Source organism: Rattus rattus, chromosome 1 (assembly GCF_011064425.1).
Source record: "Rattus rattus isolate New Zealand chromosome 1, Rrattus_CSIRO_v1, whole genome shotgun sequence".
Lineage (NCBI taxonomy): Eukaryota > Metazoa > Chordata > Mammalia > Rodentia > Muridae > Rattus > Rattus rattus.
In genome coordinates, this window is record NC_046154.1 from 58015912 (window position 1) to 58087694 (window position 71783).

Here is a 71783-nt window from a genome sequence, read left to right on the forward strand (position 1 = left end):
AGAGCTTGATCTTCAAGTAAAATCCTGTTCCTGTCCCTCAGAGTCCCAAGACTTTCCTATACTCACAGTGCCTGGTTCCCTCATCTGGGACAGAATCTATAAGGCTTACATAAGGAAATGCAAACAACCCTGTCACAAGAACTACAGAAGATAGAATGGCTCCTTGGAGTCAGGGACTCATGTTAACATATTAATATGGAGTAGTATGACCCTCCGGAAGAAACTGTTCTTTGTCAACTGCTATATAACTTCTGAGGTGCTTAAAGACTTGAGGTTTGGGCACTAAATTTGGTCATGGAACTCTTAGAAACCCTGCCCTGTATGTGGAGACTTCCCCTGAGGGAACTCTTAAGTCCCAACTCTATAGGTCTCCTTGCTACTTCTAACACTCATCCTTGAGACAGGCTACATCTTGACACCACTGACTAATTCTTTTGGGTACCAGCTGAAAGGCCACTTCCTGGGGAAGCCTTTTGTAGTGACTAGGCTGAGTAAATTCCCTTACTGCCCCACCCCCAAAGCTCTGGTAGTGCTTTTACTATATCTGTGGCACACTGCTTGCCCTAGCCCTGTAGTCCTTTACAAAGAGCTAAGCTCCATCAGCCGGTGAGTCACATCTGTTTAATAGCTCTTTTTCTTTATTTGACAAACTGAACTTTATAAACAAACTGAACTTCAACTGCTTGGTCTGAAAATAGTTGAGGTTTGACTGACAGGCACTGTGAATCATATCTACCTTAGTTCTTGATGTTGCCTCTCACCTAAAACGACATCATCCCATTTTAATGGCCAACGTTTATTCATTCCTTTAGGATGCAACGCCAAGTACCTTCTACAGCAAAGGAGACGTTGATGAACTTTGTTACACAGGCAGCTGTTCTCAGTTCCCACTACATTCACGTTTTTGATCTCTCTCTCTCTCTCTCTCTCTCTCTCTCTCTCTCTCTCTCTCTCTCTCTCTCTCTGCTTTCTCTCCTCTAGGGTTTACTTCTTGCTTGTAGAAGAAGAGCTATTCAGTAAACTTGGGATGAAGGAGTGAAATGAATACTATCTTTTGTAAGCATGGTGGGAAATCAATCCCATATTGATGTCTACTTGTCTTCTCTCATTGCTGTGGTGAAATACTTAACACATAGGAACATAAAGCGATAATAGTTTGCTTTGGTTTATAGTCTTAGAGGATATAGCATATTATGGGAGTAAGTAGGCATGGTGGCTGTAATGTGAGTTGCTCGATCACAGTGTGTCCAAAGTTGGGCAACAAAGGGATGTTGTCATGAGGCTTTGTCCTTTTTCCTCATCATCTTGAGACTTCAACTCACAAGATGATCTTGCAGTTAACATTCAGGGTGGATCTTCCCTCTCCCTCACGTAAACCTCTTTGGAAATGCCTTCAAGTGACATACCCAGAGGGTATGTCTTCTAGGTGTTTTCAGATGTAGTTAAGTTGACAATGAAGATTAGCGATCACCGTTGCCTAGCATGGAAAGACTGTAAGGCCATTTGTGACACAAATTACTCACCCTATTTTAACCCAGACTTGCCTCAGTACACACAATAGAGATCAGTCTGGTGCAGTGTTTTCATAGTTGTAACACTGGGACCCACCGTTCCTATACGCTTAAAGCCAGCTTTTATTACTAGGAGTTTTCAGGTACTTCTCTCATATCATAGATTCCGGGTGTTATGAGCTTTGATTCATTCCAAGGAAGGGAAAATACGGTCATGGAGTATTAGGCTGAACTCTCAGAATCCCTGCCCTGTGTGTGGAGCTTTCCCCTGAGAGAGGTCTTAAGTCCTAACTGTATGGATCTCCTTGCTACTCACCTTTAGTGTCACCTCATAATTCAGTCACAGTCATTGTTTCATTCTCTCAGCTGCCTTTACTGCTCTAGTCATTGGATTGTGGAACTTCTGATGGAGACATAGATGCTGATGCCATGAGACAAGCAGGTAAACGGAGGAAAATAAAGCCAGGGCAGGTTTTCAAAATATTGCTTAAAGAACATTTAACACTTTGCCTTAGTTTGTCCAAACTGATCCATGTTTAATAGTAAACATCATATCGGTAACTCTCCTACCTTTATTCCCCACTGCTGTGATAAAATAACTTGTTCGAAAGCAGCTTAAATGCCCCAACATATAAAAAGACACGACTATGTTCATCGAGCCTTATTTATAATAGCCAGAAGCTGGAAAGAACCCAGATGCCCTTCAACAGAGGAATGGATACAGAAAATGTGGGTACATCTACAATGGAATATTACTCAGCTATCAAAAACAACGACCTTAAGGAAATTTATAGGCAAATGGAGGAACTGGAAAATATCATCCTGTGTGAGGTAACCCAATCACAGAAAAACACACATGGTATGCACTCATTGATAAGTGGCTATTAGCCCAAATGCTTGAATTACCCTATATGCACAGAACACATGAAACACAAGACGGATGATCAAAATGTGAATGCTTCACTCCTTCTTTAAAAGGGGAACAAGAAATAGGGAATAGGGAGGCAAAGTTTAGAACAGAGGCAGAAGGAACACCCATTCAGAGCCTGCCCCACATGTGGCCCATACATATACAGCCACCCAATTAGACAAGATGGATGAAGCAAAGAAGTGCAGGCCGATAGGAACCAGATGTAGATCTCTCCTGAGAGACACACCCAGAATACAGCAAATACAGAGGCGATACCAGCAGCAAACCACTGAACTGAGAATAGGACCCCTGAAGGAATCAGAGAAAGAACTGAAGAGCTTGAAGGGGCTCGAGATCCCATATGAACAACAATGCCAAGCAACCAGAGCTTCCAGGGACTAAGCCACTACCCAAAGACTATGCATGGACTGACCCTGGGCCCAACCTCATAGGTAGCAATGAATATCCTAGTAAGAGCACCAGTGGAAGGGGAAGCCCTGGGTCCTGCTAAGACTGAACCCCAGTGAACGTGATTGTTGGGGGGTGGGGTGGTAATGGGGGAGGATGGGGAGGGAACGCCCATATAGAAGGAGGGGAGGGGTTAGGGCGATGTTGGCTGGGAAACCAGGAAAGGGAGTAACATTCGAAATGTAAATAAGAAATACTCAAGTTAATAAAAAAAAGGAAAAAAGAAAAAGAAAAAAGAAAGCAGCTTAAGAGAGAATTCCACTTCCATGTCCATCCCTGTGAGGAGCCACGGCAGCAGTTACTTGGAGCAGCTCCTCTCACGGTATCCATAACTAAAAGCATGAAGTGAAGAATTCATGTATGAATGCTAGTGGTCAGCTCACTTTCTGAACTCTTACACTTTAGACCCCTCTTCCTAGAATCCAAAGACATCCAAAGTAGTCGTGTCTTCCCACTTCAGTTAGCACAATCCAGAAAATGTTCCATAGACAAGTCCACAGGCCACCCTGACCTAGACAATCCCTCCCTTCCCAGGCAGTTCTGGATTGTACTTAGATGACAGTTCAAAGTAACCATCACATCAAACAATTCAACTCTCTTTACTGAAAATGTTATGCATGTTATATTACTCAATACAACCCTCCTGGGGCATTTGCCATCAGAGAAGAATGAGCCACTAGTTAAAAGAGACCAAATAGAAGATACTGAATTTTGACCCCAGAGTTATATGGGAGTAGCTACCCCTTTGTCCTGTCTGCAAATCTTTGATAATGATAAGCACAACAATCACCAAATAAATAGGCTCAAGTATTAAGCATTTTCTCTTTGACCCTCCAGATCAATTCCCTATCTTCTCCCTCCTAGATCTTGATTATTCTTTGAAGATCTCCTCCAACCACCCTACATGGCCAAATAGCTTTCAGAAACTCAGTATCTTGGTTTCACAGGTGAGTGGATAACCTATATTTAAAGCAACTGATAAACCTCCCACCCCAACTGGATATGAGACCAATAAAACACAATCTAGGGAGCACACGAGGCAATGTTGCTTCTACCTCATTTATGTGGACAGAAAGCTGGGCTGCTAGGCATTGCCACAGGAGATGAGAATGAAGCTGATTGTTCCCATAGCGAGTGGAGTACCAAGAGATACTAAAAATGCTGGATGATGCCATTGGAGCCCTGTAGATAGCCAGATGCACAGCTACCTCCCCCCGTGGCTTTTCAGGGACATTTCTCTGCTGAGACTGAATTTTCTGTCACATGCAGTCAGAAGTTCTTATGGCTATGTCTATGCTTTGCCAGGGTTATGCCTGACCTTTCCCATGTGTTAGCTTTCTTAATCCTTACAACAACCCAAGAAGAATAGATATTAACTCCATTTTATAAATAAAGGCACCAAAGCTCAAAGAGGCGAAATGTTTTCCTACTCCCAGCTAGTGTTTTTTATTAAAATGCAGCTCTGACCTCTGCACTGTTCTCTAGGCATGGGTTGTAGTTAAGAATATAGTGGTATTGTGTCCCTTTCTCAGAATTCCATGTCTTCAGCCCTTTCATTCCTTTCTAACTAGCACCGCTAATACATTATCTCCCTCCTCTCTACTCCTACACTTTGACTTTCAGAGTCCAAGGAAGAAACACTAGCCCCTCCATCAAGTAAACTCACTTAGACTTAGTCATTTTCCTGGAGTCAAGAAGCTGACTGTGATGGCCACTGCGTCATCCTGGACAACATGCTGTGTAAACCCTTTCCTGAGTGCTGGTGATTCTTTCTTTTAAGGCATTCCGCCATTCTCAGAGGCTTCTCTGATAATACGGGTGTGTGTGTGTGAGGGGAGTGGGGTGGTGGTGGTTGGGGGCAGGAAGGGCAACCTAGGCTGATAGGCACCCCGCCTGGACTTGGCATGTTATTGCTTGGGTGTTTGTATGCATGCAGCCAGTGGTGTTTGAAACCCTGCCTCTTTCTGACTTCACTTCCTAAATGTGCTGACACGCCTGTGAGCCAAACTAAACAGGTTCACAATGCTATGCCCGGAGAATATTCCCCTTTGAGTACAGCTGGCAAAACAAAACTTTTCTCCAGCCTACAGAGAGGACCTGCCAGCCCTTGGACGACCAAGACACAGGCCCTTGGAGACTTCCTTGGATTTTAATAGGAAATGGTTTCAACTCAGCTATCATGGTGTGTGTGTGTGTGTGTGTGTGTGTGTGTGTGTGTGTGTGTGTGTGTGTGTGTTCCTTTCTTCCTGAGTTAACAAGCCCACAGTGAAAAATGGCTAATGGTCACTTGCCTGCCGTAGACAGGTGTTTTCCATAAATGATCCTCACAACAGCCTTTCATGGAAGTTATGGTTGGCTTCCTTTTTACAAAAGAAGGAGTTGGGGTTTGGCAAGATTAAAGAACTTGCTCCATATTCCCCAGCCGCAAGCAGCAGAGGTCAGCTCGAATCCAGTGGGTGCTTAGCTCTAGATCCTGAAACAACTGGCTCTACCTCAGTTCTCTCCTCTACCTCACCAGGCTTGAATTCTTTGTGTATCCAGCAGAATAGGAAAGACACGGGTTCTAATGTCTTCCTAGCTCTGTGAAGTTCAGCAAGTTTGTTTTTTCTTTGAATGTGAATATTTTTATATACAAAATAGAATGACAAAGTATCTGTGTAACAGAGAAGTCATGAAGTCAACAGAGGTAGGCATTTACATGGAAAGATTACTCCGGGGCAAGGTCACATGTGGACAAAGTCAGCTCTTTGGAGTCAACTTAGAATCAGCTCTAGTTTCTACTTATTATTTATTTCATAAAAGTAGGCAGGGTGTGAATCTTCAGTTTCTCATGCATAAAATAAAGCCCTAGTGTCCTCCTGGTAAGCCCTAGCTGATAAGTAGGAACTTGTGATGGATGTCTACTATGAATATCATATAGATGTTAGTTTCTATTATAAAATACCATGACAGATACTTTTCATGCCTACTGGAGATTACTGCTTTAGAAGGTTGGTTCTCAATGGGCTTAGAATAGGCTTAGTAATGCTACTGCACAAGCAGCTTTGAAACCTCAGTATTCAAAACCAATAAATCCCATTGTCTTGTTTGTACAGTTAATAAACATATATCATAAGTGCATTCAAGGGGATGAGGGACTCCATCAATATCAAACTTAGGGATCTATGTTGATGGTTACCCTATCTCTGGGTTTACAGCTGCTAAAACACTGGAAGAAGGAACATGTTGAATCTCATATTCACTGTTAAGGCTCTACTTGGATAGCATAGATCACCATGGCTAGATTTTAATAATGGTTAACATGGTCAGAAGGCTTTTCAGTTAGGTTGAGGAGACAGGTTGGGCAAGGGCTAATTCATTTGTCTGGTGTGAGTCTTTAGACACATGATTTGCTTCTGGCCAATGGGACCTGAGAGGAAATTCTCTAGGGTAGAAAAGGGCTACAGAGAATAGAAAGATGAAGGTACAGATCACGTGTTGTTGGTAATGGTTGTGTTTACTTGTGAAGCTAGGAAATGCCATAGGGAAATTGACTCTGTGCAAGAAACTTCCCTGGTACACTGAGCGAAAAACAAAGCAACTGAAGATAGTTAGGCCATGGCATTACTAAGCTACTGTGTTTGCCATCCCTGGACCTGTTTCATGTTTGGATATCTAATTTAAATTTTGTCTCTGTCCTGGCCCCCATAAGCAGCCTAACTAGTATAAAGTTCAATTATATCACAGCCCAGTCCGCCTTTATGCAAGATTTGAGATAAGGTCAGACAAAGTTCTTCCTAAAGTGAATTAATACACCCTGGAGGAGATTAGCTATCAATAGGAGCTGGTAGACAGATGGTTCTGAGATTTGAGAAATATCCAAATTCTATCCAGGTGTCTCACAAGCACCTACAGCCTATGAAGGCAGTAACTCAATCAATGATCTGATAACCCAATTTTCTGAAGCAACAATGAGTCAGCTCTCAGGGAAAGATTTTACTGTGCGTACATGAAGGAAGTTTACATAGCAAGAAACCACCAGGGCTTCTCAGCCCTGAACATTTGGTTCCCTCCAGGAAGGGAGGGTTTGTAGAAGGGCAGGAAAAGTTCATTAGACACTGCTGAGACATGGGCAGAATCTCTCAGGAGACTATCTGATTACCTTTGCTCAAATGCTACACACATCAAAGGACATTCAGATGACTTATTCAGCTCCTCGGGGTCCCCATGTACAAGTCAGCGTGTGTACTCAGAGAAAGATTCAAGGTCACTGACCCATCTGATTCCTGAAACAAAACAGGGAAAGACTAGGGTTGTTGATGCCTCACAATAGAATCATTACACCTCTTGTGATTGGACATATGGCCTCAACAGCAGCAGTCAGGTTTCATTGGGAGCTTTGGAGTCTATTCACATGAAGTATAACTAATATTGGTGCTTAGAAGAGTGATGAGAACATACCGAGATAGAAGGACTTAGGATTACTGAGTATAAATATTGTTGTTGCTCTTCGTTCTCCTTGTGGCTCACTTCACTGCAGTGACCTAGGCTCTGGCATAGCATCATAGCATGCTGTAGTCCTTCCACAGCTTTCTCTCCGGTGACCTTTCTTTGGAATTCCCTAACTCTACCTACCTGTTCCCCACCTGCCCAGCTCTAAGTCATCAAAGCATCCTTAGCATGGGTACTTCTCCCATGGAAGCCTTCTAGGCTCCTCACCCAGACTGGACTGTCTTTCTAGTTGCTAATGCCCAGTTCTTCACTGAATTGATCCATGCCCAGCCATGTATTTACTTGCCTGTTTTCCTTATTGTGTGCTCTCTTACTAGATAATAAACTCCATGAACTGGGCTTCTTGTCAGTCTCTCTCTTCCACATTCTCAGTGCCTTACACAGAACAGACATGCAAATTACTTGTTGGGGAGGAAATAAGTGTTGCATGAATGTAAGGCATTCTGATTCCTAGGACATTAATAAAATCGTTGGCCTGTTTGCTAATACTGCAAAGAGTTTGTATGGTTTCGGTCAGTTCCGGGTGTCTAGACAAAGTCATGCTGTGTCCTGCTGCCTTGAGGATCCACTGAGTTGTCGCCCTAGTGGCCTGGCCTAGGCAGTGCAACTCCATTTCTTTGGTCCGTATTTGAGCATTTTGCAACATGGCTTTTCTTCAAGAGGTCAGATTGACACTGGAGAGGAAAACTAGTAGGGGAAGAGCAACGACGATAAAGAACCTCTTGACAGCACCTTGTAGATTTAATCTGTCAGGTGACTGAAGAACAACAAAGGTGTGGGATGTAGCTTGGGCGAAGCCATCTGTTTCTCATTCTCTCCCCAGCTCTAGGACTCCTTAAACAGTGCGGACATTCTAAACGAAACCCTTTTCTTATTTCTTTTGCCTAGCCTCTTCCCCATCCATGTGCCATTGCAGTATGAATATTTCCAAGGTTGACCACATGCCTGGTCATCTACAAATCCCTCCACAGTTCCCCATTACTCAAAACACAGGGCAGACTGGAGGCCATTGCATGAGCTGACCCTTACCTCCCTCCCATTTCATCCCCTTCTTTCCTTTGCACTTTTTGCTTTCTGGCCTCTTCAAAAAGATCCCAACCCCTACCCTCATCACATGGTGCTTTCCTGCTTCAAATCTACATGTCTCTGCCTGGGTTGGTTCAAATGTCACTTCGGTGGAATCTTTATAATGGCTTCTCCTCTCCACTTGGCATTACTTGCTCATACTATGCACCTCATACCACTAGAATAGTCTCTCTTTCCTTTCCTGTGCCCTCTCTCCAGAGTGAGTTCCTTGAGAGTAAGGATAATGACCTATTCAACATTTGCCTTCCTGTAGCCAGGTTGGGCCTTAAAGAGGCCCAGGTCAAGTGACTGCCTTATATGGGATGTCTGAAAGGCCTCTGAGAGGCCCCTGCAGACCTAGATGTACTCCCGAGGAACTGTGTGTTTGGATTTACCACCACAGGCTCTCCCAGACCCGTTGAGCATTGGAGCAGTGCTAATGAGTTAACAGCTAGGCTTCAATTAGTGGTTTCTGAAGTGTTTCTGGATATCAAATTGCTGCTTGATAATCACAGCAGCTCATGGGGATGAGAAGGGACCAGGCAAAAATTATTCCCTCGTTAAATACAAACCCGTTGATAAGATCAGTTGTATCTGAAGACAGAATTTAAGTCTCTGGTCTCCTCAGATAACTACATAAATAAATCTGTTTTCTGATGATAAAATGGAGTGATTGCACTTCTGTACACTTCTCGGCTTCTAAACTTCTTGTCTTCCAGAGGACTAATAATCCACTGAAAAGTGGGTGATGGGAGTGAGGGGCAGGGTGGCCTGGAAAGCATCATCGTCTTCTTCTCTGTTCACTCAGTACAGTTCTTTTCGAATGACAAAGGACACATGAGTTGGTTCGTGTGATTCTTGTTTCAGCGAGCAGATACTGGATATTGATTTCTAGAGCCCAGCAATGCATCTACCTTTAGGAAGTCTCCCTGTCATTGGCAATGAAGTTAGTTGCTTCTAGTAAAGTCACATCTGGACCTACTTGCTGTGCTTGCCTGACCCTTCTCCACCTCTACTGCCAAGCCTGATGTTTCAGGTAGATTCATGTTCTATAAGATGGCCACTCGCCTTAGTGAAAGTAGGAAGGGATACCCTGTGTACGGGGAGGTACAACTGAACTAATAGCATAATCCTTTAAGGAACACTAATTGAGAGGTAGGCTTTAGGGCCTTGTTGGAGGCTAGGTTTAGCCTTCTGGGGCCTCTCTCTGATCCAACTTGTATCATGCACTAGGGCATGGATGAAATATATTCCACTAGAAGGAATTGAGATCTAGCATTTAAGATTAGATTTTAAGTTCACATGTTTACTCAGTTATCAATATTATTTTCTGAACATCCACTATGTGTCAAGTGTTGTACTAGGAAGTCAAGGATCCTCTGATTGACAGGATAGTGTTATCCCTGGCACGTGGACATTCACGGGTGTTCACATTTTCACAGTTTGGTAAGTGTAAGGATGCTCCAAGAGGGGTTCTTCACTCCACGTGGACATGGAGCCACCTAGGAAAATTTCACAGGGAAGGCACCACTTGAGCCAAGCGTTCTAGTTACTCTCCTGTTGTTGTGATAAAGCCTTCCAGCCATAACCAACTTAGGTAGGGAGAAAGGATTTATTTTGGCTAACACTTGCAGGTTGTAATCCATTGTTGAAAGAAATCAAAGTGTGAATTCAGACTAGGACAGCAAGTAAACTCTGAGAACAGGTGAGAGTGGTCATTTGAACCAGAATGAAAGTCTGGCCAGAGGGAAGAGTAGAATAATACTAGCAGAAGCTTGGAGCTTGCAAAGGCGCAGAGACCCAGATTCATACAGAGATGGTTCTGATGCTAACATGTTTCATCTGTTTCAGGTCGTTTTTGTCACCGAGCCCTTGGGAGGTAAAAGAAAAGATAACAATATTTCCATGTGGGCATTTCTATTGATTATGTAAACTCTCTGTCCTAATGGAGAGTTAATAGTATGAATTAATTATACATATTACATATACTTATATACATAATTAAGACAAGATTGATGACTTTATATGCCATTGGCTTAATCCTAAGGGCTACCTAAAGTCCATAATAGAATTAGCCATTGTGTCTACAGTAATTAGCTGCTTTTTAAAGTTTACCATTATTGAACTTCCTCTTTTGCCATTATTTTTTTTTTTTCCTGCCTCTTTAGGTTAGAATTTCAGGAACAGAATTCAAAACACTAGTTGAAAGGAACGCGTGTGGGGATAAGCTGGAGAACCTTTGAACTCTTTTTCTCTTTTCCTTTTTAGCCAGCCGGGGAGTGTGGTGGCATTTCTCCATTGTGCTGTTGTCTAGGCTTAGTCTAGCAATGCAGGTTATCCATTTCCCAACCCGTGTGAGTTTTCTGCTTTGCACTGGTTTAGCTTCCACGGAGCCCCACCCTAAAGTGCTTTATTGTCCCTCTGCTACTCCTACATATGGTCAAAATCAACTCACCTCCCGGGTTGCTGACATCAGCAAATTCACTGCTTGGGAAACTGCTCCCAGTAACTCTTTGTCCGAGGAGCATTATTACAGTGGAGCACGTCTGATAACCCACAAGCCTGTCCAGGCCCCTGCAGACCTAGGTGTACTCCTGAGGAACTGTGTGTTTGGATTTACCACCACAGGCTCTCCCAGACCCGTTGAGCATTGGAGCAGTGCTAATGAGTTAACAGCCAGGCTTCAATTAGTGGTTTCTGAAGTGTTCCTGGATATCAAATTGCTGTTGCTGCTTGATAATCACAGCAGCTCATGGGGATGAGGAGGGACCAGGCAAAAATGATTCCCTCGTTGAATACAAACCTGTTGATAACCTCAGCTGTATCTGAGACACGGTTCAGGTTTTCCGTCTCCCCGGAGGTGAGGTTTGGATCACAGATGTGCTATACAGTCATTTCTCTTGTGACTCCGCTCCATAGTATATATACTAGGAACCTCCCAGACTACCTCAATAATTAAGCCAGATTGATTATTTTGAAACAAATTAAGAAATAAATAAGGACTCACTACACTGGTCACTTCCTTGGTAGGAGCGAGAGGTGGGGGGATGGGGAGGGTGCCAAGTGGGAATTGGGAGAGGCTTGGGAGAAGAGTCACCCAGGTTCCAGATCCTCCTTTGACTCTTCCTAAATGCTTTGCTTCTAAATTGCGAAGTGTAGAATGCACTAATTCCCCAGAAACTTGGAAAATCCTCAGTGTGCGGCTTAGGAAACAAAGATTAGCAACGGAAAAGGAATTCAAGATTTTTAAAACCATTATTTGAATACATTTATTGTGATACGAACTATTATAAATATGCACAAGCAAAGGTCATCTTTTTCTAGGAGTTGTCAGAATCCAAGTTGGAAGGAGACACCTTTTGTAAAACCTTCCATGGGTCCCTGCTTTGAGAATAAACATCTAATTGCTGAAGTCTTTATTATTATTATAAATGATCACAGCGCATGCTACTTGATATGGCTCTCAACTCAAGCGTCTGCTTTCCCAGTGGGCTGTCCCTCTCCCCTTGCAACACCCTCTTCTTCCAGCCTTAAGAAACACTGCACCATCTTCTGGTCAACAGTCTGGACTTGTGGGTTGCTGGGGGAGAGAGTATGAGCCAATGATAGCATGCAGGGTGTCTATTCCTACAACCAGACGGGGACTACAGGCTCTCACCCCAGCATACAGGACACTCAGCTGTCATTTCACCTAGCTCTCATTATCTATCGATAATGCAGCAGAGAGGTTGGGGGCTACTTTTCAATAGTTTATTGTGTTTTCTTAAATATCCTTTCTGGAAATTTTCAGAAACAAAACATAAAAAAATTATATACTTTATTACAAATGGTAAACTCAGAATGCTTCAAATCTCTTATTTACAAACACTGGGTAGGCCACCCAAACAAACAAACATGGAATAACTTACAAAGGCAGGAAGCTGTTTATTATAGACAGTAATCAGCTTTCATCAAATTAAAAAAAAATATATGTACATACACAGTAGAGAGAGGCAGGCCAGGGGAGTTCATCCGCAATCTAGCCTGGTACTCGCAAGCCTCCCTCCCCTTCCCAGCCCTCCCTGCTTTGTGTTCTTACGGAGCGCTACAGAAGCAATCTACAGTCTCTATTGCAGTTTGTAAGCCCCCACCCACCCCCCTTAATACTGAATGAGATCGAATGTTAGGTCCATGCAGTTCTTGGTCAATGTTAACGAAAAGTCCATGGTTCTGGTCGCGCGGGCACAGCCCGTTCGCAAAGCGTGGCGGCCAACAGGCCGCTGCTCTCTGGCTCCTCGCCAAAGCCAGGCGCGCCACGTCCTTCCCACTCCAGCACACTGGGGGCGCCGTCAGGTCGCAACCCAGTCCATCTTGTGTACCCTTGGCTTCAGTACTCGGACACTTTTTTTTTCTCTGTCGCAACCAGTCAAGTTCTCAAGTTTATCTCTGTTATTTTTTTTTCTTCCATTGCCCCTCAGCCCTGACAGTCTGTCCTCAAAACGTTTGCAACTGCTGCGTTAGCATGAGTTGGCACCCACTGTTAACGTGGTTCATGACTTTCTGTTTAAGCTGTGCCACCTGTTCCCTGAGCATGTTGGCCGTGGACGCCAGCTCGGAGTTTTGCGCTTTCAAGGTTTTCACTTTTTCCTCTAGCCGGGCGATCCGCTCCAGCTTCCTTTTCCGGCACTTGGAGGCAGCGATGCGGTTCCTCATGCGCTTCCTCTCCGCCTTGATCCGCTCCTGAGACTCCATGTCGATGGGGGACAAGGGCGGCGTCTCTCCCGGCATCTCCGGCACCGTCTGCGGCTCTTCCTTCAGGGCCTGCAGCCGCGGGTGCTGCACCGGGATCTGTTGGGGCAAGTGGTGCGGCGGCTGAGGCGGCTGCTGCTGCTGCTGGGGCTGCGATGGAAAGGCCAGCCCGGTCGCGCCATAGGAGGGCGCCCCACCGCCGCTGCTCAGCGCACCCGGGTTGAAGTTGCTGAGGTTGGCGTAGACCGGAGGCTCACTGTGCAGGCTGGCGCTGTAGCCGCCGCCGCCGGCAGCGCCAGCTACTGAGGCCACAGCGGGAGCGACCATGCCCGCCCCGCTGACAGGTTGTGCCGCGGAGGTGACACTGGGCAGCGTATTCTGGCTATGCAGTTCAGCTAGGGCGCGCACGAAGCCTTCGGCGAAGCCCTCCTGCTCGTCGGTCACGTTCTTGGGGCACAAGAACTGAGTGGGGGTCGGTGTAGTGGTGATGTGCCCATTGCTGGACTGGATGATCAGGCGCTCCAGCTCCGGCGACGCCAGCTTGAGCAGCCCGACGTCGGGCGACGTGAGAAGGTCCGAGTTCTTGGCTCGGAGGTGCGGCTTCAGATTGCCCACCGGGTCGGCCAGGTTCAAGGTCATGCTCTGCTTCAGAATCTTAGGGTTACTGTAGCCGTAGGCGCCGCTCTCGGACTGGAGGAACGAGGCGTTGAGGGCATCGTCGTAGAAGGTCGTTTCCATCTTTGCAGTCATAGAACGGTCGGTCACTTCACGCGGGGTTAGCCTGGGCTGTGCGCAGAAGTTTCGGGGCCGCAACAGCGCGCCGGGAAGCGGGGGATACCCGCGCGTCCCCGCTTCAGTAACAAAGTTTGTTTAGGAGCGTGCGCTCCAGACCGCAGTGCTCCCCCCTGCGCCCTCCTCCCCAGTTCGCTCCAGGGAGCGCAGGGTTAAGACACCGCTTGCACTCACGTTGGTTGGCTCCCGCGCGATCCGGAGCTTTGAAAAGTCGCGGTCACTCACGGAGCGCTCTCGGGGAGCAGCGGTTCCTCGGAGCCCGCGGACCAGCCCCAGCGACAGAGGTTCTCCGGCGGCGCTGACCAGTCGTCACGGAATTCTTGGTGGAAGCCCGCGATCGGGCTCTGCCGCCCGGCCTCAGACAACTGTCCCCTCCTCCGCTGTGAGGGGGAGGGGGACGCTAGGCAGCCGCGGCTAGCACTCGCCCAACTTCAGCCGCCTGTGCGAGCTGGTATGAGTATAGGTTCCTCTTCTCCCTTTTCTTCACGGTCTCGGTGGCAGCCTTAGGCGCAGAAGAGGTTTTGCAAAAGTTCGCTCCGGGCCACTTGTTCCCGGTCCTCTGGGTCAGGAAAGTTGCTGGCCGGTAGCCGCTCGCCTATTTCCTCGCGCGGTCCGGAGCCGCTCTCGATGCTGTCAGCAGCGCCGGGACTTGTGAGCTTCTTCTCCGGGAAAAGCGGGAGAAGGGACTCTCCAAGTGCTCCCCAAAACAGCGGTGCAGGAGCTGCGGGCGCTGGATCCAGGCAGTTGGTCAGAAAATGAAGACAAACAGATGAACAGCCCGGAGTCCGCGGACGACCAGGTTAGCCGAGTCCGTCCGTCTGTCTGTCTGCCTGAGCGCTCTCCAGCTAGGCAGTCTCTGCCACACTCAGTGCAACTCTGAGTCCTTATCCAGCCTGAGCTCAACACTTATCTGCTACCAGTCAATCCCTAAAAATAGCCCATGATGTCACCCCAAGGCCTTCCCATTGGCTTGCGTCGCTCTCAAGGGGGCGGGCCCACCCGTCGCCATGGAGACCTCACCCTAGAAGATTCTTCTCTGGGCCCGCGAAGGCTCACGGGATGAGGTAATGCTCCGCTGCGCTCCTACAGTTGGGCCCTTCTTTCTCCTCCTCCCTCCCCCTCCCGCGCGTTGCTCCGGCTTGTGTTCCCGGGTTCCCTCCCCGGCGCGTCTTTCCCGGCCCGCCCGGTGCATTGTGGGCTGACGTCTTGGTTTGGCTGTCTAGTGACGGAGGCTGCCGGGTCCGCTGGACCCTTGCGGAGTCTGTCGGAGGCGGGCTCAAGTTCAGGGCTGGGGACCCAGACCGAGACGCGGGGATCCAGAAAGCTGGGGAGACGCGCTAGTGGCCTGGGGCGGAGGGCTTGGGTGGGAGTAGAGGTTACACACACACACACACACACACACACGAACACACCGGTGAAAGGGCTGAATGATCTGGCTCCGCACCCCCGCACTTCCGGGAGACAGAGCGACGCGGGTTAATATGGTTGTGTTCGCCCCGGGTGCGGGAGCGGCAAGTGGGTTGAAGTTGAGCGGGTTTGAGAGTGGCCCTCCCACGCCGAGTACCCATGGAAGTTTAGTTTCGGAGAAGGATCTGCGCCGCAGTGTGCTGTACTGGAAACCAGAGATTTGCTGTGCTCGGAACGAACTCACCAGGGTCCCCGGCACAACACTTCATTTTCTGGGGACGTGCTGGGAGGGGTTCGCTTTACCTCGGAGGGACCCCTTCTAGGTGTGAAAGATGCCACCCCGGCTCCTTGGGGTATCGAAAGCAACATATAAAGGTTCGAAACTCAGGAAACCCCAGCGCTCGCCTGCACTAGCACATACACACAGCCCCGCGCACACTCAGTTCGCGCCCGCCCTTCCTCCCTCCCTGATTTGCTTCTGGGAAAACAAGCCTTGAGAGCTGCGGACTCGCCCCGAGTCACGGTGCTTAAGCAGGAGTCCCTGGTAGAAAGACTGAAAAATCCCCTCCCCGCTCGCTGGTGGATTCATATCCTGTGCGGCCTCTAGGAAGCGCTAGACACATGTAAGTTGTTTCTTTTCTAAGGTTCTGCTATCCGCCCTCCACCCTCTACCCCTTAAGACTGACTAAAGAGGTAGCGAGCTTGGTTCTCCCAGGGCAAAAGTGCAAATCTCGGAACTTCTCTGAACTTTATTGGTCTCATCTAGAAGTAGAGTGGATGAGGTCCATCCACTACATCGGGCTGCTAGGCATTAGTCTTGACTCTGAGACTAGAAGGTAGTCAATTGGTGCCCCTTTCCCTACCAGCTTCGGAGTTACCCCAGGCCTTCGGTGGGGTGGGGTGAGGGTGGGACGACTTGAAGGATACTGGGTTGTGATTTGGCAGGAGCCAGTGTATTTTCCTAAGCGAGGTAGGAAAGGACCGGAGCCAGCTCTTCCCTAAGCCGCCCTTCAGCCTAGGACTTGAGGTTTAAAGTTGGACTTTAAGTTCCTAGGTTCTAATTTGGACTTTGCTGGCTCAGAACTCAGCTCAGGGTTTGTACCCTGGTGCCTTAAGATATTTTGCCTTTTGAGTATTCAGAACCCAGCTGGTATCGGTGGGAAACCCGCCAGCTCTTTTTCACTCCCGGCTGCAGAGGGTAACTGGCTGCTGCCAGCCAAGCGCTGACCTTGGTGGGGGCAGGGTAGAGCAGGGTTTCTGTGAAGTCGAGATACATTTACTTCCCCCTAAGGGAGACCGAGTTCCTCTGTGCGCGGCCCTCATCCTTTTTTGCCAAGGAGCTCATATTCTACATGATTTATGATAACAGTAATAAAAGTAAGTTTTGTCCATTAAACACCAATCTGCTAGTTAGTCCAAGCAGTTTAAGTATGCTGTTTTCTTCCCACAGTTATCTTGAGAGGCATACATTTTTACCTAGACTTTTCGTGGGAGGAAATGGTCCCAGAAAGTTCATGCGTCTTGCTTGGGGTATACAGACAGCTGGAAAGTGAGCTCAGGTCTGTGTTACATTCCTTTGTATTTTCTGGCTCTGGTAAACTTTCCCTTAAAGTCGTAGTTATTTGCCTGGAGAGTGGTACTGATGGCATAGAAGTTGTTCCCTTGTTCCTGTATTTAGAAACTCCCAGACCTAGGACCTTGTGTAATTATGTCTTTTGCCCAAGGGGGTTCTGTGCATCTTCTGCCTCCTGTGGCTTTAAGAGGCTGATTTTCCACTTAGGTTAAGAAATAGCAGTTTCATCAAGGCGAAACAGATCCCTGCTCTTGTTAATGCTGTGCTGCTTGGAAGCCATCATCAACTTCCTCTTTGCCTGGGAGAAGGGTTTTTTCACAGTCCAGCTTCTGCTCTTTTTAGCCATATCTTGCTGGAAGCTCTGTTGGTAAGCGTTGGGCCATGCCACCCTAAAGAACCGAGCATCAGAGGCTGAAGTCAATCAATGATTGTTTTTGATTCCTCCAATTACTTGTCCACTGTGGCTGTGCAGGAAGCTCTGTCTACTGTCCTGCTTCTCAGTCGGTTTTGACTGAAGGGGAAACTCAGCAAAACATTGACTGGCTCTTAGTGCATTGACTTGGAAGTGGCACCCTTCGTTTCTCAGATGGCACTATCCAAAGCCAGTCACTTGGCCGTGCCCTAGAGTGAGGGTCTGAAAGGGTTCCTTCCTGCATGCTTTCCCTCTTCAGAGGAATCAGCAGAAAACACCCTTCAGTTACAGCATAAAGTTCACACCCAGGCTTTGAGAAGTAGCGAATAGAGACCACATCAGGTCCAGATGTGTGTCTTCCTTTGAGGGAGAGCTAGCTACCCCACACCCCATTCAATATGTATAATGTGGCAGAGACAGAGGCTCTGCTTGGAGGGGGAAGGGACAGAGGTCCCAGTAGATGAAAGCCCTTGGGTGTTTTCAGGACCTCTCCCCATAAGGCCTGGTTCTACTTGGTGGTTGCTTTCAGTGCCCCTCCGGGTTTGCCCTCAGTCTTCCAAGGACTTCACAAAAGCCTTGTTTGGGCTTTAATAAGTGTAAGGGGACTATTGTTTACGTCTTGAAGATGGTCTTTTGTAATGCAGGTTGATTGTAATCCCCACACAGTATAGTTTCTTGTATGATGCCAGGTATACCAAGTACCAGTAGCCACAGCAACTGCTTTTTCTGGTCCCATCCCCACTGTTTGCCCTCTTCCTTCCTTCCTTCCTTCCTTCCTTCCTTCCTTTCTTTCTTTCTTTCTTTCTTTCTTTCTTTCTTTCTTTCTTTCTTTCTTTCTTTCTTTCTTTCTTTCTTGTATGTAAATACACTGTAGCTGTCTTCAGACACACCAGAAGAGGGCATTGGATCTCATTAGAGGTGGTTGTGAGCCACCATGTGGTTGCTAGGAATTGAACTCAGGGCCTCTGGAAGAGCAGACAGTGCTCCTAACCACTGAGCCATCTCTCCAGCCCTGCTCTGTTTCTTTGTTTTCTTACTCTTCCTTTGTATTGTTTCTAGTCAACCTGCCCCCCCCCCGCCCCATTTTTGGATTTTCTATTCCCTTTTGTTCCCACTTATAATTTGGCCACATCTACCGTGAGCTCATTTCAGTAGCCACCTTGAAATGTTCCTGACTTGATGTTACAATCTCTTGCTTTCTCTCATTAAGTTCCATTGTGAGGTGCTGTCCATCATCACATCAGTTGTGCCAGTGTGGGAAAGATCACCACAGTTGGATGTGTGGACTGGTGACATTCTCCACTTTAAAGGAGGGTAGAGTATCCAGCCACGCCTTTCTGCCACTTGTATGCAACTCTGGTCTCGGGTCTCAGCTTGTGGATAGATTACATAGTCTGGTTAAGATTTGGGGAAAGAGCCTTCATCTGCACATCCACGTTGGGGAAAGAGCTGCCATCTATGCTGGGGGCAGACTTTGCAGCTCAACTGCTTTAGACTCACCCCTGATCCTGCCCGCAACCTTCTGCTCTTGCTCTATAAGGAAACCCAGTGAACTAGTTGGTTTTCCTGATAAAAGTTGGTAGAAGCAAACGTTGATTTGTTGGTGGGACCTTAGAGATTGGAGGTAGATACTGCTTAGTCCCTCCCACCACCATTACCCCACCTCCCACCTGGGGAGCGGGGAGGGGGATTCTTCTGACAGGTTCACGATCTGTCTCCTAAGTTTAGATAGGTGAGGTTTGCCAAAGATCACCATCCTTTCAACCTGTGTTCTTAGCTAGTGTCCAGTCCTGATGAATGTTCAGGTTTTATGTTATTAGTCTTACTGTATTATCCCACATTATGTTTTAAATGAGTCAGGTCAAGGGCAGTTATACTGCTATAACAAATAGCCCCAAACAACTCAGTAGCTTATAGAGAAATTTACTTCTTGCTCATTGTATATACTCAGGGTCAGAAGGGCTCTGCTTAATGTGTTTAACCAGTCTGGAGACAGTTTTATCTTGAATTGTGCTTCCAGAATCATCTTAAACACCTTGGTGGAGAAAGAAAGCATCGTGAATTCATGCCAGCATTAAGAGCTTTTTCCAGGCGTGATGCACATTATTGAATTCATAGATTGTGGCTAGTATGAGTCATGTGACTTATATGGGTACAGGGACATGTGGTCCCACTGTGTGCCTGGAAGTCAGGAGCTTGAAGTGCCCACTTCTGTCTAGGTGAGGTCATTACTACGGAAGCCATCCACAAATCTGGATTATAGCTACAGGGTTATTTCCCACTCGTGCTCTACGTGTCTACAGAAGTCAGCTCTGTCCATACTTGTACACACATGTTCATTCTTGGACCCTGGCCAACAGCATCCTCATTCTTCTAAACATCGCTGAGAGCATAGAGTACACAGATATTAAATCTTCTACTGAAAGCAGTTCACGTGGTCAAGCCTGACGTCACAGGGAAGGGAAGCAAGTATTTGTAAATAGAGATGCCGTCTGCCACACCCTACAATCCACATTCCATCCATTCTTCAGTCTCAGCCACCCCAAACACTTCATATCCCTCCTTTCATATATTCTTATTCTTAATCAAAATGTGAACTGCTTTAAGAGATAGCTCAGTGACTAAAGGCCCCAGCCACCCAACCTGATAACATGGGTGCAATCACTGGGACCCAAATGGAAGAAGGGAAGAACTGACTCTTCCAAGTTGTCATCTGACAGCACACATACACACAAAATAAATAATAATAATAATAATAATAATAATAACAACAACAACAACAACAATAACAATAATGTGATTTTATGTGAGTTGTTCTTTTTTTCAAGACCCAGATCAAATAATCACTCCCCAGGAAGCTTTCCCTACCAGTGCCCCAGCCTACTCTCAAACAGTTTTATCTTCTTTGGCATTCACCACAGTGGGTACATACCTGGATTAGAGAACGCCTGTTGCTCTCTTCTGTCTTCTTCAATTGTTACTTCAAAACTCAGAAATGGTGTCATTCCTATTTTGTATCTCTAGTGCCTAGTAAGTGCCCATCTGGATACTTGGTAAAAGCATGTTAATTGATTTTTTTTTTAATTTCCTTTACTTGTGGAATTATGGGGCATTTCAATACCAAAGCAGAACTATTACCTAGACTTAATTAGTAATATTGGATCATGGCAAATTCCCTACCTAGGCTGATAAGCCTGGGTCTCCCTTTTACCTCTTGGCATTTGCCCAGTTAACAACCCCCACTCCCCGCCCCCTGCATCTGTCCCAGTCTCTCTACACAGCTACACCTTACCTCCCTCCGACCTCATACCTTTCTCTTGAACCTGTTTTCCTCTAGCCACACCGTCCCCTGCTGGCTCAGTTACACTACAGTTTAAAATCATTTTCTAAACTTGAGTGACTTGACAGAATGCTCCATTTTTATTCTTACTTCATGCTTATCAAGGTTGGCAGGGTCTCTGATAATATCACCTTACTCTAGGATCCAAGTTGCTGGACTGCCCTCTTCCTGGGACCTAAATACTCTCTCAGAAATAGAGGGAAAGAGAGATTTGAAGATTCTTGTCTGAACTATAACATGCCTTTGCTTTAAAATGTTACATGTCACTTCTCACAGTTTGATTGGCTGAAACAAGCCACCTGTCCCCATTCAGCCACAGGCAGCAGGAAAGCAAAGAGCTGGTAATATTTGTGACCAATCATAATGATTCTCACACAGGTCTTGGGTTCTCCAAACATGACAAGTGGTTTGTTTCCCCTAAGATCTCTTTACATGATATTCAACCCCTGACTTCCCTGGACCTCAAGTGATTTGTTCAGATAACAAAGCATTCCATGGCCCCCCCTAATGTTCTCACCTACCACCTAAACTATCCTTAGAACCTCCTCGCTGTAACACACTCTTCCAATGTCCCTGTAATTTCCCTGCCTATCTTTGTGTCTTGAATTTAGAGCCAGAGAGACCCAGGAATCAGATGGATAGGGTTGGAGATAAATCTTAGCTGGAGGGCAGGTTAGGCACAAAAGCCACATCAGGTTCTTTGGTGCTTTACCACACTGACTTGTGCCTGGGTTGGTAGGTACACAGAGATCCCTAAGGGATAGGCTAGTTTTGCAAGAACTGCCTTGGAAGGGAGGAAAAAGAACTGCAGATATGTATGCTTGGGTCGTTCTGCACTCAGCCATTTTGGTAGCTCACTCTCATGTCCATGAGGAGTGACTATGCATTGAGAAGTGCCAAAAAGGGTGTCTACCAGGTATCCTCAAGTGGAAAGCTAGGGCCGGGTCCATGGCGATGTCCATTTAGCAGTGGGATTTGTTTTTGGTATCTTCTTTGTATAATTGATTGTGTATTTGATGTTTCTGAGATCCCTTTAACCCAACCCAGCAGCAGCCATGCATTAAGAAGACGGAGGGAAGCAGTGCCTCTGGTGTCTGTAGTGTGCTGAGCAGCAAGCACGATGCTGGGCAGAGTCCTACGTAGTTCTTGGTGATTCGCCAGTGCTCCTGTGATGTCTTATGCATCTCTTCTTCTGGGACAAGAAGGTCTGTGTGGCCAATGCCTTTATGGTGATGGCAGTCCACACAGAATATCCACAAACTCCACATACCCACTAAGTAGCCCAGGTCCCAGACATCACCTTCCAAGGTCTGACCTCCCAGGACAGGCAGCATTCTCGTGTTTAAGTGCCTCTAGACTTAAAGAATGTGATGGTCAGAGCGGGAAGAAGGGATGTGTGGGCAATTGCTGCTGGAAATGTGGATGGAAAAGTTAGAAGCCTTTATGGCTGATCGATAAAGCTCCAAGGGAAAGATGAGCACATGCCAAGGGCCTGAGACGAGTTCCCAAAGAGAAGAGGAGAGGGTGGCCTTATTTGGGCAGGAGGGGAGGATTGAGCCCTCAGAAGGGCTGTCAGATAGTGGAGCAATAGTATTATAGGAGAATTGACTTGCTCTAGATTTCTGAGATCAAAGCTAGGGAAATGGTTAGAAGTTAATGGAAAGGCTCTGTTTGTGTTCTGGAATGGTTTCTCAGTAGAATAGTTGTTGTACTCACAGAAGTGAAGTTCTGCCACTAGACACATTTGTTGTCTGTGTGTAAGATGCTCGGCCAGACCCCTTTATGATCTCTGTGAGCCCATCCTAATTACAGCAACCCTCACCCACTGCCACAGTTGACAGAAGCTCTGTCACATACTCTTGTTTAGAATCTATCCAACCTTTGTGGGTCTATATTTGATCCTTTTATAATTAAAAATTTATGAATCTGGGATGATGTTTTCATATTGGATGGACATTATGTCAAAGGAATTACTTCTAGTATCCATGAGGATCACTGAAGAAGACTAGGTTCTTCCTGGTATGAACTGGGCCTTCTCCTTTTCCACCTGTCTATAGTTAGTCTGTGTTTATGGGCCCCTTTACAAACAGATGTGCCTGAGTTTTAGCCAGTACAAAGAGGGTGGATGTAATGCATATTTATTTACAGGCTTGCTTCAGAAAGTCACACATCTTCCCATGTCACCTGACAATATAAGGGACTTCAAGGACATACAGAAGAACAGAGTCCTTGGTCTCTGAATGGCCCTGTGGAAGGATACTCACTGGCTAGAAGTAGTCCTTCCGGACTTTGAATGACAAATCAACTTCATTGTGCTGGTCCCCTGGGATTTTGGAGTAAAGATGATAATGTCTTATAATTCCACTTGGTGTTGTAGGATGCCCTTCATAAGAAGAAACCCTGGGTCAAAGTTGATGCTTATGTTCTGGCTTTCCCAGCTTGAAAAGAAAGAAACTTATATACTGTCATCTTCCTATTGAGGGTGCAAACTTCATGAGGTATGTTAGGTATGTGTTTGTCTTTTTCTGTTTCTCATCTTTGAGTGGGTGTTTATTGAAATGCCAGGTGCTTTTCAGTTGTATTTCTGAATGCAAGCAGTACATATTGTTAAACATTTTATTAATATATTCAATATTTTTGAGTGTTTATTGCATTTTAGCAACTGGTAATCATTGCTAAGCAAGAGCTCTGGGCATGCCCATTGGAGGAGGTATAGCAAGGGAAATGGATAAGAGAGAAGACAGATGAGGCCAGCATGATAGTGTTCTGAGTTACGGGATTCCTGTGTGGAAGGGCCTCTCTGCTAAGGAAAGAGGTTGAAGAAAGTGCTTTGGAGAAACTGGTTAATAAGCAGAACCTTCCAAAGTAGGTGGGAATAGCTGGAAGAAGAGGAGACATCAGAGAGGACGTATTCTAGGAAGAGGGGATGTAGATGTTACGGACCAGAGCATATTTGGAGCTGTAAAGGAGGGGTGAGGAGGAGGGACTTGGAATAGATACATCTATGCACATGCTTAAAAGCCTTGGTAGGCTTTGTAATGTGGTCAAGTGACATATGAAAAGTGTTTATTTTCCTAGGAGAAGATGTATCATAGCCATCAGGATGTAGACATTTGTGTAGTTTCTACTTTATTGTGTTATGCTCTTTGTTTCAGAGTTTTCTACAGTGAACATGCTTTACACTTCCAGATAGATAGATAGATAGATAGATAGATAGATAGATAGATAGATAGATAGATAGATAACCCCAACATGTTTTCCATCTGATTAGTTGTGATCCTATCACCTGGCCCTTGAAAGAAGTCCTCTGGAAGAGCTGAGGCACAGAGATGATTCCCAGTGAAGGTAGCTTTAAACATGGCCTGCCCCCTTTATCTCCTTCCCCTCTACATGGCATTTACCTTCCCTGTAGGACTTTTTTTTCTTTTTAACAATTGTGGTTTTGATAATCACAGGCAGTACCTTGCTGTGTGTTTGTGTGTATAGAGTGTGCTACTTGGAGAAATCAGGACAAAGATTCCATGATACTTCCCTACTTAACAACCTCCGCACAGAGGATGGTTCTCAGTCCACTCTGCTGCAGAGACATTGTGTGCCCATTCTTCCAGATTTGGCAGTTAGAGGGGAAGCCAGTGATAATGTTGTAAAATGTCAGGAAAGCTGCTGTTCCCATGCCTTTCAACCCATACCTTCCTTCAGCATTCTGGCCCATGGCTAACCATGGGGATGCTCCCAGTGAACCAGCATTTTCTATCCTGTTGGAACAATGATCAGCAGCCCCAGAGACAAGAACAACCCGAGTTTGTCTTCTGTGCTTGCCCATTTCCAACTTCATTTAGGCCAAAATGTTTACTTTTGAGACTTAGCCTGGAAGAGCCCTTCCTGAGGTACTGCAAGTGTGTCCCCCAGAAGAGATGGAGGTTAGACCACTGAGTAACTTAAAGCCTTGCCTGGAGATCACTGCTGTTCACCATCCTCGCGCTAAAGCATGGCACCGAGGTGATCCGACGCAGAAAAAGAAATGGGCTTGATACGCAGCTCAGGTGGTATTTAGCAATATGAATTTCAGATTCTCTATCTAGAGAGTGAAAACAGGTAAAAGCAAGCTACTTATATAGTTTGTTTGAATATTATAATTCAAACCACAGAATATCATGTAACCACGTTGGAAGATGACTTGTCTTGAAAATACGAGCTGACCTGGAGGAGACTGTAGATGGATTTAAGTGTGCAAATCAAGCTGTAAGGGCATAATGGAGACCATGTGAGCATGGTTTTATTTTTTGACAAATTGAGAAAGCCATAAACCAGGAACGATGATACATACTGTAATTCCAGCACTCAGGAAGCTGAGACAGAAGGATCGCTACAAGTTTGAGGCCTGCCTGGTATACACAGTGAATTCAGTGTCTCCAAACAAACAGGTAACAACAACAACTAAACTAAACTAAACTAAACTAAACTAAACTAAACTAAACTAAACTAAACTAAACCAAGTCTATGAGTCTACGAAAGTCCATGAGTGTCCTGATATGAGATTATTAATTAAAATGTCTCATGAGTAGTTACTTGTTATGGACAACATGAAGTGTTTTCTGTTTTTGTTTTTAACATATACTTGCTCGTTTAATCCTGGAAATACCAGAGGAGGAAATAGCTTACACCAGATAGTTATTTGCCACTTGAACTGGAGGGGAGGAGAGTTTGCGTCTATAACCACCGTGAATGTGCCCAATCTTGTCTGATCTCGGAAGTACGCAGGGCTGGGCCTGGCGAATTGTTCTTTAAAACTCAGATGATTTCTTTAAGTTTGTGTTGGGCAAAATGGGTGAACTACCCAGCAATTATCAGGAAACAAACACCACAAACCCTAAGCCTCATCCGGCACTGAGCACTTTATTTTCTGCTCATTGGCCTGTCGTCAGTTACAGTGGCTTAGCCTTCCCCAGACTCCATTCAGTCTTTTCTGCTGTCCGCCGTGCCTCCCAACCATCCCTGTGGTTTTCTAAGTCATGACGGCTTTTCCGGAATTGCCGCCCTGATGCAGAGTTGCATGCACATGTAATTTGCAAGCTGGAGAAGTTAGACTTCGGGTCAGACTCGGTGTTTCCTAATGTGTCTCATTCTGGAACTCTGCTAGAGAGGCAGCCTCTATGGGAGATACTTCTTCAGGACATAGAGCATAGTACATGGACACACAGCCAGCTTTTCAAGGGCAAGGCTTAGATCTGGTGTGTCATATGGCCGAGGTTCATGTCAGTGGACCTGGGAAATCATGGGGATTGTATAAGGAAGGAGGGAACATTTTCTGAATAGTAATCTGCCATAGTAAACATAAAACAAAAACAATAAAGTGAGGGAAAAGAATACTTACCAAGGAGTTTGTGTTCGGCATCTTCTGAGGTTGTACTATTCATTTTTTTTTGGTACTAATTTTTAAAAATGCAAACTCTGTTACTACAGTGAACACAGCAATGAAAATATGGAGCATTTAACCAGAGTACTCATTGCCTGGCACAGCAGGGAAGTCTACAGCCATGCAGCTTATGCCACTTCCGATAGGACACTAATAGTGAGCAAAAGCCAAAGGCCACTTCATGATGGCCATCTGCTTATATCCTTGTCATAAAGTCCCAGAGTTCCGGAAGGCTCAGGTGCCTATGACAAGCAGGGATCTCCTAATCAAATGGTCATTCTGGGCAAGGTTTGTCTACACTTTGAGAAAATCATCTGTCACTGAAATGCCCAGCTGTAGTTAAGTGAGTAACACAATAACTTAGTGGCCAAAAATGGAATGAAAGACCAGGTGTCATGGGTGGACCCAGAGTCTTTGTTTCTTTGGATAACCCAGCCATCAAGCATGCAGATCAGTTGGTGATGTTCACCAGGCTCTGAAAAGTTGTTTAGAAACTGCAGTGACATCTTTTACATCTTCCACTGCGTCCTCGACCCACAGAGAACCAAGTGCTTCTTAAAGCAGCCACACGGGAGCTCTGAATCAAGACACCCAGTGATCCAAAACATTAAAGAAAAGAGCAGGATAGGTGACTCAGCAGTTAAGAGCACCTGCTGTTCTTGCAAAGGACCCAGGTTTGGTCCTGAGCTCACAGCCCCCTGTAACTCCAGCTCTGGGAATTCTGACACCTTCTGGCCTCCACAGGCATGGGGTATGCGTATGGTGGTTTTGGACAAAATCCAGGGCAGAGGTAAGGAAGGGAGAGAGGAGAGAGAATGCAGGGAGGGATGGAGGGAGAGAGAGGGGGAGAGAGGACGGAGGGAGGGAGAGAGGGAGAGAGGGAGAGAGATCAAGATTAATTTCCTTAAAATGTTGGCCAGGAAATCAGGCATGCTCTAATTTGCATACTCTTCCAAGTAATTTAGAAAGTATGGCTCAATGTAGCTTATGAGAATCAATCATACACTCCCCACACAAATGTCTTAGTCAGTGATTTGCCAGGATTAAAAGTCCTATTTCTCAATTTTCAGTCACTTACCCTGAGCCTCTCGATTTTATGTGTCCACTTACATATCTAAAAATCTATATAATTCTTCTCTTTGCATGTCTTGCCTTTTCAAAGCTCAAAGTCGTTCATGGAGATGTTATTGGATTGCGCTGGGGACCGCAGTTCCTTGATAATGAGTAATTGTTTGCTCAAGCTTTAGCCAAGTGTAAATATAAATATAACCGGGTGAGTAGATTTGTCCATGTTTCACTGAACATTGTCTCTTATTGTATAAGTGCTAGTGATTCTCTGTTGATAAAGTGGGAAATGATGAACTCTGGAATCAGGGTGACTTAGGTTCAAACTAGAACTCTGGCCTCAAGTGGTCAGCCCTGAACACATGTGCATACATACAGGCAACGGAGTAAGTGGGGTTGGTGTGTGTGGGGGGGGGTATATAATAATAAAAAAGAGATCATGAATTGGGAGGGGCTGGGGAGGGTGACATGGGAGGAGTTTGATGGGGAGGAAATGATGTAAACTAAGCACTCCTGTGCTTTTTTAAATTCTAAAAAATAGTCAAAAATTATAAATGCACTGACCCCTATCATTTATTTAATCCTTGATAATTTTCTTCAGTGGCTGAGTACCAATATTGCATATGTAAAACTGCAAAATGAAAGCTATCTCACACCTAAGAGTTTTCCAAGAAAAAAAAACAAAACAATCAGTGACATTCCTACCTGGCAGTTGAAAACAACTTAATTTCCTTCTTTCCCCTGATGTATGTTTTTTTGCTTTACTTTTCAAACAGTATTTATAAACTGTATCATTAAACAGATGATAGAGTAGTATTAATTTTTTCTAGGATAGTTTGCCCGTCCATTGCCATCCATGCACTACTGTACCGAGTGCTGTGGCTGACGTGAGACCTGAGTAGATGGAGCTGGGAACGTGGACTCGAGGCCTGCTTCACCATCGTCAGACATGTCATTTAACAGCTGAGCCTCGCTTTCCTCACATGAAAAGTGATTGCGATGATTGATATTTACCTCAGAGAATTTAAATGGGACTGCCACCGTACCTAACGGAAAAGTCAGTGCTGAACTGGTGACATTTCTGTATATATGTATGTTATTTAGTGTTTATATATTTATACGTGGATTCCTGAAATAGCAGTTCCGCAGAGTTGAGCATTAGAAAACAGCTGGTCTTTTGCAAGGCCCAGTTTGAGGCAGATCATACAAGCTGCTAGAATACCCTGGCCACAGTGTTAAGACAAAACTGAAAGAAACACAAACTGAAAGAGATTTGAGTGAGGAAATACACCCACACTTACATGCTAACAGCTAATAGGGGACTTTACTTTGAAGCTAGCCAAGGTTGCTTGACAGAAGGCTGAGAAAAGATGAGGCTGCTGAGTGAAGCCAGAGAGAATATGCTCAAAGTCAAGCGGGCACCATACAATAAGCTTTTCCAAGGTCTATCATCTTGGGAGGAAAACCAAACCAAACCAAAACCCTTATATTGCTGTCTTCCCACTGGTCAGCAGACTGTCAGTAACCCTACCTTGCTGTAAGGTGCATCACAGTGTTGGGCATTAGAGCAGTGTGGGCCACACAGGCAACTGGCATGTTTCAAGCTTCCACAGATTTCTTGGCTTCATTATCAGAAGTATGCGGTCCCATAGGTAATGTTCAGTAAGAGATGTATCTGTCCTGCCCGTCTCAGACTGATCACGTTCTGCCCTCTCTCTCCTTGGCTGTAGGGCTCCTCTTCACTGGCTGTGAACTCCTTAAGTAAGGTTCCTGATGTTCATGTTTGTTCTCTAAGGTTGAGCACAGGGTCGGTCCCTGGAACAGAGCCGTTGCATTGCAGTTGAACTTCTAGTAGCCAAGGCAAACCTCTGGACCCTCTGTGGTAGCACCAGGATCCACCAACAGGCAACACAAGCTGAGGCCCGGAGGCTTCTGTGGGACCATGTATGATTCCACTTCATCTCCTGCAACCCTGTTGCTCTCCAATATGGCAAGAGGAGCGTTGGGTCTTCCTCCTTTGTTAAGGTAAACTAGGAGAGTCAAATATACATCTGCCTCCCAAGCCCTTCCTTTCTCCCTCTATCCCCCTGTACCTTTCTATTTAACCATCCAACAACTGTCCATGTCCTGAACACTGTTCCATGTCAGGATTTGACATGGTCCCAAGAATAGAGTGGTATACAGTAGGCATGCTGGCTGTTTCATATTCCTAAGTTCATGTGCTTAGCGTCTGTCTCTCGGTTGCTGGGAATTAATTTCTGCCTGTATTCTTCACTCTGTATACAGACTCCACTCAGTGCCTCTCTGTGTCCTAATCCCTTATCTCCAACACGAAGCTCACAGTAGAATTTATGTCACACTGTGAATGTTCAGTGAGTCCCTATGTCCATGTAATGGTACCTGACAGAGAAAATACCTAATAAATATGCAGTGCAGTTGCTGATGTCATAGTTGCTATGTAGAAATAAGAAATCACCTAATTAACATAAATCAAAATACTTGACAAATGAAACTACCTCTAACCTCTGACCTGGAAGTACTTACGATGTGGTTGTTGACTTAGTTGAATATGTAAACTGTCTGATGGGATTTGGGAGTAAGTCCACCTGTAGAGCCAAAAGATTTCTAAATACCCATCTGGTCCTGAAGATGAACGAGAGCCATCTTAAAAGGAACATCAAAGAAAGGTTATAATAAATATAAGGTTATGAATAAAACAGACTGGCAAGAGGGAGTATGAGCCAGGGTCAAATGGTGACAATCTCAGGAAGAAAGAGCCCCCATCAGTGACAATATGTTGAGCACTTTCACCTACGGAGTCTGCACTTGAACAATACTGGGAAGTTTGCTTCTTACTACCTGTTTCAGTGTCACTGAATGGAGATGGGTGGATTTCTGGGACATTGCATAGGCACTGGCCCCCTCCACATCTGGAGGACTCAGAACTCCACACAAGACATTTCTAGGACCCCCTTCTGCCACACCCACTATACTTTATGACACCAAATGCACTGAGCTATTAGATCTTTCTGTTGGTAGTAGTAGTGTTGGTGGTTTATTCTTGTGTTCATTATATCTGAGCCAGTCAAAGAAATGTTGTAAACAACAATTCCTAAGTACTGTGGTCCTTATCCCTAAGTCTAAGTGAGTGTATGGTGTGAGACGCTTGACGCCTTGAGGACTTCATCTCATTTGCCTTCTTGTTTGTAGACATTTATACCAACTGAGCAAGAAGTCAGTGCTAGAGTGGCAGTAGTGAGGCCGGTTCAGAGCGCGGTCTCTTCCTCATGGAACCCTGGCCGGATCACTGGTCTTCACCACCACTGTAAACTTCTAAATTCCCTCTTGTTAAACAAATTAGAGTGGGTTCAAGGTTATATTTTGATATTAATAGTTTTACCCTCATCACCCCGTGATCAAAGAGAAAAGGGTAAAGGGACAACTATCAGCTGGGACTGTATTGTAGTACACTTTCCTTCTCTTACAGACCTAGTGCTTCCATTTCAATGCGCTCTGGTTGTGCCTGTCTCTCCACACTCTTAAGGTCTTCTTCACTCATCTTCTTGGCTGTGTGGATCTGAAAACACACAGCGCTTGTCCGTAATCTCATCCTCATCCACACTGACTGTGGATAACCGGATGTCTTTTGTGAAGCTCCTCAGTCTCAACATGGTTTTACAGACTCGGTCCTAAGCAGGTATCACATTCTTACTGACCCACAGCTGCTGTGCTACTTGGGTTTGTGTCTGTTGGAATTCCAGGGCAAATATTTATAATTATATCAGCTCAGAGAGTACTCCTTCTGCATACTTCTGAGTTTAGAACCTCAGACTTTTTTCTTAAAGCTACTCAGCGTCTCACTCAGCCAGAGGAGAAGAGACCTGTCTGCTTTAGCTCTCGGCTCTCCTGGTTTAGGCCGGGACAAGGGTGAGGGTGGTGGAGGTGGCGGTGATGGTATTGATGATAAAGAGAACAACAATATCCTATGAGAATTTTATTACCCCCATTTTACAGATAAAACAACTAATCTTCACAGAGGTGAGGTAACTTCCTCTGCCATCCGGGTAGGCCTTAGCAGAAGGCGGGGTTTACATCTGGTTCCACATGACTCTCCACTCATCCGCACTCCACCACTCCCCAGGTGGATGCTCAGGGTCAGGAGCCTGAGTGAGAACAACAGGTCTGTCGAGTTCTGCAGGGCTGAGCTGTTTATCATTGCGGAGGACACTCATCACTGTGCTAATTACATTAATTGCTGCCCACTCTGAGGCTAGGTGGGTGGCTTAACAACACCTAGGAGCATGGTAATGATGCCTGGGCCTGCCTTTATGCTGAAAACATCTGACTTCTTCTTTTTTTTTTTTTTCAGCTCCTTCCTGTGATGGCCCAAGACTGTAATTACAGGTTGGATTGGTTGGAAGTTAGTTGCTCTCTACCATGTAGGGGAAAGGTCAAGACAATGAACTTTGCTCCTCATCGGACGCCTTACTGGAAGTAGAGAGGAAGGATGAGGGTTCCTGTGGTAATCTCATGATTCTCTAGAAGCAGGTGCTCTCCTACCCTCATTCTGTTTGAGGGAGCCTGGTCAGCTGCTTGGAGTCCAAGAGCTAGCAAGAGAGGAGACAGTCTGAAAGCAGGAACCATCAGAAGTCATCGTTAGTGCCCATGCCATAGTACCCCTCACCAGGACACTGCTCTTTCTGAAGCTGAATGTGTATTGGCAGGGTCGGGCAAGGTGCCAACAAATGGGTTTTGTCTATCCCTAAATGATGACTGCTTGAGATCTCACCTGCTCTGCCTTCCTTCCAGAGATTCCAAGAGAAATTGCTTGTAAGTGTATTAAATGCAATGTATTAAAGTCAGATGTAAGCCACAGTGTTTTTCTGTTTGATCTGTTAAGAGGTAATTTGGAGACTACTTCTGCATACTTGTTGAACAGAGACAGAGTGGCTTTGGTAATTCATCATAATTGAGTAAGTGACTTAACTTCCACAGAAAGCAGAGGATAATTTGGGAAGTCACTGGCTTTGGAATGCTGTATGTTCATGTACTTTATGGGTGTGCCCATATCATTTGTGTGGGTATAAATGTCAATGAGTTTGTGTGTGTGTATGTGTGTGCATGCGTGTGTACGGGTGTATGTGTGTGTGTGTTCCTGTCACACTTCCTGCCAGAGTTCAGATTTGAATGTCCGCTGAAAACCATGTGTTAAAGACTTGGCCCTCAGCCTGATGCTACTGGAAGGTGCATCTAGAAGTTCCTTCAGTAGGTGAGGTGTAGTGGGGCACGCTCTAGAAGAGGAAGGGGGAAATGGGTACATTTCTCTTTTTGTCTTTTCCATAAGGTGAGTGGACTTCTTTTGATAAGCACTCCCGCCATGCTGTTCTGTGTCACAGTCACAAGACAAGGAAGCCAATCAGTCCCAGACTGAAACCCCCCAAACTGTGAGCCCTCCTTCAGACTGACTTGTCAGCACTCTTCTTAAAGCAGAAAGCTGACTCACACACCCACCAACCTTCTATGAACGAGATTTGAGCTCTGTTCTACTAATCTTAATGCATTCTATAATTACATAGGGAAGTAAGGATATTTGGAAGTAGACCAGAGTGTATCTTGGTCCCGCCTTTATTAACTGCTATGCCTTGGACAAGTCACTTCACCTCTCTGGGCACTGATTTCTCATTTCTAAAAATAGGGATAATAACAGTCCTGACTTGATGGCACTCCTACAGGCTAGGAGGTTTCTGAGGGCAGGAACTATGTTTATATACTGTTCTATCCTCAGCCAGAATGAGGTTTGAGCTGAGTGGCCTTTGGACTTAAGGTAATACTTCTATTCTGAATCCAATATTCCCCAATTGGCTGTGCAGCCTTGGAGAAATTACCTAATGTTCCTGAGCCTCAGATTTCATACCTATGGAATAGAGATTTTTTATTCCTCCTTGAAATGATTGCTGTGTGGTAAGGTGAGACCTACAAAGGCTTGTGTGGCAGATGGTTAGCGCATAGGAGGCAGCTGGCAAAGCTTGCTTCTCTCAAAGTCTAGTCTCTGTCCTAGAGTGTTACCTTCAACAACAGGTATTGAATTTCCACTTGATCTGAAAATCTCGTATTTGGATCTTCACCACCACACCCCTCTTTCCCATTTCTTTCTTTCCTTTCCTTTCCCTGTGTTGCCCTCTCATTCGGCTCTGCTGTGACTGAGTTCCTCTGGACCAACAGTGGGCCCTGGATGCTCAGCTCTCTCACTAGCCTCGCCTCCCTCAACCTCTCCTTCCACAACCCTGGGCAGATCTTGTCCTCATGGACTGCTTCCAGCACAGGCTACTGCCTCAGCTCTGGCCTAACTGGCTGTGTGAGCTTTCTGGTAAACTCTGACTTTACTATGGCAGAACAGTAGAAACAGAAAGAGGGACCTCAAAACAAACACAAGAAACTGGTTAACCCAAAAAGACGGAACGCGCTTCTCTACCTGGGCTTCATATAACAAATGGAACACACACAAGAAATGGATTTACATACATGTACCTGGTATATAAACATGGGCAAGTCAGGTGCTGTGAGATAGAGAATCGTGCTGCTCATTCCCTTCCCTAGCTCTTTGGAGTATATGCTCACTACCAACTCCCTACTCCTCTCTTTTCTCCCTCCCCCCTCTCTCGCTCTCGTTTTTTATCTTTTTGGCTTTTCGAGACAGGGTTTCTTTATATGGTCCTGGCTGTCCAGGAACTTGCTATATACAAGTTGGCCTTGTATACCCAGGATGGCCTTGAACAGAGATCTGCCTGTCTCTGCCTCCCCAGTTGCTGGAGTTAAAGGCATGTGCCGCCACCTCTGACCTCTTGATAGACTGTCCTTATTTCTGTTCCTAATCATGTGATCCATGCCCAATTCTTTGCCATAGGACACAAGAACCTAGATACGGATTCAAATCCCTGCCTCTCACAGCATCCCTAGTGCCAGCTCACTCTGGGTGGTTGCAACCACCAATGGCTCCTGGCTGTGATGGGACATTTCCAGAACTTTCTTGATTTGTGGCTTTACACCTGTCATCTCTCTTCCTTCTGAGGATCTGCTGACTGGCACTCTTACTTCCTCAGGCCTCAGCTTACAGGCTGCCTCCTCAGAAAGCCCCCCTCCATGGCTTATGCAAAATAATACCACAATTGCTCCTGATCCCCTCCATTTCAGCTTCCTTCTTCTCACCTGCAAGTGATCCAGTATCAATTCATTCATTCATTCATTCATTCATTCATTCATTCATTCATTCACTCTAATTTCAGTGACAGGGATTGAAGCCACATTCTCAATGTGTGCTAAGTCTGTGTTCTTAACTTATTCTTAATTGTTTCTCTCCCTTAGGTAGCTTGTGAGCATATAAAAACAGGTTGTGTGAGCCTTCTGCAGACCATGACACATAGTAGGTGCTTAGACAAAACACACCATGATTTGAATGTGTGTGACCACTTATGAAATAGTAGGGAGGGGCCTACAGGATGTGTTAGGCAATTCCAGGCCTATATGGTCCACTGAGCAAATGACAAGGCCTTAATGAAGTCAGGTCCTCCTAAAGGCTTCTATGGAAGTCCTACTGTGCACAATAGATTCAGGAGCAGGGTCGTGGCATCAACACAATGAAAAGCACAGTTCCTGCTGGCTTTTGTGCCCTGTGGCTCCTATAACAACTATAAGCTTGGTAGCTTAAACAGTAAAACTTTATTTTCTCACAATTACTAGACACCAGGACATCTGAAACTAAGGTGTTAGTTAGCAGGGCTGAGCTCCTTTGGTGGCCTCTCCCCTGTGGAGAGTTGTTTCACTTTCAGCAGCATAACTTTAAAAGTGTTTTCACAGTGTCTCTCTGTATCCCACATCTCTTTCTTTCTCTGATAAGAACACGTGGTTGAATAGAAAGCTTGTTCTGAACCTCAAGTGATCTTTCTCTGAAACCCTTCCTTCTCCAAAGACCCCACTTCCAAATTAGGTCCCCTTCATAAGGACTGTAGCTTAGGACCTGGCTGTATTGTTTAACTCACCATGGTGCCTTCCAGGAATGTCTTGTCTGAGAGTGGGACAGGCACAGCTTAGCAATCAGTGTCCCAAGCAAGAGTGAGACCAACCATTATGGCCTTAGGCAGAGATTATTCAGTAAATTTTAGTCAAGATTCATCCGCAGAGACCTTGCTGGGAAGCAGAGATGACAAAATGTAGTCTCTGCCCTCGGAGAGTTCATGGGCTCATGAGAGAAACGGAAATAAGTCTGCCAGTGGACCCTGGAGAGATGGAGGTCGGCCCTGAAGCCCTGGGAGATGAACCAGGAAGAGGAGTAATGAGAGGGGGTCTGAGGGGAGGGGTTCAGAGAGCTTCTTGGAGGAGGTGTTTCATCTCCACTGAGGCTCCAAGACTGAGAGAATAGGAACCACCAGGCCAGAAAGCAGAAGGGAAGGATGAAGGCACAGGGAGTAGTAAGACTGGATACATAGAGGTGGAATGGGCACCCGAGAAAAGCGGCTGCTGTATTCCCCTCCAGGTCGCACTGGGGAGCCACAGAAAGACCTAGAGAAGGAAATGATATCCTGGACCTGCATATTAAAATAAAAAGTACAGAAAGCCTGCTGAGGAAAGTGATTTTCTAGAAGTTTGAAAATTATATTTGTGATTTTTTTTTTAGAAAGTTTAACCTATGTACAGAAAAGTGCTCAAGTCACAGAAGTACAACAGAAAATGTCCTCACAGACACACCCACAGGCCCACAGACCAGCCCGAGGAAGGATATTTCTCACGAACAACTGCAAATGAAGCGCCCCTGTATGTGAGGACAGCCCTGGGGGTGGGGAGCAGGGACTAAAAGCTACAAATGCTTAAAGCTCTGCAGTACAGACCTGACCCATTGGTCCTTCTCTTACGCCTGTAGGAGAGTGTGTGGCCCAGGACTGGACTGAACTGGGCTCCAGCATGGCCTGGGGTGGAGAGATTGAGGAAGGACTCTGTGTGAGCAGGGCCGATCACTCGACGCTGCTTTTCTCGGCCTCCACTTTCTCTCCAACAGTCTGACAATACAATTACTGCCCTCCTTGTGACTGGAGTCTAGGGATGAAATGAAAATGTGTTTATGGTTTAGGGGTAGGGCCCAACCCAGGACAGCATGTAGGCAAAAGCAGTGGCCAGGAATGGACTCCAGATTCCTTGGGGCTGGAGCTCTCTCTGTACAAAAGAAGGAAGTTGGAGAAGACTTTTAATTCTTCTTCTATTTTTTTTTCTCCTTAGATTGTCTTTTTAGAATCTTAAAACCCTGATTCTTTTGTCTAATTGGGGGACTTGAAGCAGTCTGTGGGAAATGAATGGCTTATTTGATAATTAGGTATCCAGTGTTGGATGCTCGTCCTAGTTACTGTGATAAACACTGTGACCAAAATCAACGGGGAGGAGAGGGGTTATTTGGATGTCAGGGCAGGGATGCAAGGCAGGAACTGAAGGAAAGACTGTGGAGGAGCACTTTTTACTGGCTTACTTCCTCTAGATGCTCAGCTACATTTCTCATAGAGTCCTGCCCGGGGATGACAATACCCACAATGGCTTGGACCCTCCCATATTAATCAGAAATGAAGAAAATGTCCTCACAGATATGCCCGTAGGCCAGTCTAATGAACGCTATTCCTCAAATGAGGTTCCTTCCCTCCTCCCAAGTGACTCTCTCCTCAAGTTAACAAAAAACTAACCAACATAACACACCTTTACTGAGGCCTGTCATGTGTGAGACCCGCCCTGCACAGCAGACCACTTGGGAAACTTCCAGGTTAGTATAATATTGTTCCAAGGAATCTCTTCATGTCTGGTGGCTGAAGAACTTCCGGGGCCTCAGAGAGAGCAGCAGTAGCTCAGAGTCTACTGGGAGGCACATTAAGGGCTAAAATACTGCTTAGGTAAATACACCACTGCAAGTACCTTTAGTCAGCTCTTAGTGGTCACCCTAGAGTGGGTAGCAGTTGCTTGGAGTCCAGGAAGATTGTGGGAGCTCCAGCAAAGGGTATGTGTAATTGCCAAACCGTTCTGTTTGCTAAGACATCTGTGGATAGCAGGATCTGTCCCTACCTGCCTGGTTCTCCGGGGAGGGGGAGGGGCAGTCACTCACTAGAACAGAGATGGTCTCACACATCATGTTCTTTCCCAGGCTGGAGTAAGTGCAGATGCTAGACTCAAGGGGAGAAGAGTGGTCAGGGAATAGTGCCAGTGTTGGTTGGCATCTGGGTCAAGCCCAGAAGACTCATGGAAGTCTTGGAGTGCCATCTGCATCTCATCAGAGGGGCTCTGGGTTGACTTGAGTAGTCAGGCAACTCTGGCAGGCACTGGCTTTAAGGCATAGACTGAGTTGGATTTGAGAGCCCTAGATAGAATATCGGGCTAAACACTACATTTTTCAGAACCAGTTTTTCACTTGCTAACAATATCACAAGTGTGGAGGTTATACAGAATCTGGTGTGCCTTACATAGGCATATATGCTGTTTTTAGGTACTGTAATTCTTACTAAATAGTATTTGTAACTTATATTGGGGTGGGGGCGTGCTAGGGGCTGTGTCTGTGTACATCAATTCCTATTAAAATGACCAGCAACTTCTCAGACTCTTTAGGCTGGGACTAATGAGGGGAAGTTTGGGTCAAGCTGGTATGCGTGGCGCCTACAGCTGTGTCTCAAATACTGAGGAATAAATGAATTCCACTGCTTGGGTTTTCTTCAGGCCAAGCCCACTGAAACAAAGAAGCTGCGGTTTCCAGAAAAGTCTGCTCTTCCGGTGTAGTTGACTGGTTGACTGACGGTGGTCCAGTGATAACGTTATTGGCCTCTGGCTCTCTTTACACCCTGGTGGATCTCTGAAACTGCTGTGGCCCCTTACATCCAGCCCACTTTCTTCGTGGGACTTAAAATTGAGCACAGATTATGGAAGATTTTCATCATGGTCCTGGGAGTTGGACTCCTAGTACCTGCTATGGCTACATTAGGGTCCACCTGGTTTATTGGCTGGTAGCTAGTTCCCTTGGGAACCAGAACAATCTTCCTGCACATTGAGTAATCTGCTTCCTTTCCCTGCCTGGGGCAAGAGTCGGCTCAGGGAAAGTGAAGAAACCAGTTTGGGGCAGCACTAGGGTGGGCGTGGGCTGGGCACTGCCAGGAACTCTGCGGCAAGACCAGTTTCCATTGCTTCCGGACCGGATGCAGGGCTCCGATCCGGGCGAGACCAGAGAATTGCGCCCGGGAGCGCACCTGTAAGTCCTTCTGAACAGCATTCGTCAGGGACCGTAGGACGGGACCAGCGTTTCTGGGTCAGCAGACATTAGGGCGCAACTTCCGGTTACTAAATCGGGCGAGTGGGTGGAGCCAGTAAGTTGTGGGCCGGTGGATGGGCAGGTGAATAACCCTGCCGCGGTGTGTGTAGCCGAGGGGGCGGGGACGGGGGCGGGGGTGGTGGGGTAGGGGTGGTGGCAGAACCCAAAGGCACTGCCACCAGCGCCTCTTCTGAGTATAACCATTGACTGGGTGGGGAAAAAACAGCGTTAAGTTTCGACCCAAGCTACTCCACTCGCCTGGCTTTTGTATTCTTGGGCAAGTGACTTAGTCTATATGGCACCGCGCTTTCTCAGATGTAAAACGAACGAATCAATGAGATAACAGCGCAGTAGTAGCCATAGTAGTAGTAGGTGCTCAATAAAACGAGGTTCCCTTCTAACGTGCCAGCACTCCCTGCCCTACAGTCCTGCCCACAGGCAGAACTAGGACGGAAGGTTATGAGAGGCAGGTGGCCTGGCCTGGAGACGATTCAAGAGCCATTTTAGCCTCGGGTTGCCTGTCTAGCCAGCAGGATGGGGCATGAGGGCGGGTCCCTAAGGTCGAATTTCGGTCGGGTTTCTGTGATCCTGGTAGGGAGTTTCAGTGCATTCTTTCACGTACTTACTCGCAGATTCTTATCAGGCTGCTGCCTTTTGCCTCCCCCAGTGGCCCTACAGCGTTTCATCCATACAAGGCCAGTTTCCACCCTTAGCTCTGTATGTAAACAAAGCCAGGGCTTTCAGCGGCAGGTCCCCACAGGTCTAGCTCTCTGTGCCAGGTACGCTGGAGGTAGAGCCAAAGTCTGGCTCTGTGACCCCGGAACCCGCTCTGCTACCAAGTTCCCACTGGCCCAAACTTTTAGTCAATAATGTGGATGATAATGGAGCTCTCATTCTTCTACCCTGCGTGTTGTCAAGGACGCTGCAAAAGTACTAAGCTGGTGTAGGGAGTCCGGGTAAAAAATGGTCCAGGACGAGATGGACCCTCTGAACTGCCGTGGGTGTGTCAAATGAGAATTGAACCGTAGCATAAGCCGCCGGCTGATTCTCCGGAGACAGTCTAGTCCTCAGGTTACAAATATACCATCTTATTAAAATAGTAACGAGGACTATAGAACTCAGAATGATTTTAGCTGAAAATAAGAGACAGCAAAGACAATCCTGGCAGTTTCTACATGTTCCTCCACTCCTGAAACATACTTTGTTGCCCAGTCTGAGGCCTCAGCCACATCCACTGAGAGGTGAGCAGAAAGAAGCACTGAGATTTCAGACTCTCTTCTCAGGTTCTTTGGTGCCCAGAGTGAGGGTAGGAGTGGGAGGACCCAGGACTGAGGACTCTGAGCAAGGACAACAGCTGAGGCTCAGTGCTATGAGCTTAGCTGGTGGGAAACATCCCCTTTCCAGAAAGTTCCCTTTGTGGGAACCTGCCTACTTCCTCCTCTCAGTCCTCCTCAGTATAGTGTGTGTGTGTGTGTGTGTGTGTGTGTGTGTGTGTGTGTGTGTGTGTGTGTGTGTGTGTGTGTGTGGGTGGTGGTGGTGGTGGATGTCACTGCTCTTGGCTGGTTAGATAGAGTGAAGCCTAGAGTAACAGTCTTATCCGCAGTCCCAGGGAGTGAGATAGGGCCCGCCTGCATTTCAGCCTCCTTAGGACAGTCACCAATTCTATGGTCTTGAGAACATGACTTAATTTCCCTCAGTCTTAGTTTCTGAAGCCTTAAACTGGGGGTTGGCAACATTTACCTCATATAATTGTTTTGAAAACTGAATGCATACATATCTATAAAGCCTAGGGACGTTTAAAAAACAATTAATTAATGAAGTGTTCCGTTTCGCTTTTTATTGTTAGGCAGGTCTAAGTAGGGCTCTCAGGCCAATTAAGAACCGGATGACCCTGCCAGGTGCACTTTCTTCAGACACTGGGTGGTGGTGAGACAGGGTGAGCTGTGGTGTCTGGCAGGTTCACCAGCTATGTGCACAGGCTGGAAACCATTGGCCAGCACTGTCTTAGCTCTTTCCACCCACCAGTTTATTTAATTCTACAATTATACTAGGAGACAGGTCTTACTAGTATTCTATTTCACTAGGGGGAAATTGAGGCATGGAGCAGTTATGTGACTTAATGTAAATGCCACGTAGCTACAAAGTAGGAGAATATCCTAGTGCCCAGAGGCTGAGAGGAGCTATGCAAGGAGATGGGGTTGCAGTAGTGGCTTGATGCATGGCCACCTCCTCAGTAAGCCCAGGGACTTCTTTCTTCGTAAGCCTCACACCTTAACACACTCTACATAAGGCACCTTGCGCACAGTAGGTGCTTAGTGGTGCTAGCCTCTCCACCTGTATATTTTGGTTACTTGGGGAATAATTGTGTCTCTACTGCTGTGCCTCATGGACTCCGATGGATGGGTCTGCCTCACGCTCACGTTCTGGCCTTTCGTACTAACTGCCTCTAAGAAATCAAAGCATTCCCCCTCTCCTTCCCTCTCTCTTTGGAGTCCTGTTCTAATCCTCGTGGCCAGAGCTCTGAAGCATAGACTGTGGGCTCTCCGGCAGTGCAAACAGAAGCACTCCTCGATGTTTGTCGCATAAATGTTCGATCATCTCAAGGTCGGCTTTTCCATTTGACGTTTCCAGTTCGATGCAGGAAGTCAGGGTTGGGAAAGCAGAATGGATAAGATTTTTCAGAATAATTTTTAAAGAGCTTTAATGTTTAAGATTTTTAAGCTAGGAGGGGTTCTTAACAACACACTGTAAGCTCCCATCATTCACGGAGACGGCATTCTGAGGGTCAAGTCGTCTTTGCATCTCCTTACAAACTTGATCAGATATGGGGCGGGAGTGGGTAGAATGCCAGCCCGTTCAATGCCGAGGGGTGTTTGTCCAGCTTTGTATGTCGGGAACTGCCATGTGCCAGGAGTTTGCTCATTTGAAATAAGCCCACGAGCCTGTGACACCATGTGCTGTGAAGGAGGGATCTGATCCTACATCCACTCCAAGACTTTGTTCACTCTGCACAGGGACAAAATGCAAAGTCTGAGCTGCAGTTGGGGAGCAGCAGCAACTTGCAAGTCTCCCAGCGTCTCCCTGCTCTTCCTGAGTTGCAGACCTCCGAACTGAAGGTTCAGAAGAGATTTCAAGATCACCTCAGCCAAGGTTTCTCAGTCACTGGTTTACCCAAGTTGCCCTAGATAAACGCCTCACAGCCACTTTTAATGACCTTCAAACTCCAAATAAATGTCATGACTTAAGCAAGCAGAAGCAGAGGCCTGCGGTTTCAGTGCTTTCTCTTCAAACACCAGCCCCCTCAGAGCTTCTGGGCGACATCTCCCATCCTTGCTAATAGCAGCCCAAGGGAGAGAGAGGGTGCTTCTTTCCATCTTCTTCTCTGTGCTTTGTTTCTTAGGAGGCGAGGCCCAGAGAGGATGGAATTGGTGACACAATCAGTTTTTGGACTTCGGTTTGTCCAACACCTCCAGGGATGCCTTTGCCATCACTTCTGTTTACCTCCCAACTGGTCACTCTTATGTGTGCTCTCCTAGCACAGGGACCACACAGGAATCTGCCTTTGTCACCTCCCTGTCCCAGAATTCCTCATCCTTCCATGCTTTTGTACAGGTTGCTCCTCTGCTTGGAGCCTTCTCTCCCTCCTCCCCGGGTTTATTAGTTAGCTAGATTCACCGGAAAACTTCCCAGATCTACTGCATCCAGATGGAGACGACTGGTCCTCTGCTTGTGTAGGGCCGTCTCTCAAACGCTAATGCTTCCAGTGTTGTTTACAAATCTCTCTTAATTGCTTATGACCTCCATAGGCATCTCGACATGCACATATATTACCCCTGCCACCCCCTCCAAACCACCCCCTCCACACCGCATCACACCTTCTAATACACACACACTCCATGTCCCATACTTCTCTACATCCCCCAACACCACACATATAAAACACACACACACACACACACACACACACCACACCACACCATGTAAGTCACACATTCCTATACATCCTACAGCACATAGACCACACATCCCTGCACACTTCCACATGCTGCCCCTGGCTTATCATTTGGTTTTACTTTTCCATTTGTTTTTTTGTTTGTGGAGATAGGGTCTTTCCGGGTAGTTCTGGCCAGCCTCAAATGTGCTGTGTAGCTCATGGCGTCCTCAAAACTTGACTTCCTTTTGTCTCAGCCTCCAGAGTGGGCTACTGCACATAGCCAGTAACTTACTTTAATTTTTTTAGTCGTCACCGAGGCTATATCTTCTTAAGGGCAGCTGTCCTGCATTGGAGCAATAGAGGGTGACTGCTGGCTTTTGAGGTTGACTGCCTCTCAGTAACTGCAGATCTCCCAGGCTCCTAGCATCCTTCCTGGTAATCCTCCAGAGAGCTTTTATCTGATAACTAAGTGCAGGGGAATGTAAGTTTTCTTCCTTCATTCTTAGTTTATTATCAAGAGTAGACACAGTCCCTTACAATCATTTAGGGTTTAGGAGTAAAACAGACAAACTATCTTCTTTTGTAAAGTTTACTTTCTCTTGGAGGAGAACAGTAGATCAATAAGGACCATGTGTGGTAGTTCAGATAATCATGCACAGAACCAAGAAGACTCTGACAAGATGGCTACCTCGAGGGACAATTTACATGAGGAACTCAGGACAGGCCCTCTGAGAGAGTGCCACTTGCCCTGGATGCAGTTGAGGTGAAGTGGGATAAAGACTTGGAGGACACGCATTTGAAGTAGATAGAATGGCAGGTGTGTAGGCCATGGACTGGGAACACACTGGGCACGGGGCAGCAGTGGAATGGATGAGGTGTTCACACAGGCAGGATCGGTCACAGACACTGGTGATTGGGGAGGGTCAGTGTCAACACAGAGGTCCTGCTATAGACTTCTGAATGTCATGGTGGAGTAAGTCCCCTACTATAGACTCAGGGAGACAAGACACCTGTTGGTCTTCAAGAACAGTAGCTGGCAGCAGCTACTGAAGACATCCACAGTGTCCTCTACCTCAAACAACAAAGAGAGCCCCAGGCTCAGCAGGTAAAGGTGCCTGACACTAAGCCTGCTGACCTGAGTTTAATCCCCAGATCCTACATGGAGGAAGGAGAGAGCCAACTCTGATCAGTTCTTCTCCACACAGGTGGTATGGCATATGTGCCCTCCCCCCATCAAAATGGCTGTAATTAGAAAGAAGAATGAAGTATATTTTAAGAAAGCGAATCCCCATAAAATCTGGGTGGAAATGACATCTGAAAGGCTCAGACCAATCAAGGGGCCACTCTGGAAGTTCACGTGTCTCTGACTATGGAAAGTCAGTAACTATTGTTACACTATCATGGGTATGGGGCCCTGGACAGGAAGGAGACAGTCAGGGTCTCGGCCTTTACTAGCTCGCTGCCTCTTGCCTTTGAGAGAGGATATCTATGCCCCAAAAAGAATAGGTTAGCAGTATGAAGCCAGAAAGGACTAGGTTCTCCCTCCCTCCCTCCCCCCCTCCCCCCTTCCCTTCCTTCTACTTCCTTTCCTCCCTCCCTCTCTGCATACCTCTGCAAAGCTAGTCAAGCTTCTATGTGTTACTTCACTGCACTGAGCCTCATGCCTCTCCTAGATCCAGAAGCAGATGAACTTTGCCTTGTCTCTCTGGGACTCTGATACTTTTTCATCCCTGAAGCAAGGACCATGAGAACAAGTTTGGTTTTTGTTAGTTAGTTTGTTTGTCATTGTTGTTTTTCAGAATTCTCACCAATTAACCAGACAGTGCATACATGCTATCCCTGCTGTATAAGTCATTCACTTTTGCTTGCTTCATCCTGGTGCATACAGGGTCCTGGGTGTGGAATGCTGCAGAGGAGCAATTTTATAGCTTTTTAAAGAATTGGTGGAGTACTCCAAGTTAGAGCATGGGGAGAGGGTATAACCTGAGGCCGGGTTGTTTTTGTTGTTTGTGTTTTGTTTTTAAAGATGTGATAAGTTAGATGCTCGCTCCTAGAATCCGAGTACACTAGAAGCTAAGGAAGAAGGATAGACACTCAAGGTCAGACCGGGCTACATAGTGAGACCCTGCCTCAAACAACAACCAAAAGAAGCTATGATGGAGGTAGAGCTAACTATTTACTCTTTATTGGCCAAGTGGACCAAGAGTCTGGGAAGGCTGTACACACTCTCCCTTCCTTCTTTCTTCCTGTGTATGTAGTCCAGGCTGGCCTCCTGTGTATCTCATTATGTAGCCCAGGCTGGCCTCAAACTTGAGCCACACCTGCCACTGTCTCCTAAGTGCTGAGATTTTATCATGAAGCACTACAACAAGTGAGAATTGTGTTTTAATAGGAAGATTTGGTGGGAGCAGTAGTGGGGAATCAGGGCCGCTGGAGGGGGTTGGCAGGCCACTTCTAGGTGTTTGGTAGCCCTGTTTAAGTTTGATACTAAGAGGATAAGTGAATGCTTGCCCATTCCCCTATACTAGAGAGGACTCTGGGTGCTCCTTTTGAGGCCTGAGTATAGTCCTCCTTTCTTGTGTTCCCCCTCATCCTCTCTGAATTCTGCTTCTTTATCTGTGAAGCAGAGGTCCATGATTCCCTCCTCGGGTTGTGCCCTAGCTACTCTGACTCTGGACACTTGCACCTGTTTGTTATGTGAGCCACATGAGTGCAGGTGACAAAGCCACAGGGGCCTACAACTAACTAGCGTGACTTCAGTTAACCACTGTCACCTCACTAAAGCACCCACTTTTTATCTGGAAGTGGAGATAAGCCTGCCTCTCAGGGATGAGAGTCATCTTAAAGAGTGCTAAGAGAGGGCTATGATAATACTGTCTTCTTCCTTGTCCCTTGGTAGTTAGTCTATCTCTTCTCCCCTAGACACCCCTGGGGTTCCTCTGGTGCCTCCTGGGGTGCTGGGTGCCACAGATGCTGTTTCTCAGCAACACTCCCACCCTTCCTAGTAGCCTGCAGGCTCACACGTCTGCATTCTCATTGGAAATGCCCTAGCACAAGACAGCACTCAGGGCCACGGAGGCTCAGGCCTGTGTGAGCAATCTCACATCTCCAGTCAGCTTTTGCAGGGTTCCCAGAACGGCATGTCCACTCAGAACCTGGGGCTGGCGTAGCTACACATCCTTTTCAGGAGAGCACAGCCTCGAGGCAGCAGGAACTCAGGGTGACTCAGCTTCACATGTGACAAACAGCCTGTGAAGTAAAACAGACCAGAGCTCCAGCACGGCTGCCTCAGACTTTGGGGAAGGAAGGGGGCGGCACGAGAGGTAATGGACAGCGTTGAACTCACACGTCACCTCAGGAGGCTAATAGATACCAAATGCATGCTCTGCTGAAGCCTTACCACAGCCACCTGAGTGCGTGATGGTCTGAGAGGTTAGGCCTCTCACCCAGAATTGCACAGGGGATCATAGTCAGTAGATCAGGGATCTGAGCAGAGCCATCTGACTTAGATACCCTCGTTCTTCCCTAACAACATGTCAGGAAAAAAAAGTCTTTTCCCCAACCCCACTTCCTGTGGCACTTCAGAGTTCCCTGTGTGTAGTTAAAAAAAAAAAGAAAAAAAAGAAAAAGAAAAGACTGACCCATTGAATTTTATTTTTCAAAGTTTGCATCAAATAATGTTCCTAGGTCCTTTTACCATTTACACCCAGGGCTGTCTTTCCCCTCACATCCTTGGTTTATGATAGCCAGGGAGTGCACAGCGAGTGCTGGGGCAGGAGCCTGTGGAGTGGGTGCCACCATTATAGGGTGGTGAAGGGCCAGGAGCCGAATCACTTCCAAGGCTCTGTCCAGCACTAAAATCAAAGCCACAACCAACCCTGCTTTGGGGGTCAGGGGTTGGGAACACCACTCTCAGGGAACACTCAGAGGAGGTGTGGCCTGGCAGGAAGCATTAGGCTATGCCAAACAGGAAAGGGGAGGGCAGGCCAGGGAGGGACTGAAACGTCACCAGGGTGCATGCCAAAGTTGGGTGGGCCTAAATACTAGGGCAGAGCTGCTGGGCACATGACTCTGTTGAAAATCTCCCAGGGAATAACCTCTAATCCCTGCCTTTTTGAAAGGTTTGGGGAAGGCTCCAGTCTGCCGTCTGCCGGTCTGGGCTATGGGGGGAATCCTATGCTGGCACATAGCCACAGGGACATTTCTCAGGGAAAGCCTTTGGCCCAGAAAGTCTGTTTTCTCTTTTCTTTGGAGACTAGGATTTCGAACGTGTTCAGGAAAAATGTAACATACAAACAAACAGCCTTGGCCATCTGTGCCTCCCCTTGGAGCCAGGGCAAGCCTGGGGAAATGGGGTACTTAGCCTCCCTGGGCTCTCTAGCTGTAGGCCATCCCTTTGTAGCCAGTCTCTGGATGGAGTAGTTGCTTTTGCACAATGTTATTCCAGGTGATTTCAATGTAAAGCATTCTTTCCTTTTTCTGTGGGTCAGAACCCCTGGTTTACTTTTTAAGCTATAATCAAAATGTCTGCCAGCCCTTAACTTCTGGCTGTGAGCTTAGCAGTTGGTGTTTCATGTTATTCTCTGCATAGCAAAGTGTTCGGGACAGAACCTGGTGCACAGCAATGCTCAATGGAGGATGCCTAAGGTCCCTATGAATTACCTTAATTCTGTTGTGCGCTCACGGCAGATAGGGTTTGTCTTGTGCATTGCAGACACTGCATGAGAAGTCTGTGGGCTTCAGGAGGGCAGGGATTGTGTGTTTACTCTGCAGTGTCTCCAAGCACATGCCTATCCAAAGGGAATTCCAAGGGTGGCAATCTGGTCACTCAAGCTGGTGAGCCAGTGCAGTGACTTATGTCTAGAATTCCAAAATCAGTTCACAGTCACTGTAGGCTAAAGAATAGAGAATCAGGGCAGAGTGTAGATCTTGGCTTGCTTCTTCTTCAACTGTCTACTACCTTTATGACCTTGGAAAGATTGATCTTTTGGAACCCTAAATACCTATTTTCCAAAGAACAAAGATCATAGCGTCTGCTTGTCTTTCTCACAGGTTTGTTGTGGACACCAGTGAGCGTGCACAGACGGTGTGCCAGTTGTGGGAATCCTCCTGGAGTCCCTGGCCATTGCCACTGCTGTGATTTAGAGAGAAATGTCCCTTATCGGCTCCTGGGTTGGCACTTGTTTTCCAGCTGGTGGTGCTGTTTGGAAAGGTCATGGGACCTCGAGGAGGTCTTGTTGGGGTAGGTAGTCACAAGGGTGAGACTTGAGGGTAGATAGCCTGGTCACACTTCCTGCCTGCCCTCTGGATCTTGATGGTAGATCAGTGTGACTAGCCTTCTCATGCTGCAGTTGCCCTGTCTTCCCTTCTGGGGCTGACTGAATTCCTTCTTCTACTGTGACCAAGAAGAAACCATTCCTTCTTTAAATTGCTATTGCCACAGCCATTTGAAGAGTAAATCAAACATACAACTGCCACATTTGCCAGAATGCAACCTGTGGATGCTGTCATGGGTGGATAGCAGCCACTACATGTGCTCCAAATGCATATTCTTTAAGTTTTGGAATAGTGTTTCTCTTCTAATCATACATGTTAAGTAATGACTTTAACCTTTGAACGCTTCTTTTGACTGGGCCCCTTTCCAGCTTTAAAATGTTGGCCTTACATTTCAGAGTACACTTTCATAGGTGTCCTGTAAAAGGCAGAATCAAACACTCACAGTACCTGCTGTTGTCATGTGATCAAAGAGGGGAGAAGCCAGGGGCTATCTGAAGGTATAGGAAAAAAGTGTAAGTCACAGCCCTAACTCTGGAAGAATTCACAGTATGGTTTGTCAGCCAGAGCTGAATGCTTGACTTGTAGGCAAAGCACATTTTATATATATATATATATATATATGTATATATATGGTGGTTTGTGGAGACTTTACAGAGAAATGGTCTTTGTTTGGGGTTTCTATTTCTGTGAAAAGACACCATGATCCCCCACTTCCCAGCTCTTAGGAAGGAAAACATTTGATTGGGGCTGGCTTACAGTTTCAGAGGTTTAGTCAAGTATCATCATGAGGAGTAGTCTGCTGGCGTGCAGGCAGGCATGGTGCCGGAGAAGGAGCTGAGAGGTCTACATCTGGATCTGCATATAGCACCAAGTAAAAAGCCTGAGCCTCTAGACCTTTCTTGAGCATCTGAGACCTCAAAGCCTGCCCCCACGGTGACATACTTCTCTGACAAAGCCACACCTATTCCAGGAAAGCCATACCTCCTAATAGTGCCACTCCCTATGGGCCACGCTTTAGAACACATGAGTCTACAGGGGCCATTCCTCTTGAAATCACCACAGCATTCATCCTTACAAAAGACTGATGCTTACCCTGTAATCCCGAGAACGTAATTCAAAAGCCAGGTCAGTGCCACTGGCCACTGCTAACAGAGATATGGGTAGGATTACGGTTTTTCTTTTTATTTCTGAGCATAAAACATTCAAACATTTTAGTAATGTACCCATTTTAAAATGTCTGAATTTTCAAAGCTGCTGACATTCTGGGGTTGCTGCTTTCATGATGAGAACATGAAATATATACTTTTCATCAGACATGGTATTCTTTACCTAAAAGATGTTACAGAGAAAGCTGTTTACAGAAGGCGTTCGTTTTTGTAGCTTCCACATTATGATAGCAAGTGACAAATCAGCTAGGCCAGGGTACAGTGTGAGGCAGTATACTTCAGTAACCCAACAAAGAAAACTTTAAAAACCACTTAATAAACTGAAAATGAAGCTGTCGTGTATAATAACAGTCTACAGGGACAGTCACAGTCAAAAGTCAATCATAGTCTGCATGTTTACGCTGAAGAATTAGAATGAATGAGAAACAGGCAATTGAATATCTAACCAAGGAATGTAGAGATTGAGATGCAAAATAAAACTAAGACAAGCAGAGAAACAAACCCAAACTATGTACAAGGGTTAAAAAGCTAATTAGAAAACCAACAAAATTATAGATTTTTATAGGTTAAAAAAAAACAGTAGAACCCTCTAGAAAACTTGTTGGACAACAGAGATAGAGATAGAGGGGGGGAGGGAGAGAGAGAGAGAGAGGGAGGGAGGAAGAGAGAAGGAGAGAGGAGAGAGAGAGAGCGAGAGTGAGAGAAAAGAGAGAGAGAGAGAGGGAAAGAGAGAGAGAGAGAGAGAGAGAGAGAGAGAGAGAGAGAGAGAGAGAGAGAACGAGAGAGCAAGAGAGCATTAGATTACTGGTAACTGAGAAGTTTGTAAATCGCCTGTCTCTTACCTCTCTTAGTCACTGAGCAAACCCTGTGTGCCACACATTTGTGTTTCCAGTTTTTCTAATGATCAAACTGAGGATCCAAAAACCTAGTTGACTTTGGGATGCCATACAACCAGTGGTAAAGACTAAGGGAGAAGGCATCCTTGTTCCCAACAAGGTTGTGAGGGTTGCTGGGGTTCCTCGTCAGCCCTCAGCATTTCGTGTGTCCGCCTTCATCATTACACAGTATCGTCTGTGGTAATCCATCCTCACTTCCAGCTTGACTGAATTTGGAATCTCCGTGGAAACACACCCACGGGTCTCTCTGGGAGTGTCTGCAGAGAGGTTTGGCTGAGGAAGGAAGACCCACCCTGCCATGGTGGCGTCCTTTGGGTTGGGTCCTGGACTGAAGAACAGCAGAAAAGACCTACACACAAGCATTGGTTACTGTGCTTCCTCCCTGCAGAAGGCCTGGCTAGACAGCGTGTACTCTCACTCCTGTGCCATTCCCACCATGATGGACGAATCTCTTCTTAAACTGACCCTAAGTCTTCCTTACACTGCGTTTGTCAGGTATTCTGTCCCAGCGACGGGAGAGGTCACTTAAGATACTCCCATGTGTCCTCATGTTGTCTTTCCACTCTGCATTGATCTCTGTTTTCTCCACTTGCAAGATGGATTAGTGTCCTGAGACTGGAGAACCTTAACTTTTTCAATTACATCTGGTATTAACTATTTATGTAATGTTGTATTATGTATTTAATCTCAATCTGCCATTTCTACCTCTCCTTAGGTCATTCAGTTCCCAGATAAAAACCACAAAACTTTCATATTCATAATCAGCCTTAATCAGCACTGGAGCTGGGCAAATGCCTATCCTCCAAGCTTTCATGTCTATGTCTATGTCCATAACCCCAAGGGATCGCTTGCCATGTTCCATCTGGGCTGCTCTTGACTCCAATTGGCCAGTTCTATGTCCATGTTTTCATGATGCATCTACCTCACGGCATTTTCTCTTCTTTCCACCTTCTCTCTCTTTTTCGCTCTTTGTGGCTTCTCCTCAGACTCCAAGCCCAGGAACTGAAGCCCCACCATTCTCTCTGCTGCTCAGCTGTAGGCTGTTGGTATCTTCGTCCAACAAATAGTTTTAAATTAAGGAGGAAGGTCACATAGTATTACTTAGAGTATGTGCAGATTTTCTCATCCCTGAAGCACAAGGGTCAGTATTTAGCATTATAATACATAACAACAGACCATACATCAACAGTCTAATACTATATTCTGAGCTTCCACGTGGATATAAAATTTAGAGAGTTGAGACTTTAGCCCAAGTTAAATGAAAATAAATATATTTACTTCTTGTGGTTTTAATGATCTTCATTCTGTATCCATCTAGTAAATCTGTAGATAGTGCTTAAAGTGGCCACCACACACACACACACACACACACACACACACACACACACACACACACACACACACACAAGACCACTGTTCATATAATTAGGAGTTTACTCAAGAAGCACGAGGCAGTGGGGATTGGTTTTATACTTCTGTTCCAATCAGGCACTTTACAAGGGAGGTAGAGTAGAACAGAAGACAGTGGCCAATATCCCCAAATCTTATTACCCTCATTACAATGGAAGAAACTCTTAGAAAATCTGAAGAGGGCAAGAGGAAAGGTATGTGAACACTCATCAGTACTTGAAGGGCCACCAGCTCTATGAGTCTGGGCTTGGCCGTGTCCCTAGTTAGAACACAACCAATTGGTAGAAACTATGGTGACTTTGTTTGTTTGTTTATATTTGGGGTGGGGTGGAGTGCGGTGTACTGTTCATTTAACCCAGGTTCTTACATGTGCTAGGCAGGCACTGCACCATTGAGCTTCATTTGCAGGTCCAGAGGATTCTAGCTCAACTATGTTAGTGGAAGATCCTTAATAACTAGAAATATCTAAAGGCATTAGCTGCTGCTGAATTTTATTACTTGCTAACCATACCAAACTAAGACCAGGCAAACTGATGAGTTTATGGAGTTTTAGGCTAAATTTAAAAAATTAATATTTATTTATTTATTTATTTATTTATTTATTTATTTATTTCAGAGCTGAGGACCAGCGAGCGGTCTACCACTGAACTAAATCCCCAACCCCTAAAAATTTTATTTTTAATTTCTGCACATGTATGTATATGCACGTTTTGCCTGCATGTACGAGCAACACATGTGTGTCTGAGGGGCCAGAAAAGGGCATTGAATCCCCTGGAGCTGGAGTTAAGAATGGTTGTGAACCAAACCGCCATGTGGGTGCTGGGGATTGAACCTAGGTTTTCTGCAAGAGTAGACAGTGTGCTTAACCAATGATCCATCTCACCAACCTCTGGTTTAAAAAAGGAAGAAAGACGTAAAAGTAATTGTGGCAGCAGTAGTAACAGTTGTGGGAGTAGAAGGAGGAGACAAATACCATCTCTAAGGAGAATCCCAGGCCTGGGGATGTGGCTCAGTGGTAGAGCACTCAACAAGCATGCTCAGGGTACTGGGTTCAATCACCAATTTGAACAAATAAATGAACATGGGCCTGGTGGCCCACACAAGTATCTGAGAGGGTGAGGCAGGAGGATTGTAATAAGTTCAGGTCCAGTCAGAGCTACAAAATAAGTTCAAACAAAGACTTGATACATAGGAATATCTTAAGAAACAAAAACTAAATGCATAAATAATTTAAGAGGGTGTAAGGTGTCCCTGACAGCCCTCTAAGAAGCTTTTTAGGTGTCTGCCCTGCTTAGTTAGCAATGTATTTGAAGCACCCAGTGTTGGCATTGGTCAAACTCGAGCTGATGAATGTCAAAGGCTCTTATGCTGAGACTTGAGGCCATGAAGCACTTTGATCGTAGGAGAAAAAAGTATATGAGGGCAAGATGGTAAAAATAGAGAACCTGGGCGCAGAGACTGGTGAGTACAATGTCTGGTGTGCTCTAGCCTTTTCCTCTGGCTACTAATATATTTCTGGGAAGGCCCTTGAAACAATAAGTCTCTTATATTTTATGTATTCTTTTTTCCATCTTCCTTCCTTTCCTTCCATTTTCTCTGTTGAAAAAGACAACGCTTTCTTAGAAAGGATATCATTAGACATTCTTTCAGGCCAAGCATAGGTGCAAATTAATTGTCCATTAAAATACCCTGTGGACAAAGTTGGGTATGAGATTGGTCGAAGGATGAGAAGTAATTGGGACAGACGAGGTGCGGAGGAGTATGGGGCTGAGAAGGTACTATTGGGAAGCAGAGTGTGTACTCACCAGCTTCGGGCCACACACAGCTCTTTCCTTCTGGGTTTCTACTGGGAGAACCAAACATGATTATTCTTATGAGGCAAAGAGCAGGAAAGGGAAAAAAGATTTCCTGGGCAACTAGTATATGGCAGACACTCTAGGGAGCTTACACACACACACACACACACACACACACACACACACACACACACCACACAGACATACATACATCACAAACACATACTGCACACACAACATATACACACATACCAGCACATTCATATACACACATAGACATACACACAAATACACCACAAACACATATACATACACACATATACACCATAAACATACACAAAAACGTATGTACTATAAATATACATACACATGCATACTACGAATGCATATACATATGTACAAAACATACCTACACACAAAAAACATGCCACAAAGAACATACACATAGCACCTACACACACATATCACAAACGCACACATATTTACACACAAATACATATTTACACACAAATACACCACAAACACACCACAGGCATACTACAAAAACATGCACACACAAATAACACATACACATACACCACAAACACAGAGAGAAATACACACAATATATATACATACATACATACATACATATACACACATACAAACTCACACATGTACACACAAAACACATGCATACTACAAATATACATATTTACATACATTTACATGCACAGACAACATACATACACATGCCACAAACACACATATATACACACCAAACACACACACACACACACACAAAACATATACACACATCACAAACACACATTTTCAAAGATGGTATTAACTTCACAGAGAATTAAAATATGTGGTGACTTGCCCAACGTGTCAGTTAGAAGCTGGTCCAGATTTAAGACTGGTTTTGTATGACTTTACAAAAGTCATTTTCAACTTCCCATCTTCCATTCACATCTCTGCCAATGAAAGCAGAACCTTTTTGCAGCATCCTCTGTCTTTGCTTCTGCCTCTTTTGGGAGCCTTCTTTCCCAAGTACCTTAGTGTTCTATTGCTGTAAAGAAATGCTATGAGTGTGACAAGTCTGATACAGTTTCAGAGGCTTAGTCCACTGTTACTGTGGCAGGGAATGTGGTGGCCCATAGGAAGCCATGGTGCTGGAGATTAGCTGAGAGCTCTACACACGGATCCACGGGCAGCAGGAAGAGAAAGGAGAGACAGACACTGAGCCCGGCTTTGGCATTTGAACCTCAAAGCCCACCCTCAGTGATACATTTCTCCAAGAAAGCCTTACCCACTCCAACAAGGCCACATGTCCTAATCCCTCTCAAGTAGTGCCACTTTCTGGTGACAAAGCACTGAAACATATGAACCCATAGAGGGGAGGGGCATTCTTATTCAAACCACCATACCAAGTGTCCCAGTCTCATGGAAGCTTACAGCAAGGATCCTGGAGGCTACTGAGGCCGAGCAATGTATGGCGGGATTAGATTCTCTGCCCAGAGATCCTGAGAGGCCATTGTGTGAAGCTGTAAAGGTAACACACACTACCCCCATCCTCTTAGAAGCAGCAAGTCAGGATCTGGGATGTGTGGTGATTGATGCCCTAATCTCTTTTCCTTTTTTTTTTTTTTTTTTTCAGAGCTGGGGACCTAACCTAGGGCCTTGTGCTTGCTAGGCAAGCGCCTACCACTGAGCTAATCCCCAGCCCCTAATCTCAACAGAATCAACTAAGAGACAAACCTCTGGTCATGTTTGTGGTGAAATCTAGACTGAGTTAACTAAGGTGCAGCACCAGTCCCTGGACTGGAGACCTGGACAAAATACAAAAAAGAAAGTAAGCTGTGTACCACACTTTCCTACCATGATGGACTGTGCCCTTCAACTGTGAGACAAAAGGAAGCCTTCCTCCTTTAAGTTTGCTCTTGTCCGGCATTCTGTCACAGCAGTGGGAAAGGTAGCGTGATGTGCTTGTTGGAAGGGCTTTGCTAACCATAACAGGAAGTGGAGAAAATCTCAGGAAGCCAACTGGTCAAAGTGCTGTGCATGCATGCATGAACTTATTAGCATGAAGAAATGCAAGGGCATAGAGACTCTAGCTTAGGATCTACCATCCTGTAATATCTATGGGACCCAAGTCTGTCTGCTCCTTGGAGACTCAGTTATACTATCTTTAAAATGGATGAATTGCACTTACTTTGTCCCACTGAAGAAACTATACTGAAAGATTACCTTGACTGTGGCAATAAGTAATATACCAGAGAGTAAAACCATTGGAAAATGTTTATAGTAAATATTCTGTGGGTCCCGGTGGACATGAATGAAAAAAGAAGTGGTATTGTTATTTCTTGATGGCCAGTATGTTCATGTCAAAGAAATCCAGACAATCTAGCTTAAGTCCAGGTAGATGGTGAGAGGGCCATGGGTTGATCCAGCCTCACAGGCAGCTAGCTCCACGTGTCCAGCACTGGGGCCACTGTGCCTCTGGGTCCTCCTTCTTATTCTCTTCAGATTCTTCTGGGTCCTCCTACTTATTCTCTATTCAGACTCTTTCTTTGATATTCCTTGTCATGGTCACTGTTTTATTGCTGTAAAGAAACACGGTGACCTAAGAAACGTACAAAAGAAAGCATTTAATTGAGGGCTTGCTTTTAGCGTCAGAGGGTCTGCCCATGACATGTTGAGGAGCGTGATCACTGACAGGGTGACAGAGCAGTACTGAGAGCTTACATCCTGACCTTCAGGCAGTAGGCAGAGAGAGGGAGACTGGTCTGGTGTGGACTTTTGAAGCATCAAAGCCCACCCTTAGGGACATGCTTTCTCCAACAACATCATGCCCCCTAATCCTTCCTACTCAGTTCTACTAACTGTGGAATCAAGCATTCAAATATTCAATCCAATGGGGGGCATTTTCATTTAAGTCACTACAGAACAGGTGAGCTTCCTGCCTATGGGAAGCAGTGTGATCAGTTGTCAGTGCTCCTCATTTACCTTCTTCCGGTCTCTAGACTGGAATGCATGTAATAGAAAAGTGGATGGTCATACACACAGTGTAAGTTCCCGTTTTCACTGTCTGTGATGAATGAAGGAAGGCTTTGTTCCTACAGATCAGATAGGAAAGTCTCATAGCCGTGCTGTAATTGGCCTGGATGGTCACACGCATGCCTCCATGGTCAAGGATGGGGATTACCCCTGGCTTGCCTTGCATCTCAGGATTTTCCAGTGTGTCTAAGAGGAGAGGGAAACACACAGAGACATGGCCGCTTTCATTTGTAACTACCACAGAATTTAAACAATAAAAGATCCCAAAGAATCCGGATCCTCAACAGGTTCTAGTTCTGGAGACGCAAGCTACCTGCAGATGCCTGGAGATGTTTGCACTGGTAGGAAATCTTGCCAGTCCGTTATCCCCCTTAGTTTTAGGCAGGTGTAAGGTACAGAAGAGGTTCATTCTGTCAAATCAAGTTAGGGACTTGAGTGGACGAGCTGACAATTCCCAGCAACTTTCCAGCCCAACAGAGGACATACAGATACCTGTGCTGCAAAAGCATGTCTGGAGCACCCATCAGCACAGAAGAGACCCACGGGGTGCCTGACAGGAAGAAGTGCCATAGTGGAGTTAAGCCTTCTGGCTGACTGGACTACTGTGTCCAGAGTTGGAAAAGCATCTTCGAAGGAATGTATGAGGCCCACTGTGCCATGTTGGAGGATTAGGGAGGAAGGTAGGACCAGATTTGGTACCTGGAGGAATTTTGAAGTATGTCATCCACAGTGATCATTGCAGGTGCCTCCTCTACATCTGTAACCATGGTCTTTACAGGAGGCCCATGGTACAACCCCCAGTTGCACAGCAAGCTGCCATGGTATTGCCCTTTTTAAGAACAAAACTTAACACTGGAGTGTGCACCACAGCAGTTGGGAAATCACTGCAGGGCTACTTTACTTTTCAAAAGAACTAAGCCCCACTGCTAATAAGAATCACTATTAATGCTAATCATCACCTCCTGACACCTCTATTGCCACAGAGCAAACTGACCTTCAAAGCTCCAGGAACATTAATTACCCCTCCCAGCTCTCCTGTGCAAACTTAAATTGGGGTCTGAGTACAGGGTGTGGAGTCATAAAGTCCAGGAAACCAGATTGCCCCCCTACCCACACTCCCATCTTTAGTAGAGAAAGCTGGATCTACAAAAGGCCCATCTAGTTCCCACTGTCAAAGGGAGAGGCGGGAGGATAAGGAGCTGACCATGGTTTCTGAGGTCATGGAGAAACTTAATTAGAAGGTTCAGGGTATACTTTCATGAAGAAAGAGTGGTTGGGATCCTCCCTTCTCCACTTCAAGCCCCTCAGAGTGGCGGGACAGTATATCCTGTGAGACCCATTTGTCTGCCTCAGGGGTGGCTGACTGACCCAATCTGTTCTCATGCCTGATGCTGGGGAGACACAGAGGAGCAGCCCAGACCTCCATTCTCTTGCTGTTAAAATGTTCACTGGGCCTGGGAGCCTCCAGGGCCTCAGATTATTTATTGAGGGTTTGCTTGCCTCTGGTAGGAATTTTAGCTTGGCCTTGTTTGTGCCTTTGCCAGGATCTTTTCCTCAGACACACGCATTCAGCACTCACTGGGCAGTAAGGCGGCTTCAAGTAAGCAGTGGAAGAATTTGGCCCCCAACTTTTTAGCTTGTGGTTAAACAGAAGACCATCAGAAGCAGATACCAATTGGGGTGCTATGCTTTGAGAAAGGGAAACTCAGAGACTGAGGAACCCTGGGGTATGGTACTCCTTTCCTAACCTGCATGAGGGATCCTGCGTACCTCTTAGAGGTCTAAGGAAATCTCCCTGAGCTCTTCCTGGTGCCTCAATTCTCTAGAGAAGAAACCTCCTGACAGACCCCGGCTCCAAGTCAACATCTTCTCAGTCCCTCATCCCCAAGTGCCTGTGCCAAGCTTATTGTGCATCCAACCTGTATTTGGGAATAACTCTTTAGGTATAAAGTGTTATGCTTAGGATGACAGAATTAATAAGCATTGAGTTCCTGAGGTTTGCAAGAGTACCCAACAGTCTGCTGAACACGCTCGCAACTCAGGAAGCTGAGAGTCTCAGGGCTGGCCTGGGTGCAGGTCGCTCCTCCACCTGTACATCCTCTCCTATTCCTGCTTTGAGTGGCAGAGGCTCAGGTGGAAAGTGAGTTTCATGTCATCCTGAATATAAAAGGTTATACTTTAAGAGGTGTCCCCAAACACAGGGCTGGAAGTGTGACAGGCTTGGCACAGGCACACAGGGAGGCTGGACTGAGAAGACGCTGAGGGACAAAGTCTGGGGTGTCAGAGAAGGCTTATTCCCAGAGAATTGGGCATCAGGAAGAGCCTGGGTAAGCTGCCTCGGCCTACTGGGAGGTACCCTCAAAGCCTCTCCTTCTTACCTTTTTGTTCTTGGTTACCATGCACTGAGAGAAAAGAAGTGGTTTTGTTCTTGGCATTCTGGCCTGGAGCATCTGAGGAACAGTGGGTTTTCCCTGGACACCTGTTTTGCATTTCCCTTTGGAGTGACTCCAGGGAAGAGCAGCAGGTGAAGACGTTAACTGCCCAAGGTAGTTTGCTTTTTCCTGTCCCTGTTCCCTCCAGGCCTGTCATTGGAGCAGCTGCCCAGCCAACCAGAAGTGCTAAGCAGCTGCAAACCTTTCTCCTGGCTTCCCCAGCCTTCTCCTCGATTTCCTCTGGGTTTACTTCATGGCCTGTGTCTCTGAGGAACACGACTTGCTTACTTATTTCCTAGTGTTCTCTATCCTCATTCAACATCCCCAGCACCCACCCATGAGTCTGTGAGGTGTTGAGTATGGCCTATGTCCTTGTGGGTAGCATCAGAGGATGGATGAGAAGGGCACAGAGGAGGTACTCCTATACAGACAGAGAGGAATTGCAGGGGAGGGGTATGGGCTTGGTTTTAAAGGACACCTGGGGTTTTCTATTCAAACAGATGGGAGCTGTCCTTCTGAAGATTCTAACTACTGTTTGGTCCCCAAAGAGCCACACAGTCCACAGGTGTGTTTGTGGGTTCTCTGTGGACAGCGTGCATGCTTAGGATCTCAACACCTCGATCGCCCTCCACACACACCAGTGTCTTGGCTCCCGTCTGCTGATCTTTGTGTTTCCTGTGAACCTGTTTCATGTTATCAGCATCCTCAGGACACAGAACTACCATATTGCTTAGAGACATGGCCTTCACAATGGTAGGAGGCCTGGGTGTGAGTGCCAGTAAACTCTTGCTACCTAGTAGAGCTTAGGCAAGGTTCTCTGAGCCTTACTTTCCTTCTTTGTAAAACTGGAGGCACGGATAGCCTCACAGGCTTGCCGTGGGGCTCACAGCGAAGTGCACATATAAAGTGGTGATAGATAGGCTGACAATCTAGGGATCAGCCAATAGCTACTACGGGGAGGGAGGACAGTTTGCCAGAGCCCCACTGTTCCCTCAATCCCCAACACTGGCATTTTACAAAGTTGAAGAGCAGGGATCCTTTTGGAAGACACACCCTTTGTTGACTCACCCTCCCCTCCCACTCCCTGTCCACCCACCCCCACCCTAGCTGCCTCCTCCTTGGAAGCTTTTGGTTTTCTTCTCAAGGGCTGCACTAAGTCACATCTCACAGCCATTTCCTGGAGTCATTGGTGTGGTGGAGTCTTGTCCAGGGCCTGACATTTAGGCTTGTGAAATTCCACTGTGGGTACATTTAGCCCATCCTTCAAAACCATCTTGAATCTTACTTCTCCCTCCTAATATTTACTAGCCTGTTTCCTAACAGGATTTCCTCCCTGCTCAATCCATGGAACACTCCCGAGTTAGAGAAGTTCTCTGAAAAGGCTTTTTCCTTGTGTTCTTTTCCTGTTCAAAGCGCTTCCCAGACTGTTTAAATACATGAAGTTCAAACTCTGTAGCCAAGACTAATGATGTTTCAAAAGTCAACCCTGAGTCTTTAGGCTGTCTTGTTTTCTTTCTTAGGACCAAATGCAGATAGAAAACACACCCATGATTTCTGTAAAGATGGACTGAGATCTGTCGGAAATGCATTTATCACATGATTTTCCAGAGCTCTTCAGGATCTGTGATCTCAGACCGTTTGCCACCCTGAAGACCAGACTGAACATGTGTGTATTCAAGGGTCATCTAAGACTTGAACTTAGCCGTGTCCTTTAGTCTAGTGATGTCGACAGCCAGAGGCCAACCATCACGTGCTCAGCCAGTCCTTGTCATGGGAACTGGGGCTCAGGAAAAACTCACTGACGTTCTGGTCATGGATGAGGCTGCACGTCCTAATGTGAGTCTTTAGGTTGTTGGTGAATGTTCTGAGAAGAAACTCTGGAACTCTCCAAGCCTCTCCGTTTGTTTTGTTTTCTTAGCTATGAGGTGAGAAGCTTGGCTACCTTGCTGCTACCATGAGGCAGTCCCGTCAGATCTCTGAAAAGGGTACACCTGGCTACGGTCTAGAGCCAGAACACACTTTTTTTTTTTCACACCTTGATCACTGCAAGGAATTTGATATAAAGTGGCAGGAAGCTGACCGACATAGATGCCCACACAATTGGTTGGAGCACATGTTGGGGTGTGTCTTTTAAGGGATTTTCAGTAGCTCACTGAGGAAGATGCATCCTGAATGTGGGTGGCACCAACTACTAGGCAGGGGGCTTGGGTAGAATGAGGTAGATGCACGGGTTCTCTGCTTCAGCCTGGAGCTGCACAGCTACCTCCTGCCTCATTTGGATGCTTCCATCCTAACACTCAGTAGCTATGCTTTCCCCGACTTCCCAGCCTGCAGGCACAGTCATCATGGGACTCTTATCTCAGGCCACATGATCCTTTCCGACAGAACCTCTCAGAAGATTGTATAGATTCAGCTGATTCTGTCTGAAGAATACTGGCCACTGCTGAGGGATCCCAGAGCTACGGAACCCAAAGTTTTAAACAGACATGCTTAAAGCAGTCATACCCTCTGCTTTAGAGAGAGATAGTTACCTCTGCTCTTGTACAAACACCTTTGGAAAGATAGACTGGAAAGCAGGCAGTTGGTATTTTGTTCACAAAGGATGCAGAAACGGGACACTGGGATATCTGCCTCCCAGCAAGGCCTAAAACATCACAGGTCTCTCTGACGGTCAGCTATAGTGGGAGCAGAAATACTTCTGCCCTAGGTGTATCAAATCCTTTACTATGGGGTCTCCTATTCAGCATGGCCCTTGAGCCTGACCGCTTGGTGCCTTGACTTGCACAGTTCTTCAGGCTTTCTCATCGTCTGCCTGGTCCTTCAGCCTCAGCTCCACAGGACCTCATTCTTGACTACTCTAAGCCCTTAGTGAATACTCACACCGCATACTCAGTTTAACAAATCTGGTCATGTTGACAGCCCCTAGAAAGTGCTGGGTACACAGACACCTCCAGTGGCATTCAGTGTCTGGGCTGATTGACAAGGCATGCAATTTAGTTCCCACTCTGTCCCCTTTCAGTGTGTCACTTTCCCTTTGCCTTAGAGAGCTGCAAGGCCTAGGAGACCCTATTTGGAAATGTTTACCTTGTCAAAGGTGCTATTCACTTCAGCTTTATAGAAGGGGAAAATCCTACTAGTCATTTTTACAGTAATTTAAAAACCACAAACTTCATGTCCTTTTAAGTTAGTAAATATATGAAACTCATTTCACTCTTAATAGTCTATAAAAATCAACATCAGTTTAAATTAATCATCTGTTTGTAGCTTACATGGTATGGTTCAAATCTCAAATGCATTTTTTACAGCAGCGTTTGAAGGCCGACGTAGGAAAGAATGACAGAAGGGACCCCGCCAAGCCTGGAGCCAGGTTTGATGCTGGCTCCCAGTGTTCCCTAAGAATGATAAAATTACAGCAGCAGACAGAAGATCAGAAACTCCATGAGCCCTCCACGAGACTTGGGGGAGCACACTGGCTTTACGAGTAGCCCTCCAGGCTCAGGCCTGCACGGAGTTCTGCTTCTCCTTATTACTGAACCTCGGTCTCTTTATTTATAAAAGTGTGAAAATGTAACACACAGCATGGGCTCACCGCGAAGACTGTATGGGGTGACACGTTAAACACTAAAAAGAGCGGGTGGCACACGGCGCGCTTGACTGTTACAGATTTCATAATCAGAAAGACCTAGATTTGGGTGGCAGAGAAAGCAATGACAGCTGTATGCTGGATCCCTCAAGCTCTAGGTCATATAACGATTTCTTCCTTAACCCTCAGTTTTCTTCTCTATTAAAGGGGTCAAAAGTGACACCAACCTCAGAGGGCTGATTGTGTGGGTGGACTGGAAGGTAATCTTCTATTTACTCAAAGAAGGTGCTAAAGTAGCTGTGAGGTGGAGAGCAGGGACTGTCATTTGAAGTCTGTATCTCTCCATTTGTCAGTCCAGGATGCCCTGTTTTGCCATATGAGTTTATGAGCTAGAGGTCACATTTATGAAGCACTGACCCCAATGTCAAGTACTTATGAGGATCGTGTAAGACGGATGCTTTTATTTCTAAAAATAAAATTTTATTTTTTTTTTGAGTTTTGTCTGAGTTCTAGCTCTGGATGAATGGATGAGGCAAGTTTGATTTTCCAAGGTTTCTTTGACAGCCCAGAGTTGGGCAAGGAAGGAGAGGGGGCCCCATCCACTGGAAACCACAACCTGACAATGAACTTCCTTAATCAGTGCGCTGCAGAATTCCTCCAGCTGCTTCTCCTTTGGAGTCAATTGGAACCTGCTGGGCCCCTGCTCTTTTTCTGAGAGGAGCAAATGTCAGCCCATAGCCAAGATTTAGAAATTTGCCACACCGGATCAGAAACAAATCCATCTGTGACGAGGTCAAGGTTCTCCTAGGCCAAGGCCTCAGCTATGGAGTCCCTGTAGCCTGCAGGGTGGCCTCCAGCCTAAGGTCAACAACTGCCTGTGGGGCTACCAACAAGTGCTCTCCTGTCCCTAGTTGGTAACCACCCAGATTTCCATTTCAGAAGGTGAGTCACGTTCGGATGTGGACAGTACATTAAATAACAATTTTTAGGATGTGAGTGTCAGAGTTGCACAGCAAGAATGCATTTGCTTTGGAATGGGATCTCTTCCTACGTGCCCAGTCTTCTAATCTCTTCCATCTGTCTACATTTCTGCTGAGCCCCAATAGGCCCCCAGGGCCTCCTGAGTGGTGAGACTGCCCTGGGCACCAGTTCCTAGGAGACGTTCTTGCCAGTGCCCAGGGCTGGAAGAGAAATCAGGTAGTTGACCAAGCAGCCTTTGTGAGGGGCCTAACTCAGAATTTACTGGCCGTGCAGCCACAGGTAACTCCGTGTGTTCTCTATTTCACATGGAGAATGGCAAGGAGGCTGTGTGCTCCCTTAGAGTTCTCTGGTCCTTGGATCATACAGCCACTCACACATGCTCAGTGAGTGAAAAACGGCAGTTGCCATCAATGAAACACTTAACTGGGCTCAGCTCCGTGGGAGGCGCTGGTGTTAGCCACCCGCTGAACTGAAGGCATCAAAGCAAGCATCTTTGATTGGTTTTAGAAAAGGAAGGTAGAATGGTGGCATTGGCACACTTATGACTTGCCAGCTTCTCTCCTAGGTACCATAATATACACCCGCCAGAAGTCAAAGCGGGCTTAAGGAAAGGGCCACATTAAGTGTGGGGCCAAAGCCTCCTGCCCTGTTATGCTGTCAGAAAGGGCCATGGGTCTGCTTCCTTTGGGTGCTGAGCCTCCTTGGGTGCTGCTCTCACTTAGGAGGGCCCAGACCAGCAGTACTCCTAAACACAGCTGGGCTAGGGCGACAATGGAAGTATGAAGGATCGGCGTGAAGCAACAGGGTTCTGCCGGGACATGGTGCAAGGCCAAGATGGGGCCCACAACAGCCTGTATCCTTGTGGTCCTGTTGATTGTTTTTTTTTTTTTTTTGTTTGTTTTGTTTTGTTTTTTTCGGAGCTGGGGACCGAACCCAGGGCCTTGCGCTCGCTAGGCAAGCGCTCTACCGCTGAGCTAAATCCCCAACCCCCTGTTGATTGTTAAGAGTTGGTGGCTACTCTGAGAATGCCCTGAGGAAGAAGTCTCCGGCCATTTCATAAGCTGGGAGATGATTGCCTTTGCCTGCTCGTCCCCACGGGAGGAAGGAACAGCAGACTTTACTGTTGTGACATTAGTCTGAGGACCACGTGCTGGTAAGAGAAGAAGAGCAGGGAGCCTTGGGTCCTGCCTTCCGCTCAAGAGATCTGAGTAGTGATGTGTTTCAGCATTTACCAGTGCTTGTCATGGTTTTGCTTTGACCCTGCACCTCTAGGTAGCCCTGAAGGATTTCGTGGAGTGCACTTTCAGTTTAGTTTCAGGGTCCGGATTGGGGCGAGTGGGGGAGCACACTGCTTTTCTGAGTACTCTCAAGAGGGCACAGATGGGTAGCTTAAAATGACACATGTGGACTATTTCACAGCTCTGGAGGAGAATCTGCTGGTAACATGTCTATGGGGCTTGTCTCCTGCTGGAGGCTCTGAAGAAAGGCCTGATTCTTGCCTCTCTCCCGTCTTCCATGGCTCCTGGAACTTTGGCCTCGGCTTTCAAGTACTCACAGAGCACCACTGTCGTTTAGCTCTGTCTTCCTATTGCCTTCTTCACCACCCACCCATATAAAGACATTTGTCATTGGATTTAGGCACCACCAGGATCCAGGACCATCTCGTTTTGAGATTCTTAACTCGACATTCAAAGAGCCCTTTCCAGATACAATGACTGTCACACATTTCCTGTCAACAAGCCTTGTTGGCCCCATTCAACTCATCACAAGGGTCAAGAATAACAGAACAAACAAGATATGACTAATTACACGTTGTAAGGAGTGAGCAAAGGATGGATGCTTACAGAGTTATAGAGCAGCTTCAGATTCCCTACTTTGAAAGTGAGAACAAAACCTAACTCATTCAACTGCTTGAGAGTTTAATGTGTAGTTGTTGACTGAAGAAGGTGCGCCTAGCTTAGTGGTGCATAGTATGTTTTCTTCCTCTGGATTTAAGTTTTGTCTTCCTTCTCCATCTCTTCCACCTTGTTTGTTCATTTGTTCAGCTCACTGCTCTGAGGTCCTACTGTGTGCTAGGTTTTTATTCTAGATATAGAGAGCACTGAAGGAAATAGGCAAAAATTTGATTTCCTAATAAGTTTATGGCTTAATGTATGTAATTGTTACATTTTACAGTTATGTGTCAACTTGACTGAACCACAGAGTGCCTGTATCTGTCTTTAGTTTTTTTAATTTAATTAATTAATTAATTTTTAGTGTTTCTAAGATAATATTTCTAGATGAGAGCCACATGTTATTCGGCAGACTGAGTCAAGCAGATTGTCCTCTCTAACGAGGCTAACTCTTCTCCAGTCAGTTGAAGTGATGACCTGGACAGAAAGGTAGGAAGAAAAGAATTGTAGCTTTGAATAAGACTATCAGCCTTTGCGGGCTTTGTTCGGTTTTTATGTTCACATTCACAGTGTATCAATGACCCTTCTTGGGATGTTAGACCACCCAGCCTTGGACTGGAACCACAATATCCACTCTCTGTATCTTGGACTTCAGATATGGATCAGAACTAAATCATAGACTCTTCCAAGTTTTCAACTGCTGACTCATCTTGTAAATCCTGGGACTTTCCTGAGTCTGTGGTAATGTCACATGTGCTGACTCCTTATAACCCCCCCCTCTCTCTCTTATGCTAACTCACTGTAGAACCTTGATAAACAACACAATAGGATCATCTTTGTCTCCATTTGAATGTAACATGGCTTCCTCAACCATCACCTGTTTTTATCTGCAGAACAGTTCTCAGACAGAGCAGCCCTCTGAGAATCCTCACCTACAGAAGAGGAAACTGAGGTCTAAGATGGATTCTATCTGTGCTTCTATGGCCCAGCTGCCCAGAGGCAGAACAACTTCAACCCCAAAGTCAAGGCCCTGCAGAAAGTCAGGTGAGAAAATGGGGCTGATTCAGGTCTCTGAGCCTCTCCTCAAGAAGTCAGAGCTGTGATTAGATCAAGGTTTTGTTTGTTTGATGTTTGTTTGCTTCTTTTGCAGGAAGGGTGGAAGAACAGCTACTCTCAATTTTTAATATAGCATTGGCCATCCCTTTAGAAACCTCTTGATATCCCCTGAGAAGAAATAAAAGACTGAAAATGTGGACTTAGGTAAACCTTATAAAACAATATAGAAGCAAGGTCTAGTAGAAAAGCTGTGCCTAGACTTAAAAGAAGAAACGCATTTACCAATATTCTAGATGAATCATGGTCTATTTGGGTTTGAAACAATTTGAGAGGGTATTCCTTTTGATTCTTTCTTTTCACAGTAAGAACACTAAGGCCCAGGGAGGATCTTTGGCTTGTCCCTCTGTACAGCTTGAGGGGAAGACACTGCCTGCTTAGAGGCCTCATCTGTCAATCCAACACTTGATTGTCTACACTGCATGCTGATGCTGATGACTCAGATGCAGACTGTTTCCTCCATGTTCTGTCCTCATGGACTGTCTCTTTGGAATATCCCATGTTCATGGATGTCATCTGAGATGTTGCCACTCACTGCCCTGCATTTGTAATGAAGATGCTTCAGCCTCAGACAATCCTGTGTCTCCATCCCAATTCCTTCTTACTAATAGGGGAAATATGGCCTCACGTCTTGCTCTTCAGGCTCTGAATTTTGTCATCATGGAGGCCCGAACACAGTATTTATGACTCATGGTTTCTCTTGAGGACTATGAGATGAAGCCAGCAGCACAGTATGGACACTGTAAATGCTCTACAAACTACCCCAATATCGAGGGACAAGCCCAGTATTAAAGGGGGCCCAGAATACATACTGTGTTCAAGGCTATGTTGATGCCAGTTCTGTTGGCCCATGAAGCTAGCAGTGAACCACTCCTGTATATTGCAGTAGTGGTGACTGTCCCTGTTGCTATAAGAAGCCCCTTTCTTCTCTGGTCCATGCTTTTCCATTTATAAAATGGGCACAGTCAGAACTCCTACTGTGCAGGAGCTGATGGTACTGCTTGGCAAGCCAAGCAAAGGAAAAGAGTATTCACCCACTTACTATCTCCTCACTTGCTAAGGAAAAGCTAATATATGGTTGGTAGAGTTCAGTATATGATAAGATTATCATTTTAATTATCATTGTCACCAAGTTTTCTGGGATAGGTGAAGCTCTTGGATGACAAAGACTTGGACAAAAATAACGGATCAAGCATATCAGAGGAGTCAGGTATGGGAACACCTGCCTGTAATCCCAGAACCTGGGGGGCAGATGCAGGAGGACTGTTGTTTGAACAGCCTGGGCTACCTACTGAGTTCTAGGCCAGCCTGGGCTGTAAAATAAGATGTTTGTCTTCTGTTTTGTTTTTGTTTTTTTTTAAAGCAAACAAACAACAATCTACACAATGAAATGTTTACCATGTCTGGAGTCAAAATGGAAAATAGCATAAATAAAATTTGTAGAGTTTATTGTACTGTCCCCTTGGATAAGAATCTTCAGTAGCTCTCAGAATGAGATATTGTTTCTCATGAGGCAGGGATGAATTCTTTGTAGTCCAGAGTGACCCGAAACTCTTGATCTTCTCCCCTCACCCTCCTGAGTGCTCAGAGTGCAGGTGTAAGCCATGTCTGCTTAGTTGTGGCCTCCAAATGGAACACCTTTGAGGGTCTTCTGTCCTTCGGGATGCTGCACTCCACCCCATCACTTAACCCTTCCGCCCCTCTCATACTCTGGTATGTAGGATACTAGCAGGATGATCACATATTGCCCACATCTGTAGAAAAGAGGAATTCCCATCTGACCAAGCTCTGTGAGCCTAGACTAAGGGTTCTCAGTTCCTGGTCCAAGAGGACGTCTTCCATTTATAGTGTTCTGATAGCCTCATGAACTGACCTTAGTCTTAGTCTTCCTCTGCTAGTTTTGCACGTTAGGGATCCCTCAGAAAGGAGCTTTGGTTCTTCTTTTGTAGGATGCTGACCTTCCATCATAGCAGGTAAGATGGGTGCTGGAGACACATGCTCCCTCCATGTTATCTTCTTTTATGGGGATTGAAACTCCTTCTGGACATGCTTCCAGGTTTTTCTATGCAACTGTGTTCCATTGGGGAAGGCGTTCACTGCAATTGGCAGCAATGTTAGTGACAGTTAAGCTTACAGTGGGGACTGGTGACTATGGACGAGGGCTGTCTTGAGTGTTTCATGGATATATTTCTCACATAGCCAGTGCTACTTTATTGACGTTAGTAATGGCTTTCAGATGAGAAGAAGGAGGTATGTATGGTAAGGGGAATCTTACATCTTGAGTGGAGAGTCTAGGAATTTTTGTTTCAGATCCCCATGGCACAGTAAACAGGACTCACTTTCCATCACTCAGTAAATTGGAGACTCTTGGGAACAGTAGAGGGCCACTGGGGCCATGACCAGCTACTGCATTTGCAGCCTTTGGCTCGGAATCTGGATCTTTAGCAAGACTGTGGTGCTGTCATCAGCAGCAATAATACAACTTCTGCACCGTTGGAAGGTGGATGAACACCCCTGTGACTCTGAGTCTACTGTCTAAGAGTGAACCTCAGCATAGCCTGATCTCATGAGAAAGAAGTCAGAGACCAAGTGAGATTAGCTTGTTCTGAAGAAAATGATAAATATAGCAAAACACTAATTGTTTTCGAAGTTCATCAGTTACTGTCTTATAAGGGCTATTAATAATAATATCCATGACTGAACTACTGTATCAGGCTTTCCTTCTTCCTCCTCCTCCCCCTCTTCCTCCTCCTGCTCCTCCTTTTCTTCTTCCTTTCCTGTACTGGGTTTTATACATGATAAACAAGGGCTCTCTACCACTGAACTACATCCACAGCCTGCTCTTTAACCCCCCCTTTTTTTCCAGCTTGTCAAGCCTACCCTTGAACTCACTCTGTAGCCCAAGGTTGTGTTAAACATGCCATCCTCCTGCGTTCCCCTCCCAAGCAGCTGTGACAACAGACCTCTGTCACCAGACCCAGCCTACTAGGAACTTTTGAATGTTGTTTACTCTTTGCAGTGAGAATGTGTATATTATCTTCTTGGATTTACAAATGAGGAGGCAGGTGATCATGTGATCTTTGCCATAAAATTCGGAGACTGTGTTTTATGATCTTCATAACGTGGTGAAACTGAAGCTCAGAGAGGCCAAGGAATTGGTTCAAGTTTGCACAGCAAATTAGAAGTAGAGCTGGGACTCTGAGATATGAAGAAACTGGCCTAATGCCACTAAGCACAGTGAACCAGAGGCAGAGCTTATGGTCAAACCAGATTCTAAATTATTTTTGTAAAAGGATGATAGGTTGTTTCACAACATTTTACACACACACACACACTCACACACACACACACACACACACAGACTCTTGAGAGGTAATAGACTTTGATCATTATTCTTTCATATCTTTGCCCCCTTCTGTGGACCACTGCATTTAGTGTTCCTGCATGAGCATAGGTGAGGTAATTTACTTGAGCAAGGGCAGCAGTTATCAGTGGCTACAACCATTCGCCCAGACTTTTGCTGTGGTTCTCAAAAGAGCCCATAAGTGATGTGGACACCGTTCTCATTTTGCAGTGGGAAAGTAGAGCTAAGTAGGGGAGAAGTCACTTTTTAAACACTGTACCTGGTTGGCTGTTCATTTGAGAGCTCATAACGCTTATGTCTTCAGAGAAGGGTTTTAGAACCAGCTCACACTCAGGATGGTGACGGGAGCTGGCGGGCTTTGATTGAATGATATAGCCCTTATCCGTTCCAGTGTGGGAACACTTAGCTTCACACAGCCTTGGGCACAGACCTGGTGCCTGGTCCTTGTCTGCCAGAGTTCTGCCATGCGTAACCAGGTGCTTCGACCACAGAATGTGTCATAAAACTGATGACACGCTACCCTCTCATTAATGTGCCTGAGCCCCTTCAGGAAAAGAAAGTCTCCCTCATGAAGGGGCTCTCTGGAATGAATGCAGTTACCAGAGATGCTTGGAGTAGAGGGGACTGACTCATGCTGAGCTGTCCCCTATCCCAGGGAGGCAGCTCAGGAGCCGCCCACCTCTCCCACACACCACCCTCTTGGCCCAGACTTCTAGCTGCAGCATTTGGATGGATGGTACAGTTACTTCCTGCCTCCTTCCCTTAGCTCCTGCCAGGATCCGGAAGAGGGCTTTGTAGTCTCTCTCTCTCTCTCTCTCTCTCTCTCTCTCTCTCTCTCTCTCTCTCTCTCTCTCTCTCTCTCTCTCTCTTCGTCTCCTATATAGTGGCTGATAGATTCAGCCAGAGCTGGACATTTCCTCCATGTCTCAGAGAACCTGGATCCAGTGGGAATCTGGGCATTGAGAGAGGAACTGAATGACCAGGTCTGGCTTCTTGCTGAGGGAGGAAGAATTAGTCATTGGGCCACTGCTGGCTGCTGGCAACTGTCGATGTCACAGGGAGAGGAAATGCACTTGGGATGAGTGAGTGCAGTGTGGTCTCCACAAAAATCCTCTTTTTTAACCTAGCAGAGGAAGCAGCCTACCGATTTCCCCTTTTCATTAACCGGCAGTTCCTGTCTGCTCAGAGAGCAGCAGTTGGGCGGCTCTGGACCAGATGAGGAGTGCAGAGCAGACTAAGGTGCTTTGCGCACCGTGTTTCATTTGCCCCACAATAACCGTATTGTCACTGTCAGAGTTCTTTCAAACCCTGTGGCGAAGGCTGTGTACAGGTTGCATGCTGTCTGCCTAGGGCCAAGGCCACAGCAGGAGAATGTCGACCGGAGCACCTTGCTTTAATTTCCCCAGTTCCACTCTGTTCATTTCATCAGCACCCAAACACCTCCTTCCAGAGTGTCCGTGGTTTCTTTGCGCATGAGCAGTAACCCCTCAGTGTATGGTCCTGTATACAGTCCACACATACGGTGCTGTAAGTGCACCCTGAACTGAATGCTATTCATGCCTTTTGGGAACGTTTGTTAATGTCTCCTGGAAAATTGGGAGTCCACATCAAGAACTGAGCACTGATCTTAGCACCATTCTAGATCCCCATGGGCTGTTTCTCCCCTTCCTCCCTCTAGTCCTTGTTTCTTTTCTCTTACATTTCTATTCTTGTAAATTCTGCCACAGTTGCACCTTAGTACTTTATAGTTCTTTATTGATTTATTTTATTGTGAATCTCACTGTGTGACACGGGTACTATTTGTATCAGTGCCACCCTACCTTCAAATAAGTCGCAGGGCACAGAGTGGCTTAGTTGTCTGCCTGGGGACACACAGGATGGTGTGAGTAGCGTAAGAATGAACATGTGTGCTGCACCGCCATCCTGGGGAGTTGAAGGTGCTGCACCGAGCAGTTGCAGTGTGTTTGCACATGTCTTGCTCCATCGGACACTCAGATTCTCTGTGAGACGTGGACAATTTCTCCGATTGAAACAGAGTACAGAGTTCAGGGTTCCACACTAGGAAAGTGAGGAGAGCTTGAGGGCCAAATTCACTGTGTTTCGAGAATTTCTAATGACTAAGTTGAGTGCTGAGGAATTGGGGCTGGCTTGAGCAAGAAAGAAGCTTTGGGGAGGAAACACTTTTTCTTGTCTATTCATTGACCTTGGACAGAGTCTCTCCTTCTCCCCCTTCCCCTCCCCCTCTTCCCGTTTCCCTCCCTCTCTTCCTTTTCTCCTCCTTCTCCCTCCCCCTCCCTCCCCTTCTCCCTCTCCCTCTCCCTCCCCCTCCCTCCCCCTCTCCCTCTTCTCCTTCTTCTCCCTCTCCCTCTCTCCCTCTCCCTCCCCCTCCTTCCCCTTCT

General features: G+C 46.1%; 1 protein-coding gene and 2 long non-coding RNA genes across 3 annotated transcripts; 2 read left to right on the top strand and 1 right to left on the bottom strand.

Moving 5' to 3' along the window:
• Window positions 1-11688: 11688 nt before the first annotated feature.
• Jun (Jun proto-oncogene, AP-1 transcription factor subunit) lies at window positions 11689-14877 on the bottom strand. Its single transcript, XM_032901885.1, has one exon. It carries the CDS (start codon window positions 13921-13923, stop codon window positions 12919-12921), a length of 1005 nt encoding a protein of 334 aa, XP_032757776.1. The 5' UTR covers window positions 13924-14877; the 3' UTR covers window positions 11689-12918.
• Window positions 14878-15369: 492 nt separating this feature from the next.
• LOC116900115 lies at window positions 15370-30875 on the top strand. Its single transcript, XR_004387919.1, has 6 exons — window positions 15370-15995; window positions 22846-23195; window positions 23969-24042; window positions 27276-27386; window positions 28974-29203; window positions 30389-30875. It is a non-coding gene; the product is annotated as an uncharacterized LOC116900115 (long non-coding RNA).
• Window positions 30876-31268: 393 nt separating this feature from the next.
• On the top strand, window positions 31269-32047 carry LOC116900123. Its single transcript, XR_004387920.1, has 2 exons — window positions 31269-31452; window positions 31548-32047. It is a non-coding gene; the product is annotated as an uncharacterized LOC116900123 (long non-coding RNA).
• The last annotated feature ends 39736 nt before the right edge of the window (window positions 32048-71783 follow it).

What these genes read in the sequence shown, in the direction of transcription:
- Jun (XM_032901885.1), bottom strand. Translation starts at nt 13,923, where the DNA reads ATGACTGCAAAGATGGAAACGACCTTCTACGACGATGCCCTCAACGCC.